This window comes from Prionailurus bengalensis, chromosome A2 (assembly GCF_016509475.1).
Source record: "Prionailurus bengalensis isolate Pbe53 chromosome A2, Fcat_Pben_1.1_paternal_pri, whole genome shotgun sequence".
NCBI lineage: Eukaryota > Metazoa > Chordata > Mammalia > Carnivora > Felidae > Prionailurus > Prionailurus bengalensis.
Window position 1 is genome coordinate 166,026,999 of NC_057348.1, and position 69,076 is coordinate 166,096,074.

The 69,076-nt window shown below is 60.4% G+C and overlaps 1 protein-coding gene and 1 long non-coding RNA gene across 2 annotated transcripts; both read left to right on the plus strand.

Annotated features, from left to right (window-relative positions):
* The first annotated feature begins 32,772 nt into the window (after nt 1-32,772).
* On the plus strand, nt 32,773-37,529 carry EN2 (engrailed homeobox 2). The gene is made up of 2 exons (XM_043590493.1): nt 32,773-33,484; nt 36,767-37,529. The coding sequence occupies exons 1-2, from the start codon at nt 32,788-32,790 to the stop codon at nt 37,081-37,083; spliced, it is 1,014 nt and encodes a 337-aa protein (XP_043446428.1). The 5' UTR covers nt 32,773-32,787; the 3' UTR covers nt 37,084-37,529.
* Nucleotides 37,530-44,835: 7,306 nt separating this feature from the next.
* Nucleotides 44,836-46,200, plus strand: LOC122488771. Its single transcript, XR_006298695.1, has 2 exons — nt 44,836-45,321; nt 45,945-46,200. It is a non-coding gene; the product is annotated as an uncharacterized LOC122488771 (long non-coding RNA).
* The last annotated feature ends 22,876 nt before the right edge of the window (nt 46,201-69,076 follow it).

The window sequence follows — 69,076 nt, forward strand, 5'->3', positions numbered from 1 at the left end:
CGAAGAAGGGTGTATTAGGGGCTGAATTGTATCTCCCCGGATTCGCATGTTGAACCCTAACCCCGGGACCTCAGAACGTGACGGCATTTGGAGACGGGATGTTTAAGGAGGTGATTGGGTTGATCCAATTCGACTGGTGTCCTTATAAGAAGAGATCAGGGCACAGACGCGCGGGGGGAGGATGGTGTGAGGACTTGGGGAGAAGACGGCCGCCCACGCGCTGGGGAGAGAGGCCCCAGGAGGAACCAGCCCTGTGACACCTTGGTGTGAGACTCCCAACCTCCGTCAGTCCCCGTCCCTCTCTCTGCCTCGTTCCCACCGCCACCCACAGCTAAGAGCCTCCCCCAGCAGTCCTGCCCCAGCCTCCCTGAAGCGCCTGCCGGGGGCTCAAAGGACACAGCCCTCTCCAGCCGCCACCGGCCCGGAGGCCGCCTCTGCAGGCTCGTTCACGCGGGTCCCGAGGGAGCCCCTGCCGCAGGCGACCCCCTCCCAGGCCTGGAGAGGGGGCACCCAGAGAGGGAGGGGTGGGGTGTAGGAGCAGAGGAGACGGAAGGAAGCAGAGGCTGAGGGCGGAGGGGAGGCCGGCCACCCGAAGCCTCCCCTCCATGCCGAGAGCGGCCCTGGACCCGACAGACAGCGCCCGTGCTGGTTCCTCCTGTGCGTGTGCATGCCTGCGTAAACGCCCCCGCCACACCCCTGCAGGAGAGCCGCCACCAGTAGCTGCGGGATCAGGAGATCGCAAACCCGCTCTGTTTTGAAGATGTCAGCATTCAGGCGGATCAAAAGTCGAGCCCGGAGGCTGCTGTCAGCCTCCCAAGCACATAACTTCATACAGTTTCAGAAGCCCCGGTGCAGGGCTGTGGCTGGAGGCAGGCGAGCGGCCTCTCCAAGGCTGCGGGCAGCAGGGAGGGAGGGAGAGGGGCGGGGCGGGGGGGGGGGGTGTCTGCAGGGTCGTGGGCAGGTGGGGTGGCATCTCCTCTGAGCACCCTTCCCGGGGTGGGGGGGAGGGCCCTGGTGGAGGGGCCGGGACACCGCACCCCCCAGCTTCTCCAGGGCACCCCAGAGAAGCTCTGAGACGGCAGTGTGATTTCCTCCACGGGGCAGCCGGGAAAACAGGCTCAGAATTATCTGGGGGGGGGGGGGGGATGAGCCACAGCCAAGGCCTCCAAGTCCTAGAGCGCCGGGAGCAAGGAATAGCGGGGAAGGGCGGGGGGCCGGGGGTCACGGTCGATCAGGAATTGGTTGACGCACCATGTAGGACTGAGCGGATGGAGACGGGTCAGTGTGAGCGTGCGAGCGTGCGGCCCCCCATAGCACCCTCACAGGCTGCATCCTGCGAGCAGTCGCTTGTACGTTTCTGCGGGCCTCTTCCCCTGTGTCCCTGTGTGTCCCCTCCCCCTTTCCTGCATCCTTAAGTCTCATTCATGGGTCATGAGACACCACCGGTGTCTCCATGACCTCACTGGGCCCTGAGCTCGAGGCGGGGATGCCTGCCCGGCTCCCAACTGTACGAATGGAAGAAAAGACCAGAGCGGGGATCTTTCATCATGCCCATTGGAAAGACAAGGAAAGTGAGGCACGGAGAGGCGAAGACAGTCGAGGTCACATAGCTCACAAGTGGAAGAAACGCACGAAAATCCAAGCAGTCTGGACCCAGAGCCTATAATGTTAAGCACTCTTTACTTACAGGGATAATTCTTCATTTTTTGAAAACAATTTTGCTGGGGCGCCTGGGTGGCTCAGTCGGTTAAGCGTCTGACTTTTTTTTTTTTTTTTTAACATTTACTTATTTTTGAGACAGAGAGAGACAGAGCATGAGCAGGGGAGGGGCAGAGAGAGAAGGAGACACAGAATCTGAAACAGGCTCCAGGCTCTGAGCCATCAGCACAGAGCCCGACGCGGGGCTGGAACTCACGGACCTCGAGATCGTGACCTAAACCGAAGTCGGACGCTCAACCGACTGAGCCACCCAGGCGCCCCTCGTCTGACTTTTTATCTCGGCTCAGATCGTGGTCTCGGCGTTCATGGGATCGAGCCCCCCCATCAGGCTCTGTGCTGACGGCGTGGAGCCTGCTTGGGACCCTCTCTGTCTTCCTCTCTCTGCTCCTCCCCTGCTCTCTCTCTCTCCCAAAAGAAATAAATAAACACTAAAAAAGATTTTAATTTTTCTAAGTGTAACTGTCTCCATGGTAACCTGTGGCCACATTGTCCGGGTACCGCTTTCCCGAAGAGATCCCGCTCAGCTCCCAGCGTGGGCACCAGGCACACAGGCAGGGGGGCTGGGAGGTGGGTCAGGCTAGACATGGACAGGGTCACTCTCCTCTCCTCTCGGGGGTCCTCCTGCCTCTTCCCGCCTGACCCCAGCATCCCCCTGCCTACACCCATCTCCCCTCAGGATCCCATAGCTATTAGCACCTTGTGTGGATGCTGTCGACCTGGTGAACCTCCTCGGAGTAAAGGAAGCCTCACCCGAAGGAATGAGCATCTAATAGTGAAAATCTAGGCCCGGAAGCACAACGATAGGAAGTTATTTGGGATGGGGGGAGGATTTCCCCCGGTCCCTATGCTCAAACCGCTGGGACTGGGCGGACCGCTGTGTTTGAGGACGGCGCCCCCGGGAACGGGTTGTGCTCAGAGCCCGGGTTGTTCCGGGTCGGTGCTGACCGCAAAGGGCAGAGCCTACGGGCTGCTGGGAACACCCGCGTCTTGGTGCGAGGCGGTTACAGGCCGCCCTGCAGAGGTCTGTCCGGCCCCACGCTGGGGGTCTGTCCCCACCTAACCCGGGGCACCAGGAACCGAGTGCGCAATCTGCCTCCTAAGAATGCAGGTGCCGGGGGCCGTGGCTCCTGGGCAAATGTCCTGGCGGCTCAGGGTTTGAGATGGTTCCTGGATGGGGAGCGTGAGCGTGAGCGTGAGCGTGTGCGTGTGCGTGTGCGTGTGCGTGGGGGGGGTGTTTCCTGTCTCTGGAACAGTCCTCCTCCAACAAGGATTTCCCGACCTCCAGCGGGGCCCGGTAGGCCGGGGCTCCCGGGAGCTGGTCTCTTGGAGAAAGCGGGGGCGACATGGGTGTTGAAAGGATACTCGCACCCGCTGAGCTTGGCCTGCTCTGCCGGTCCCCGGCGCCCCCAATCTCTCCGAATCTCGGAACGGGTTGAGGCTCGTCGGGCTTCTTTGGGCCACGCTTTCAGACCCCCCCTCACCTGTGTCTCATCAGCCGCGTCTGGACACGGAGACGGGGCTCTGACATCCAAACTCCACTCACCCGCCCTGCGGACGCCCCGGGGACCCCCGTGGCTGCAGTTGGCCTGCCCTCGGGCCCCCCTCCCCGTGAGGCGGGGATGGTAGGGCCCACGCTGGAGGCCCCGCAGGGAATACACAGCTCGCCAGGAGTCACAGAGCAGGGAGGCTCCCCTGCCCCCACCCCCACCCCCGCAGTGAGTCCCAGAGGCGCGTGCAGAGGAAGTTGCTCTGTTAGCATCTGTCCGCGAGCCGGCTCCTGGAACTGGGGGCCGGGGGACCTGAGCGGTCATGTACGCCCTGCGCGGCCCTGTTCCCGAGGATGGCTCGTCGCCGTTCCAAGTTTACCTCTCATCTGGCTCCCTGCCTCCGTAACCGCGGACCTTCCCCGACCTCCGGCAACCTGGGGGAAGATGCAGGAACCAGTTCTGGGCTTTAGGTCCCGTTCTAGACGGTCGTAGCTTCCCGCTCCTGCCGTGACAGAGGACCAGACGCGGTGGCTGTGAAACAACACAGACTCACTGGCTCGCAATTCTGCGGGTCGGAAGGCGGACGCGGGCTACAGGCGGGTGTCCACAGGGCTGGTTCCTTGCGGAGGCTGCAGGGGGGGATCCGTGTCCTTACCTTTCCAGCTCCCAGGGGTGCCCACTCTCCGCTACTGGCCCTTCCTCCCCCCGGGGTGCCAGCGACACGGCGCGCGTCCCGCCTTCTCCGTGCTCACACCTCCCTCCGGCCGCGACGGGGAAAGGACCCTTGTGACCAGACGGGGCCCCCCCGGATGACCCAGGCAGTCCCCTATCCCAGGTCCCGATCAGGTCTGCAGAGCCCCCTCCGCCACCCAAGGTCCCACATCCACAGGTTCTGGGGATCCGACCGCGGGCATCTTGGGGGGCACACCTCCAATCCCAGAGAACCCAGAGGCCCCGCCCCTCAGTCACACCCCCCACGTCTCGGGCCAGGAGCCCTCAGGAGCTCTCTGCCTCTCCAGTCCTGAGCTTGAAGCCGGTCCGGGGGCCCGACCCACACCCTGTCCCCGCCGGTGCTGCCTCAGGCCCCCCACCGCTCTGCTGTGTCATGACCCCTTCCGGGCCCTGCAGTGGCCCTGCCTCCGCACAGCTCCTTTCTCAGAAACTGGGGGGATGTCAGGGCCCGCCCACTGCCGCGGAGAGCCCTGGGTGCTGCCCCACCGCAGGCTGCAGTACCGCAGGGTACTTGGGGCTCCTTCCTGTGTTGGACGGCATTCGACACGTGCCCTACAACCCAGCTGTGGGTCCGCAGCGTCGCCCCACCCTCCTAAGCCGCATTGTCACAGCCACCGAGCAGCCAGGGCTGGCCCTCCCTCATGTGGACAGTGTGACGGGGAGACGCTCAATCCCGCTAAGCCTCAGTTTGCCTCTCTGTGAAATGGGGGTGATACGAAGAGCGTCAACCTCATCAGGCTGCCGTCAGGATGAAACGAAGTCCTGTGCGGGGCGCCTGGCTGGCTCAGTCTTTGCGGCATGCAAGGCTTGACCTCAGGGTTGTGGGTTCAAGCCCCACATCGGGTGTGGAGCCGACTTAAAAAACAAAAAAGAAAGAAAGAAATGAAACCCGATGGGCCTCGGGTACGGCTGCAATACAAGTGCTCCTACAGGTTAGCCGCCATCATCATCACCGTCCCTGTCACCGTCGTCTGCAGACGAGTTCCATGAGGGAACCCACGTGAGGAAGGTCGAGCTTTGGGTCCGAGCCCAGTGCCGCCACCAACAAGTTCTGGAGCTTGACCGAGTCACTTGTCCCTTCTGGACCCTCTTCGCCTGTCAAGCCCGTGCCACGTGAGCGGCTGAGAAGCGGACCCACAAGGTTCTAGAAAGCTGCAAGTGACCGCATTGCCAGAGCACGGACGTGAGTGCTCCCTGGCACGGGATAGGGTGTCAAACAAGGGCACGTGGAGGCATTCCCACCTCTGGGGTCCTCACAGCCTGAGAACGCTCTGCGCATCCTCTCCGTGGGCACTTGGAAGGGCTCGTCACGTGGCCCCGGGGGAGGCCGGGGCACAGGGGGGCAGAGCGTGTGCCCCGGGCCAGCAGCTGCCAACACACGGCCAGGCCTCCTGTGCCAGATTCGGTCCTCCCAGCACCCTCATGGTGTCCTTGTCCCGGGAACATATCCCCGGTCTGCAGAGAGGGCCGGCTCTGAGGAGGTGGGCTCCACCCTGTGCACGAACGTGCCGTAGGACTGGGGCCCCCGCTGCTCCGTCACTGTCCCCTGCCACTGGCCCGCACGTGCAGAAAGCCGCCAGGGGAGGGGCATCTGAGTCAACTTGGAGAAAGACGGGGCGTTTGGGGCACGGGGTGGTCCCGACACAAGGGCCCAGAGGGAGAGAGGGACATGGGTGCCCGGGAGCTGACCTGCTCTGGGCTGCATCGTAGGAAAGAAGCCCCAGGTGCCCCCCCCCCCATCACCGCACCAGCACCTGCAGGAGCCCGAGTGTCCCAAGTGAATGGATAAAGTGTGGTGTGTGCACAGTGGAACATTACTCAGCCCTAAAAAAGGAGATCTCGCCATTTGCAACCACACCGTTGGACCCAGAGGGTGTTGTGCGAAGTGAAGGAAGTCAGACAGAGAAAGGCAAATGCCACACGATCTCAATTGTATAGGGAAATCTAAAACAACGACGACAACAAATGCAGAAACAGGGCAAAGCAGAGACAGATGCCCCAGTGCACACTGGTGGTGGCCAGAAGGGGTGGGGGCAGGGGGAGAGACAGGCTTCCGGTTGCGGCCGAACGAGCCCCGGGGATGAAAGGGACAGCGCAGGGAATCTCGCCGACGGTGCTGAGGTACCGTTGTGTGGCGACAGCACAAGGCTGCACCTGCGTTGAGCACAGCACGGTGTCCACACTTGCCCGGTCACTGCGTCGTACCCCGGAGACTCAGGGCACATTGTGGGTCAACTACGCTCCCATGAAAAACAGATAAGTGAATGAATCATCAAAGAACAAAAACAATTTGGGGCTCCTGGGTGGCTCAGTCAGTTGGGCGTCGACTTCGGCTCAGGTCATGATCTCACGGTCTGTGAGTTCGAGCCCCGCGTCGGGCTCTGTGCTGACCGCTCAGAGCCTGGAACCTGCTCCGGATTCTGTGTCTCCCTCTCTCTCTGTTCCTCCCATGCTCACCCTCCGTATCTCTCTCTCTCTCTCTCTCTCTCTCTCAAAAATAAATAAAGATTAAACAAAGAAGATGAAGAACAAAAACAATTTAAGAAAAAGAAAAGCACCCCAGCTGTGGCCCCGGTGTCTTGTTCGGGATGGTGGGGATGCCCACCCAGGCTAGGAGCCAGTTGAGGCCAAGAATCACAGCTTGGAGTGATGCTGTTTGCTCACTCCGCAGATATCTAGTGGGGCCCCCGTGGGCCAGCACCGTGCTAGGGGCTGGGATGCACCTTCTCCCCTCGCTGACGGAACGGGTGATCGGACAAACGCGGCATTATCTACCTTTTAAAGATCTCCGTCTTGTTGACACACACTCATTTGCCTGTTCATTCATTCATACAACAAATGTTTCCTGGGGGCCTCTGTCCTCGGCACGGTGAACACAGCCAAGAACCAGACGGACAAAAATCCACCTCAGAGTTCCAGACCCTTGCTTCCGATGAGGAATAACCAGCATTCTCTCGGCGTCTCTTTTTCGTGGCAGCCGTGGTTATTAATCCATGCCTGACTTCGAAATGGAAACTCTGAGACCGAGTTAATTGCCTAATTACTTTTGGAGAATAACCCACCAACCAACCATGGGTGAAAGTGAGTCTAAAACTGGATATAAACGCTCAGAAATGAATGAAAATATAGCATCTCTCCCCCCCCACCACACCCCACCTAGAGTGTCTGTGTTTCTAAAGACACTGAAACGTTTTGAAGGATAAAATGTCGATTTCATTGTTTAGCACGGGGTGGCTCTATGTTGTGTCTGGGTCTTTATTCTCATAAAATGATTTCAAAAAACTATGCACTGAGGGGATTCTGTAACCAAAATCAGTGTCCGGCGACAGCACGTGAACAAAGAGGGAAGCCGGGCGGTCGATACCACGTGGCAGGGCAGGGTCTGGTCGGCCTCTGGGCCCAGGCACTCCTCAGCCCTCCTCTGCCCGGGGTCGCGTCTGGACGAGGCCGGGACATGGCGTGAGGATTCATTGCAGCAAGAGAGGGAAACAGACACTTGTAGGCTCAGTTGGTACATGGGGCTTCGGGGGAAGGACGTCTGTCTCTGGGTCTGAGGCTAGACCTACATAACCCTCGGGTCCGTGACCTTGAGATTCTATGTGAAGCTACGAGAAAATGTCCTTCTCTACGGGAAGACAAAACACGGTAATTCTGCAGGGAAATCTACTTATAAATAACACAGTGTCGTGGTCCCAGGCAACTCACATCCACCCACTTTGTATCTGAAAGAAACGTCAACAAGAGAGGTGGAATGTTTGACTTTTCCCCTAAATGTCCACTTCCTATACTTACTAAGTGGTTTTTTTTTTTTTTTTTGGAAGGCAGGTCTTTTTTTTTAATTTTCTTAAAATTTTTTCAATGTTTATTTTTGAGAGAGAGAGGGAGAGTGCAAGCAGGGGAGGGGCGGAGAGAGAGGGAGACACAGAATCCGAAGCAGGCTCCAGGCTCCGAGCTGTCAGCACAGAGCTCGACGTGGGGCTCGAACCCACAAACTGTGAGATCATGACCTGAGCTGAAGTCGGATGCTTAGCTGACTGAGCCCTCAGGTGCCCTGACCGTATGCATTTCTAATAGATAAAGGCTTTTTTAGGAACATGACCACCACCCTGTTATCACGCCTACCAAGCTGGCTAACGCCCCCATTCCAGCAAATGCAGTGTGGACGCCGTCCGTCAGCGGGGCCAACACCTTGGTCTCGTCCGCGGGCGTCTGCTCACTGATGGGGGCATGTGTCCCCAGGGTGGTCGTCTTCTGCTGGAACCAGGCCATTTTGTGAATCCTCTGTTCTTAGCTGACTCTGTCCCCTCTGGCCTGGGGCACCATGGACAGTGACCGGGCCCCTCCGCCCGCCGGAGCGGACTGTCCTGGGGCCCGTATGCCCCCCTCCTCCCACAGCACCCCCAGAAGTGGACCAGACTCCTAGTCCTCAGCATGGTTTGCAAACTGCTCTGAACCTTACGTTGAACATGAACCGTGTTAAAGACAAACAGCTAGGGGCTGGGGGGCCCTTGTTCCTCTCCGAACTCTGCCGGTGAGTCGCATGCCCGGCCAAGTCCTCTGACTTACCTTGGTTTGGATTTCCCTGTGGACAGGGAAGGGGGTATCACTTCAGTCACCCGGAGAGCCACGTATGCCCCCCCATCCACGGAAGAGAAGGAAGCCCTCACCCTCCAGAACCCTGAATCACCCACCGATCGGATCACCTCGGCTCTCGTTTTATGCCTGGCCGGGGAGGCAGGAGAGGGAGGACTGAAGAGGGTCGCGTGCAAGGCCGTCGGGCCGTCTGATGAGTGGCCGCCCCTCCAGCACCCACGGCCGGCTCTGGGGCCCCGCAGGCAGACCCCAAGCTGAGACAGGGCTCCTGCTAGAAGATGTAAAGCCCTCCTGCATCATTGCCCCGGCCCCGCCCCCACCACCACGGGAGGCCAGCCGCGGGCTGTGTGTGCAGGTGGAGTGGGGTGGTGTCTCTGTCCCCACGTGGCCTCGTGGACGCGCCCCCGTCAGTACCCTCAGCGCTCATCGGGCCCGCGAGAGCAGAGCTGTGCCCGCAGACTGGGCAGCCGTGTCCCCTGCCCGCGGCGGCACGCACAACCCTCCGCTCACACGCGCGTGCCCACGTGTGTGCACGATGCAGCCGCGCGCGCACACACGCGCAAACCTCCAAGCTCCAAACGAGCAGAGTAACTCAACAAAAAGTGCGAGGCACGTTTCCGGGAGACCGGGATGCTGGCACCAGTTAAGCCCCACCGCGGCGAGAAGCCACAGGCCAGACGTGGGACTTACTGTCTCCGGGTGTCTTAGCGGGGTCTCGCGGAACTCAGCAAACCGGGGCAGGAGATATTTCTAAAGGAATTTTACTGTATTAAAAAAAAAAAAGGGATACCTTTTTCCGTAAGGCCTCCAGTTTAATAAGTATCCGGGGCTTACCCTTAAATTCACCGGGGCTCAGCGCTAAGGACTTTATGACAGATTTGCCACTCATCTGAGAAGTGGCCTGAATCCCGGCTGTTATAGCTGATAGATTTATCAAAGCCGCTCTCCTTGGCTCCCGGGCGCGTGGGGAGCGCCGAGAAGCCGGGAGGAGAGACGGGAGAGGTTTGGGAGAATTAGCTGCGGAGACTGGAGCCGCCCCGCCCGGAAATGGGCCACGCGTGGGCTTAGAGACGAAATCTTTGGAACGGGAGGCACGTCTAGTTACGGGGAGCCGCGCAAAGCCGGCGCTCCGCTTCCACAGGCCGGGCTGCACCGAGTAGGGGCCGCGTGGACGTGGAAGTGGACGCCCCCTGCCCACGGCCTCACGCCTGCTTCGGGGGCGGGCAGCGCGCGTTCCAGCTCCAGGGTCCCCCGCTAAAGGGTCCGCCAAGGGGCCCTCGCCCGAGTGGGCAGAGCAGAGTGGCGCCCACGGCCACGCGGACGCCCCTCCCGCCCACTGACCACGGTGACCTCTCCATTCACTTTCCTGGGTGCGCCTCTCCAAACCATCGCTGAGGGCGATTCGCAGCGAGAACACCCAGGTGTGCGGGGGCCTGGTGAGCGACGACGTGTCCCCCGGCCTCCAACGTCCCTGCCGGCGCCTCGACCAGAGGTGTCCACGGCGGCCCCGCCGTCTTCTCTCCCCACCAGGAACTCGCCCTACTGTGAATGGCCCCGGCAACCCGTCCTCTTGGGTGGAACCCACGCGTCCCGGGTGCCCCTACTCCCCCCAGTCCCACACCCCAACTGCTGTGTGCCCCCCTCAGTATTCACACGTTGAAACCTCCTGGTTGTGCAACCACGTTCGAGTACTTTGCAATTTCTTCACCCGTAAACTTCTTCACCCTCGTAGTGGCTACGAGGCCTAAATGTTTTGTATAAATGCCATTGTCGTCCAGCTCAGATACGGCCGCCGTCAGCCCTTCTGTTGGTCCCGTCGCTGGGCCTACGTGGGACGGGAGCCGCTAACGAATGTGCAGCGACACCGCCCCTCCCAGGAGTGCTGGCCTGCGTTGCCCGCCGTCTGGTTTGGGGTCCGCCCAGAGACCCTCGCCGGGGCAAGGGACGTACCTGGAGATTCAGAGATTTGCAGAATGGCTTCTTAGGATTTAAGGGCTGGGAGGGACCCGAGTCCTCACCCCCACTTGGCACATGGACGCTGAGGTCCCCAGAGGGGCGGCCCCTGAATCAGCCTGGTCCCCTTTGAGCCTCAGGACTCGGTATGGAGCCGCCACAGCCTTGCCCGAGCTGTTCCGCGGGGCTCGAGGCCTCTGCCCGCCCCCGGGGCCCTCCCCAGGCCCCAGCCCCCAGGTGACCCCCCCCCCCCACGCACCCAGGCAGGGTGAGTTCCCAGGGCCCTCACCCGGCTCCCCCAGGGATCGGCCAAGGGGATCACCATTCGCCCCGGACTGTCACTGGTCAAGGGCTCCTGCATGCAGAGAAGGGGAGTCAGTTACCAGGCGGGTGGACCAGCTCCCGGTGCCTGCGGGCCAGTGGCTGTACCCGTGCTGGGTGTCAGGAAGGGAAGGCCGTGGGCGGGGGCCGGGCCCTCAGCACCTGGAAGGCAGCTGACGGGTGGAAGGGCGCCACCATGGCTGGCTGCCGGGGGGACCGTGCTCACGGGCGAGGGCTGGTGAGGGACGGGCCGGTGCAGGGCAGCCAGTGCAGGGCGGCCCCAGCTGCCCCCCACCCCCAAGCTCCCCTCACCTCCAGGACACCATCTTCCATTTCAGTCTAGCTGCGCCTGATAAGCCGGACTGGGGTACGTGGGGTGAAACGATGTAAATCTCTGAGCGTTCTTGTGGCCCAACTATGCGTCGGTCTGCCTGGTGGTGATGGCGGCTGTGGATCGTGAGACGCAGTCAATCCTTGGTCAAGGTTCTGGTGGTCATCTGGAGGCTGATGCCGGCCCACTCCCTTGGGAGCCACAGCCGCCAATCCCTCCTGGACCGAGGGTTGGGTGGCCCAGGAGGGGGACAGCCCTGGGCCCCCGCTCTTCAGCCCATGCTTCTGGAAAAGCCCTGAGATACCTCCTGACCACTGGCTTGGTTGAGGTCTAGCGGGACAGGCCAGCCGCCATTAAACTCCCCCCTGGGAAGTGGGTTTCCGAGCCGTGGTTCAGCTTGTGGAGGTGCCACAGTGTGTGTGTGGTGGCCGTCTGCCCCAGGACGGCCACGCCTGACCCGCTGGGTGTGCAGCCCAGGTGGAGGCAGGGCCTTTGGACAGAGACCTGAACTCCTGGGGTCTAGTCCCACCTTCCCTGGAATCTTCTGGTCACGAGCTGAAGAACGAGAGACAGTCCGAGAGAAGCAGACGCGTCACAGCTCTGTGTCCCGTATCCTCGTTGGTAAAGTGCACAGGTCAGATCCGGTCACCTCCCGCACCCTCACAGTCCCATTCGGTGGCCGTGGCTCCGTCTGCCACCTCAGGGTCCATTCAGGTCCGGGACGATGTCATCCCATCAACGATGTTAAGCCAAAACCTACGAAGTCACAAGTCTGCTGCCTGGACAACCTTGCCACCCGTCACGAGACCCAGTGGTGGGCTTTCCCACCTCTCCGGCTCCAGATGAGGGACTGAGCCCACCAGGCAAGAAGCTGCCCACGGCGCCTGACCACACCGTCCCCCGTGGGTGTGCGTGGGGAGAGACGATGCGGGAGTCTCTTCAACATGCAACTTGCCTCAGAAACTCTCTGCCCTGCACGCAAAGCGAAGACAACCGTCTACCCATCTGGCAGACCGTCAGTGCCCCTACCGTGCGCTCTCTCCGCCGGGTCACCGCACGCCTGGTGGCGTTATCAGCGGTGTGGCCTCGTGGCCCCGGGATCAGAAGCCACTTGGGATAAACTCAGCATCACTAACTGCGTGAGCCCGAACAAGTTACTTGGGCTGTGAGCACACCGGTTTCCCCTTTCCTGAAACGGGAGTCATTTCGGGCTGTGCCCGGATTTAAGCTGCGTCAAGGGAGGTGGGGCTGACAGACGATGTCAGGCAGGGGTCATTCAGAACCCGTTACGAGGACAGCAGTGACACTTGGGGACAGCAGAACATATGGTCACCGTCACCCTCCGCTGTGTCTGACCCTCAGCACCTCATGATGCTCTTACCTGAAGCCACATCGGGACTCGAGTGGTGTTTTTTCCGTCGGGTGCAGAAAACATCCGACTGAAGTTTGAGTCTTGCCGTGCGTGGGGAGATCCAGTGAGATATCCTTTCTGGAGAGCGAGAGAACCTGGCCTCTCTGGGCCCTGGGAGTGTGGGAGGGCAGTGAGCTTGAGGGCGAGGCCCGAGCTCCAGGTAGAGCCCGACCCGGGGGCATGTGGCCTTGGGTGGAAGCTTCCGGGCTCCAGAGGCCTGTGGACATTCATGTCCAATATGGCGGTAGGGCAGCCAAGCATCCCAGCCCCAGCTGACTCCGGGCGTCCTGTGGCCCGCTGGGGGGCGGGGGGTGAGCCGCGGATGTTCGTGGTGCTCTGTCACAGCAGCCCGGGAGATCATGCACAGAAAATGACAGAAAGGCCGAGAGAGCCACAGGACACAGAGCTATACCACGTCTGCCTGCCTCTTTGCAGAGAAGAAAGGGCTGGTTTCAGCCCCCGTGAGTTAGGTTTCCTGTTACTTGCAGGCAAATGCACTCCCATCTGATCAAACCGTTCAAATGGGAAAGGCTGGAGATGTTGTTAAGGGACTGCTTAAGGTGCCGTGCTCTCAGTGGGCAGGGGGCTGTAGGAAAGATCCGGTCTTTCTGGGAAACGACAAGGCACGTATCTGGGGATTCAGTAGGTCCGGGCCCCAGCAGGGTAGCCTCTTTATAGTATTAACGAGTATTTCGGTAGAGGCGTGAACAAGTTACACACGGAGTTTTCTTAGGAAGATGAATCTTCGTTGAAAACACCTCCGTGGGCGCCTGGGGGGCCCAGTCGCTTGAGTGTCTGACTCTCAATTTTGGCTCAGGTCCTGATCTCATGGTTCGTGGGACGGAGCCCCACGTCAGGTTCGGTGCTGACGGTGCGGAGCCTGATTGGGATTCTCTCTCTCTCTCTCTCTCTCTCTCTCTCTCTCTCTCCCTCTCTGCCCCTCCCCCCACAAATAAAGAAATAAACTTAAAAAAAAATAAACAAAACACCTCCCTCCCTCACCAGCACCCTATGGTGGGTCAGACGTTTTTCAAATGTGCGCCCCAAAGCCCAGGTGAATGACAGTGGCACGTATCACAGTCTCCCCGTCCCTCACTCACTCCAGCCTGGGAGCACTCGATAATCAGTCTTTCAGGGTGGGAAACCCAGTGCTAATACGTAGGACCCGACTAAGCACTAACTGTGCGTGCGGATTAGCAGCCGAAGCAATAGAAAAGCTCTTGGGCGCCTGGGGGCTCAGTGGGTTGGGCGTCCGACTTTGGCTCAGGTCATGATCACGGGCCGTGGGTTCAAGCCCCGCCGCGTCGGGCTCTGTGCGGACAGCTCGGAGCCTGGAGCCTGTTTCGGATTCCGTGTCTCCCTCTCTCTCTGCCCCTCCCCCACTCGCTCTCTCCCTCCCTCCCTCGCTCTCTCTCTCTCTCTCTCAAAAACAAACATTTAAAAAATGAATGAATTAATTAAAAGGAAAAAAAAGAAAGAAAAACTCTCCAAGCTCATACTCGCTTAGGACCTAAGTGGACGAGTCCCTCCCAGTCTCTAACACTCCCAGTTCTGCTACCTGCTGAACTGAAGCCTCGAGAAGACGTGTGAACGCGCTGACCCCCGCATCTGTGACTGCGGCCTTATTGGGAAATTGGGTCGCCGGGGATGCAGTTAGGTAACATGAGGTCAGACCGGAGTGCGGAGGGCACTACTCCAACGTGCCCGGGGCGCCAAGGAGAGCCAGCCCGTGAAGCCAGACGCGCAGGGAGGCGGCCCTGCGGGGATGAAGGCAAAGGCTGGAGCCAGCTGCCAGCCCAGAGCACCAGGGGCCGTGTGCATCCGCCAGAAGTTGGAAGAGCGAGGAAGCACCCCCCTCCCCCTTCCTCCAGGTCTCGGAGGAAGCAGGGCGCTGCCACGACCTTGATTTCAGACCCCTGGCGCCCAGAACCGGGAGGCATTTGCGTGGTTTGAAGCCCCCAAGTTTGTGGTTTGCAAGGCAGCCGTAGGACAGTAATATTGATCACGGACACCCAGGGAGCACTTTGCAGTAAGCACACCCAACCCCCGGCCCTGAAATCCGCCTTTAATGGCCTTGGGGTTGGGGCTGCGTGTCTGTGACTTGGACCCAGCAGAGCCCGTGTGATGGACCAGAAGCGTCCCCGCCACGTGCTGGGTGAGGATTAGCCTCCGTCTGCAGATCGGAGGCTCCGGGGAAAACGTGCAGTGCCCGACGGGAGCCACGGGCTCACCTGCTCGGCACCGTCACCCTAGGGCCCTCTGGGCTCCGACAGCCCACAGCCCGGCAGGGGCCCCGGCCCCGACCCACGACCCCCAGGGCCCTCGACTCCCTGAGGCCACCATGAGCGCCCGCGTCCCTCTGTGCCTCCTTTTTGGTCTGTGTGTTTACAAAGCCGACCGGAGCCAGATCCCAGGGAGCCACTAGGTGCGTCCGTGCCCAAGACGGAGAATTAATTAAATTTACGGCTCCAGGTGATGTAAAATAAATTAGGTCTCTGTGTCATTGATTTAAGTCCTCACACCTTGACAGCAAGTTTACTTAGGATGTGCTATCTCTGAGTAAAATAACACACACCTCAAGAAACGGAAGCCGAGTGTAGAGATTACATGAGCGGCTTCAACTTTAGGAAGTAGGTCACAAATGAGGTTTTACCCTGTGCGTGGAGAGCTCAGGGTCGGCTGAATTATTCATGCAGTCTGCGCTCCACTGTTTTAAACTCGACAATTGAACACTGGCTTGGAAGGTCATTAACACCCAGGAAAAATGCAAATGGTTTTTCTCCATCTTTTTAATTGTCATAGCATGAGAATCACCAGCACGCGGAGATGAGACGAAAGCAGGTCCCCTCCCTGGTGGGGGAGGCGGCTCCCACCTGGCACACCGCTCTCGGATGGAGACTGGAGAAGGTTCCCGTGGGCAACTGCTTCCCCGCAGAGACCCTGGCTCGGTGGGTGAGGAAGCAGATTGAGGTGCTATTTAAAGCCGTGTTCTCATACGTGAATAATCAAGAGCCTCTTTCTTTCTTTTTTTTTTTTTCTTGATAGGGTGGAATTGGGGGCAATGCTCAATTAGCCTAGAAACTATCCCCTCGCCTGGCCACCTGTGGAAGGAGAAATCCCACGTAGATCGCAGTGGCAGAGGGGACTCTTCCCAAACCTTCATCTTGGAAGTCCACAGAGGTGTGGAGATTCGCCCCGAGCGGCTCAGCGACTTAATGATGGTCGGAACGGCACCCCCTCCCGTCCCCAGCCCAGTGCCCGATTCACTGCACCCCCTGTCCCCCAGGAGGCAGATTCGAAGGGCTTATGTGCAGAACATTTAAAATCTGTAAGTGCAGCTGGAAAAAAGAAAAAAAAAAAAGAACCGAGCAGGTTTTTAACTTTGAATCCCAACCTCGGGAAGGCTCTGAATACAAATCGTAACCGGTTTCTGTTTCCTGAATCCCTTCGGGTCAGTGGGGGGAGGGGGGGTGCCACGGCCACCCAAAATTACAGGGTGCGGCCAGGGAGCCGGGGAGCTCCTTCACGGAGCCCTCGCCAGGCGCTGCCTCAGGGTTCCAGTTCTGGAACCCGGTCTGGTGGGGGAGACAAACAGAACACACAGGCAGAGGGGCGAGAAAATGGGGTGTGCTCACTGAGGCCTGGGGGGGGGCCAGACGCGGGGGCCACGGGGAGGTCCCAGCTTCGCCGGTTCCTAGTTTGTTAGCCAACGGCTCGTTGCGTCCAAGAGATGGTCAGATCTTAGCGTGCGTGCCAATGACCCGAGGGGCTTGTTGAAAACACGGATTCCCAAACCACACCTTGGACTCCAGGAGGAGCTTCTGACTCAGGAGATGTCGATGAGGCCAGGATTCTGGCGGGTGAGCCTCGCTCGCAAGGTGAGAGACACCAGGCTAGAGAGAACTGGGCCCGCCGTCCGGAGACGCACAGGTGAATCCTGGATGGACTCCGAGGTGCAGACGTCAGGGGAGCAGAGGGTGAGGTGTGCAGCTCTCGGGACATCCCCGCCTGATCCCGCAGACCTGCTGCGTCAGCATTATGGCCCCGCAGAGATGCCGCCGTCCCCAGGCCCCGGAGCCTGCGCGTGTGTTCCTGGTGGGGCCTTCGCGAGCCCCACATTCACGTGTTGGAAGCTCATCTTCAATATGACGGTGTCAGGAGCTGGGGCTTCGGGAAGCGTCTGGTTCACGAGGGTGGAGCCCCCACGATGGGCTCAGTGCCCGTATGAGAGAGACCCCACAGGGCCCCCTCCCCGCTTCAGCCGCTGGGGACACAGAGAGAGGCTGCCGTCAGTGGACCGGGGAGCGGGTCCCCACCAGACTATTTATGCGGCCCGTTCTGGGGCCTGTTGTGGTGGCCTGAGCTTACGCGGCAGAAGGAAGGGACTCTGCAGATGTGACTACAACCTTGAGATGGAGACATTATCCCGGATCCCCTGGGTGGGTCCAGCGGACTCACGAAGGTCTTTATCACGGGAAAGCAGGACGGCCAGAGGCAGAAAGAGGACCCGTCAGAAGCCCAGGCTGCGGTTCTGGGTCCGGGCGTGGAGGCGGGGCCCCAGCCAGGCTGCAGGTGTAGCTGGAAGCCGGACTTTGTCCGGGAAACGCACCCTCCCCTGCAGCCTCCAGGCCACCACCTAGGTTTGCACCCGCTGAGACCCGCTTCAGAACTCTGACCTCCAGAGCGGCAGGGTAGTAAGTGCGGGTTGTTTTAGGCCCCCACACACTTGTGGTGGTTGTTTTAAACAGCACTTTGCTGTGGCAGAGGGAGGAAATGCATCCACCTCCCAGTGAGTAAATCCGGATGGAACCGGATGGAACCGTGCCCGAGGCTCCCACCTGCGCGCACCCGGCCTGGCCTCGTTCTGTCTCTGAGAAGCTACCCCGCCCCCAGGAGGGCATGCCTACCTCGCCAGCCCCGCGCTGCCTCCTTCCACAGGACAGGACCAGAAGCCTGCAATTCACTTAGGGCACCGTCACTCGGCAGGCAGACCCAGTCCCGACCAGGACACTCGGGCACCGAACTCTCCCCCCCCCCCATCACAGGTGGAAACGCATTCCGGAATGTAATCAGGAGACGTTTGGAGCATCTCGTGGTGGGCTCCATCCTTGGGGACAGAACACACAGCGGCTCCAGGGTCAAGGCCACTTCCTTGCCAAGTGTGGAAACAGGCCGCGAGGGCGAGCTGGGGGCGCATGCTAGGGGTGCAGTGGGCGGCCTGCTCGGGGGCAGGGCTGTCGGCACCGGGTGCCTGCGCCCGCCTGTGCTCCCCAGAGGGCCGGCTGTGTGTCTGAGCTAGGTCACTGCCCTTGGCAAACAGCTGGACACTGTCCCCACCTCCAGGCTGCGAGGTGACCCCCTGAGGTCCTGGGAAGGAAGCCGAGAGAGGGGGCCAGGAAGAAGCCATGGTGGGGCCCCAGGACCGAGCCTGCGTGTGGGGGTCACCGACACCGGTCCCCGGCTCTTCGTACGCAGGTGCGCCCGCACCGGACAGGGATGGACCTCCACGTGCACACGGGCTCAGGATTCCCACGGCAGGTGCGTACAGCACATCATTTACCCCCTGGCACAGGTTTATCTGATTCTCAGGTCGCTGAGCCCAAGACTTGTGTTACCATGTGGAAACCACAGCTGAGGACCCCGGGAGAGCCACCCATGCCCTCAGGCCCTGGTTCCCCGTAGGGGTCACTGCAGGCTCACTTCCAGCCCCTGTAGCTTCAGGATGCTCAAGACCCCTCCCTCCCAAGGAAAACTCGGGAAAGCCTGGCCGGTGCAGAGAAGGCGGGAGAAGGCATGGGTGGCCGCCCCCACCTCCAGGGTGGGACCTTTCCCAGTTCAAGGGCTCTCTGTCCTCCTAGGACTGAATGACAGGCACTGGGGAGCCAAGGAGAGGTGGGTTGGGGGGCAGAGCTAGAGGACCCTCCCGAGGTCCCCAGAGTCACAAGCCCTCAGCTGCCCCCTCTCCCTACCCAGCAGCCTGATGACCCCAGCCCAGCCTCTGCACCAAGCCGTTAACTTCTCCTTGTGAAACTGAACATGGGGGGAGGTGGGGAGGTGACTTTGTCAAGCTCCCTGATCTTAGTTTGGATTCACTTCCTAGCCAGGAACGAAGGAAGGCGGCAGAAGTGGGGGGCCTGGGGTCTCGGGGACGGAGCCCAGGGGGCAGGGGCTCTGGGCGTGCAGGGGACTGCCCTGGGGAGGCACCAAGGCTATCGGCCCTAAATAGGAGCGTTGACACCTTCTCGTTTTGTCTTGGGTGGCACGGCCAGCCACAGTCTCACGACCAGCACCACAGGAGAGGAGAGAGACTGTGTCAACCAGTCTGGAACCTTCCAGGCCACAGTGGGGTGTGTGTGCGTGCGTGTGTTCCTTCATACGCCCACCAAGTGGGAGGAGTTACTAGCTTGTTTGTGAAAAACAAAATTGAACGAAACCAAAAGGACCGTGGTGTTTCTCAATGACCCCTAGGTGACGGGGAGGTGTTAGGCCGCCCGTTGGCCAGCCACCTTACCCAGGGAGTCCCTGGGAACACCGCGCCACATCCCTGGCAGCCAGCCCCTAGGGGTCAGAGTGTGACAGGTCCCGGGAAGTCTCGGAAAGTCAGTCTTCATCAGCTCCTATGATTACAAACAGCTCCGGTTGTTACAAACGAGCCCACAGCATCTTCCCGCCCGTAGGCCCGTGGAAAGCCAACCCTCGCAGGTGCACAGAAAAACACCTGTGCCAGTTGAGGTGACCCTGCGTCCGAAGCCAGGCCCCGCGAGCTCAAAACCCTGCTCAAAACAAACACTGATTGAGCAAAGCGTGTGCTCCGACGCGTCCGTCTCGTCAGTCCCCGTGAGGCTTCCCGGTGAGGGCCGTCACCAGGAGGGCTTTTCCCGCGGACAAGAGCCTGAGATGAAACCCCAGCAACCAGGGCCAAGCCCACCCGTCCCCTCGGCCCGGCCCTCTGAGGCCACAGCCAGACGGGGAGCTGCCCTGGGAAGCTCGTCCCTGCCCCGGGTCGCAGCCTCCGCGGCTGCGGAGCCCAATCCTAGACCCGTCCCCCAAGCTGTCTCCACCCCGTGCTCCCACACCCCTCCCCCAACAAAGCCAGCTAGACTGAGGCAGAGGCACCGAGGCACAGCCTACCCGCCACCCAGCTCTCCTGGGGCCTCACCTCCAGGAACCGTGAGGCTGGGTCCACCTCTCTCCCTCTCGCCAGACAATGGTGCGCGTTGGCGAGGACGTGGAGAAATTGGGACCCTGCGCATGCGGGTGGGGATGCACAAGGTGCAGCCGCTGCAGAAAACAGTGCGACAGTTCCTGAAAACAATGTCAAATAGGGGCACCTGGGTGCCATATATATGTGAGTGTGACCCTCGGGTGGGTATTCGTGTTCAAAGGTAGCTTGATTAGTTAAGAGCGGGAAGGGTCCCTGTGCACTTGAATGCCTACAAAACAGTATTTCTGTTCTATGTCACTTTTACTTCTGGACAAGTAGATCGTCATAGAAATCATTTCTCTTTAAGAGGCATTATATCCTCTCCCTCAGTCCACCCAGCTCACTCCAGAGTGAAGGGTGAATTAAGAAATGTGTTCAGGGGCGCCTGGGTGGCGCAGTCGGTTAAGCCTCCGACTTCAGCCAGGTCACGATCTCGCGGTCCGTGAGTTCAAGCCCCGCGTCGGGCTCTGGGCTGATGGCTCAGAGCCTGGAGCCTGTTTCCGATTCTGTGTCTCCCTCTCTCTCTGCCCCTCCCCCATTCATGCTCTGTCTCTCTCTGTCCCAAAAATAAATAAACGTTGAAAAAAAAAATTAAAAAAGAAATGTGTTCAGGGGCCCCCGGGGGGCTCAGCCCGTTGGTTAAGCGTCCGACTTCGGCTCAGGTCACGATCTCGCGGTTCATGAGTTCCAGCCCCACGTCGGCCCCCGGACAGCTCAGGGCCTGGAGCCTGCTTGGGATTCGGTGCCTCCCTCTCTCTGCCCCTCCCCCATTCGCATTCTGGTTCTCTCTCTCAAAAATAAATAAACATTAAAAAAAAGCGGTTTTATTAAACCTTGGCCCTTGGGCACATGCGTATCGTTTTACCGTTCTGGGTGGAGAAGTGGCCACGTCCAGCAGGGAGGCTCTTGCCGGCCGAGCTGCGAGCCAAGCGGGCCTCTGTTCCTGGGACTCCATTCTGCACAAAACGACAGCTGCTGGACAAACCACGGTTATCCGGACTTGGGTATCTGACCGACGTTTTCGCAAGAATAAAAGAACCCGAGGCTGGCGTGTCCAGGAAAACCAGAGCTGTTGCCAAGAATGAAATTTGAGTTTCCAAGTGAAAAACAAAATTTTAGAAACCCTGTGTCCAATACTCCGAGCCAGACCACCTCCCAGTGTTTCAAGCCGTTTCTGATGAATTCGACGGTGACAATAACGAATGTGACCATGTGGTCCTGGGTGACGAAAGCATCCGCGTCTGGAAGAGCTGACCCGTGACTGGTGGTGCAAAATCTTTCATGGCTCCAAGGTCCTTTCAAATTCAAGGGGGTTCAGGAGAGGAGGAAATGTTCGTGGATGTGGTTTGTGGTCCCATGGTGCAACTAACCTTCCCGTAACTACCACTTGTTGAAATTTGGTGTAATATTATGGGGAAGACGGTCCACGATTATCTGACGAAAAAAACCCTAACAAAACATTCCTTCCTCTTCCAACTCCCCGTGAAAGGTGGGGTTTTCTTCATATACCTGGACCAAAGTAAAGGCTTGCACAGCAGAGATGCAGAGCCAGCAATCTGCACTCTGAAGCCAGACGATTAGGCGTGTAAGATTAGGCGTGTAAACGTGTAAAACGCTACTCTTCTAATTTTGTTTTGTTTGAGGGGATACAGTAAACGTTCATTGAAACATATTATTTAAGAAAACATGAGGAGGGTTTTTATTGTCATTGTAAGTGAATCAACAAATACGTTCACAACGTTTGTCTTAATTTCTAATATAATAAATACCAGTAGCGGGGCGCTTTGGTGGCTGAGTCCTTGAAACATCCGACTTCAGGGGCGCCTGGGTGGCTCAGTCGGTTGGGCGTCCGGCTTCGGCTCAGGTCATGATCTCGCAGTTCGTGAGTTCGAGCCCCGCGTCGGGCTCTGTGCTGACTGCTCAGAGCCTGGAGCCTGTTTCAGATTCTGTGTCTCCCTCTCTCTGCCCCTCCCTCCCTCACTGTGTCTCAAAATGAATAAACATTAGAAACTAAAACTAAACTAAATATCAGCAGGTATAATCCAAATAAAGAAAGGTCTTTGGTGGGCGGGGGGGGGGGGGGGGAGGCACCCGGGTGGCTCAGTTGGTTAAACATCAGAGTCTTGATTCCAGCCCAGCCCAGGTCTGCACTGAATACGAGCCTGCTTGGGATTCTCTCTCTCTGTCTCTCTCTCTGCCCCACCACTCTCAAAAACAAGAAATAAACATAAAATAAAAGACAGGTCTTTGAGACCCTCAATAATTTTTAAGACTACTAAGGGGCTCGGAGACCAAAGCTTGAGGGCGCTGGCTGGGTGTAGCCGTGTTCTAGCTCCTCTTGTAGGACGGGGCTTGAAGCCACAAGGGACAGGGCCCCGCCCGCCCCACGTGCGTGTCCCAACTGCACCCACACTGACACAACCTCAGGAAGCCAAAAGTGCCATGAAGAACGCACGCCTGGGTCAGGCACGGTTTTAGACAGCATGGCCTCGTGTTGGCTGTCTGTATCCAAGGATCCGCAGGAAGGATGTTCCAGACAGCGGGGACAGAACCCCCTGAGGTGGGGGTGGCTTGCATGGAGAGGGAGAGTGCCTGGGCCTGCAGAGGGAGGCCAGTGGCATCTCGTGTCACGCAGGGTCCTGAAGGACGCTTACAGGGTTGCCTCTCATTCTCCGCATTCTTGGAAACCGCCTGTGTAGACGAAGGACCTGAGGGCGTCTGACCTGCACTCACTCAGGCTTACTCAGACTGCAGGGACCGGCAGGGGTAGGAAGCTATTCGGAGGGATACCGCAGCCGTCCCGGTGGGGCAAGAGACCGCAGCAGAGGGAGAGGGAGACAGAGAAGAGGGGTAATCAGGGCCTAGTGAGGGTGGCCTGGAGGCTTCGACAGAGAAACTGGGTGTTTGGGGGAAACCTAGAAGGAGCAGACTGGGGAACAAGGAAGGCAGGACCCGAGCAGGAGTCTCGCGCTCAGAGGCGGAGAGAAATCTGGATTGCTCACCGAGTAAGGCACATCTCTTCCGAGCTGCCGGGAAATGGGGGTGGGGGTAATCACAGGCAGCCGGGTGCTGGGGGGGGGGGGGGACCCAGGTGGAGAAGGACATACCGGGCTCAGGTTTTCTTTGTACTCCTGACTGCCACAGCTCCCGGAAAATGTCAGAGCCCCTCTTGTGGCTGGGAGCGGCTGGTCCCCCTTGGGGGGGGCAGGATTTATCCTCGGGAATCTGGGAAAGGGGAAAAGCCAGAAGGGCTTTCCCAGGAGATGGGAGGGAGCGGGGAGGCCGAGGCCAGGCTTGGGGAGTCTGGGAGTCCGGCCCAGGAATCCGAGGCCCTGCTCCTGCAGGGCGGCCAAGGAGAAAATGCATCTTCCCACCCGCTGCTGCTGCGGGGGGGGGGGGGGGCTCTCCGGGGGTGCCCTGGTCACCGAGGGACAGAGAATCACCAGAGGCGTAGATGGCAATGGGCACCGTCGTCGTCGGTGTCCAGAAATGGTTGATGCGGCCGCATTGAGACACAGGGTATGTTTGCAGGCACAGCGAGCTTGCCGCGGCCTTGGCCTCTTCTGCCGGGCTCCTGGAGAAGAGGAAGTAACGAAAGACTTCTAGACTTCTCCTGCTCTTTCCTGGACCAACGCTGCCCAACCCCCGCCGCAACTGGGCTTTTTAAAAAACATGTCCGGACCCTCTGCTTCAGTGATCCCCTCCCGGGGCCACTGAGGATGAGAGGGGTCGCCGAGCCGTAATCCTTTCTAACCTCTGACCTCGCTCTCCTTCCCTCCAAGCAAGTGCCCCACCCCGCCCCACCACCCCCCCCCCCCCGCACCCCTGCCGCCCTTCCCGCTTCTCGGCCGCTCCCTCACTTAAATGCAGGTGGGGGGCCGCTTCGGAGGCCGGGACCGCCTGGGAGACTCAGCGAGACCCACCTTGCGGAGAAGGGGAGCCCGGCGGCGGGCGCGCGGACGGGTCTCCCTCCCGAGGGGGCTCTCCTGGCCCGGCCCCCGGGGTGCCTGCGCCCCCACCCCGACAACGGGGAACACCGGCGAGGCCACGACAGGCCTCGATTGCTAGCTGGGAGGAGCAGTGGGGGAGGCGTTTGAAAACACAGCTCCTTGGGGAAGCCCCGCGCGCGCGGGCGCGCGCGCGGACCGGACGGGGTGAGGGTTTAGGTGAGCGCGCCCGGAGGCCCCGGGGGATCGGCGAAAGGCGCGCGCGGGGTGGGTCAGAGGCGGCCGCGATCTCAGGGTCGCTGCGGGCAGGAAGCGGGAGGGTCGGGGGTGGGGGTGAGGGACACGCAGCTCCAGGCCGCGCTCCCGCTGCGAGCGCCACCCTTTCACTGAGGCCGGGCGAGCGGCTTTGAAGTCGCGGCCTCCGCGCGCCCCCCGCCCCCCGCGGTCCCGCCCCGCGCCGCGCGGAACCGCCAAGTCCGGGCCGTGCCTGCTTTGTCGCTAAGCGCTCTTTGCAGCGGCTCATTGGACCACGTCGGTGGGGCGATCGCAGCCCTCTGATCTGTGAGCTGCGGAGAGCTCGGCGGCTGGTTCACAAATCCGCGCCCGGGGCCGCCCTCGCTGCGCGGGAGCCTGGGGCCCCGCGCCTCTGCTCCTGCCGCGCCCTCGTCTCCCCGCCTACCGGGGGGGGGGGGGAGGGGAGGGGGGGGAGGGGCGGCCTTCACCTCGAAGGGAAAGCCCGAGGCTGAGAAGTCCGCCCCGGGGATCCGGCCCCCGACCCCCGGGCCCCCGCTGTCGAGCCGGGACCCTCTCAACTGGGCCCGGGTCCCCTCCTCGCCCGGAGGCAGGAGCCCTGCTGGGGCGCATCCCTAAGGGCCTACTCTGAGCCTCAGGCGCGAGTGTAGACCTCTCTGCCACCCGGGCAGGGCCGGCGCCGGAGCCACAGCGCCCCCTCCCTCCCTCTCGGGGCGTGGCGGGGCACCTGGCAAGTCACGAGGAATCGCCCCGAAAACCCCGCCTGCCCGGGCTTCGCAGCTCACCCTGATGCTCAGGGGTGGGGGTGGGGGAGGGCACCCGCGGAGGAAACTTGCCCGGGGGCCTCCTGGGGGTCTCTCGGTCGGAGCTCAGCGAGGGACCCCCTCACCCAACCCCGCGCAGCCGCGAGGTGGGGAGGGCAGTTCCGGGGGAGGTAGAGGAGCCGCGCCCCCGACCGAGGCAGCCACCCCTGGAAGGAAGGGCCCGGGTCACACACGAGCGAGCAAAGGCCCGCGCCCCCGCCCACCCCCGCGCGCGCACGGCCGGCCCCTGCCCCGCGTGCCCGCTCCGCCAGTCGGGCGCACGACGGGAGGACCCGGCGCGGGGCGTCCCACCGCCGCCGCCGCCGCCGCCGCCGCAGAGACCGCAGCCCCTGGGCGCAGAGGCCTGTGCCCGCCCGAGACACCTCCGGGCCCTTCCGGGGCGCTGCGGGTGCGCGGGCAACTCCCCGATCCCGCTCGGCGGAGCAGACGGGAGCGCGGCGGGCGCCCGTGGGCTGCCGGGGGTGGGGGGGCACCCCGCCCCGAGCACGGCCCCCCGCCCCCACCCCGCCCCGGGGCCTGCGAGTGCGAGGCGCCCTGGCTCCCGGAGAGGGAGCTCTCCTCGCGCCCCGGCCCAGCCCGGCCCCGCTGCTTTCCTGCTCGCTCGATTTTCTGTTTTCCGGGAGTTGTTCTTACGGCGGAAGGGAGGTTCCCGCCCCGGGGCAGAGGGCTTGCGAGCCTGCGTTCGGCCCGGTCTCCAACCCGGGGAGACGCTTCCCTCTGCGGACCTTCCCGATCCTAAACCCATTCCGGGCTTCGACTGCGGGGAATGCACCCGAGCGAGGTTCCCAGCAGATCCCCACTTGGTCTCGCCTTCTGTTTTCAAGGCTGAGCTTTCCGGGGCCGCTTGGCACGAGGAGCCGCTGAACTCATGTCTGCAAATAAGACAGAAAACCTAATTGTCACCCAGAGAGTGTCGTCTGTTTGGGGGGGAGGGGGGGAACCCGCGCTTCGCCCTCCGAGCGCGTGTGCCTGGCGCTGGCACCAAATCTAGGCCCGGCCGGCCGGCCGCCTCGGACCGCTCGCCCCCCGGGCGCCGGGGGCCCCCAACGTCTGTAACCCAGAAGCGGCGGCGCCGCCGAGGCATCCCTGGCGATGCCGACCGAGAACTAACGTCGGCGGTTAATTAGAACAGCTCGCGTTTCCCGCTCCCGGTACATGGGGAGGTGTAAATCCCGAGGAATTTAAGGGCATTAGCTACATACGTGGGAAATCCTCGCTCATATCCCATTTCTCTCTCGGAGCCTGCGCTAATACTCCAAATGGCATAGAGTCCCAGCACTCTGCCGGCCTCGCAGAGGCTGTTGTGTCTTAAGGGATTACTGACATGAGACACGCAGAAAACGCTGGAAGTCCATAACGTAAAACGCAACACAAAGAGGCTGCCTGCGGAGGGATGGGGTAGTTTTGTTAGAGGAACTGAGGGGAGGGAAGAGTTTCGCAGGAGAAAGAATGTTCTGCAGTGTGGCCTCGCTCTAAAACATCGCGCCCCGGGTTTTTTCCTGGAGGGGAGGAGGAGGGTGGAGGGAGGTTCTGAGGGTGTCCCCGGCCCTAACAGCCTTCTGAAAAGCCGGGGGAAGGGCAGCCGGGGCCCTGGTGAGGACTCCCCGAGTGAGTTGCTAAGGCAGGCACCCACTGGGCACCCCCGCCTGGTGCCCGGCCCCCCTTGCAGGTTCATCAGGCTGGTGCGTGGAGCCTTTGTCCCCGTCAAGGGCAACCACCCTTCCCACGAGTGCCCTTCGGTACTTAGCACAGGAATTTGCCAGGTTGGGACGTACCCAGCTCCCATACACCGTTCGTTTGAGAACGTTCTCCAGTTAGATCGTCATGCTGAAGAGGTGACCGACTTTGTTGAAGTCCCTGAAATTGATCCATAACTCGACCAAGTACAGGGAATGTTTGGATTTACACCACAAGGTAGTTTCACCCTTTTATATCCAAGTATCCAGTTCTATTTGCTAAAGGGACAAAGAAATCACCTTGAACATAGGCTTTTTAAAAATCCTCCCTCCCCCAGCTGAGCCAGGGGCATAACTCTACTGAGCGCCCCCCCCCCCCCCCCCAGTGAGGCGCTGTTCAGTCGTGGACGTGTGAGAGTGACGGTGGAAATCTAGACGAAGGCACGGTTTGTCTCGCGAGCTGGGCTGGGTCCAGGGACTTGAGTTGAGCCTGAACTTGTCGAAAGTTCTGAAGACCTGTAGCTCCTCAAACACACTTCCAAGCACAGCGTAAAGTCAGCACACGTGGGTAGCCTCTCCACGGTTACCTGTGTCTTGGAGGGAAAAGAAAGAGAGGAAAAGAAACCTCGTGCTCTGCGAGGTGAAGCAGGTGTTTGGGGAGGTTCCTTTCGAAGATCTTGTTCTCCTTCCAGAGACCCAAAGGAAGACAGTGGCTGGACATGCAAAGTTCTCCCACTATTCGTAAGTAATCACAAGATCGGAGAGGATGGCTCGTTCTCTCCCCAGCTCCGTTCCCCTTTGCTGTGTCGTCTCACTCTGTTCCTGCTCTCAGCTCGGACTCTAAGTGCCGCTCTTCAAAATGCCTTTGCCAAACCAACTTTGCCTATTTTCCTCTGGATTATTTGGAATGCGTCACTTTCCTCTGGGGACGTTTTCTTTACAGGAGAGGCGTTCGGTCCTGGAACAGTCCGTGCGGCCCCCGCCCATGACTCTCTCTGTACAGGCTGCTCTGGGAAAACATCCATGCCAGCCCCCAGAGCCTGTGGTCCGTCCGGAGAGCAAGTGGGCCCAACCTCCAAAGGGGTCCGGGTTTGACTGGGATTAAGAAGGGCAGTGAAACAGGGTGAGAGAGCAGGAAAGGGCCCCTCCCCTCCTTCCTGGCCCTGGAGCAAGTCAAGGGAGGGTGAGCTTGGGGCCAAGACCGAGGAGAGAGTTCGGGGGTGAGTTCACGAGCACAAGTGCGGCCGGCCTACAGATCCCCCGTTAGAAGCTTCTGTTTGCAGGACAAACCAGGTTAGGGGTGGTTTCTGCAGGCCAGTCTCCCAGCTCCGGAGATCTGCCCACACTCCACACTTGCCCCAGCTCTCCCAGGCTAGTGCTAGAGCTAAGCGGCCCAATGAGGACCTCTCCTTGTGGCCTGGACAGGAGGGCAGTCTCCAGGGGTGCCTCACCCACATGGTGCCCCCTGCCACCCAGGAGCTTTGCCTAAGCACGAGCGGCTGCTTCTCCGGCTGCTCCCACCAGAGCCCAGACAGGCAAGGCTCGCTTGCTGCCCAAATACCCTCCTCAGCTGAGCCTGCCTGGGCACCCACCCGCCCAGGAGGCTCTCTGCCAGCACCTCAGGCACCTCTGGGGAGCTGGGGGACCACTGCCGGCCTGGGACAGGAGAGGCACGAGGCCTGGAGCCCAGGAGTGGAGGCACCTCAGCTCCCGCACAGGCTTCGGCCTTCCCCCGGCTGGCCACTGCGGTGTTTCACCCCTTCCTTCCTGGGGTCACCGGGCTGAGGCCCCAGACCCTAGGCCCAGCCTCCAGGACCCTGGGCCCCAAGTCACCCCGCTGGGTGTGTAGGCCCCTGCTTCCCTTGGAGGTGGGCACAGACGTGCTCCCTCCCTCCTGGCCCACCGGATCCTTCCCCTGCTACCCGAGCCCCTTCAGTGCGGCCTTTGTCTGCAGGCCCAGGGCGGGCGGCTCGGCCTCGCTTCCCCGTCCAGGCCCAGCGCCCAGGGCCAGGCCGCTCGGAGCCGGGCTCCCAGCCAGGGGCGCGGGGCTTCCCAGCTTGATTGTGCTGGGGTTGAGATTTCGCTCTCTAAAATTGTGGGGCGTCTCTACCAGCCGAGTGGCAGGGACCCCTCGGGGAGAACGCCGCTCTCACTGCCTCTGTTTTTTCCTTCCTGCGTGTCCCCACGCCCACCTACCCAAGTGTGGAGACTGAGGGGACCATGGAGCTGCCACGGAAATGTCACCCTCCTCCAGCCTCGTTTTAAGAGAAAAAAGGAGGCTGAGCCTGCAGCCAGGCACCCAACGTCCCCAGGAGCTCCCCTGCCATCCACAGCCCTGCAGGTTTTATTTGCAATGCTGGTGTCGCTGTTATAAACCCACGTGTCCAGCAGCGGTCTTTCCTTTTGACACACTTCCAGGTCCCTCTTTGTGCAGCTAGCCCGGGAAGGACGGAGGCGCTTCTCCGAAAGCGGGTGGCTCGCTGAGGCTCTCCCGCACCTGGGAGAGGAGCAACGTTCGAGGTTCCCGGGCCGCGGCCTCCCTGTATGCTAAGGAGAAACACGGGTCCGGCGGTGGTCCGCTGGATCGCGCAGCGACCGAGAAACCGACCTTGAGCGCGGCCGCAGCCGGCAGGGTCCGGCGAGAGGGGGAGCGCCGCTCGCCGGGCGCAGGGGCGCGGGCCGCGGGGCCGGCCGAGCGGCGGCAGGGCTGACATCTCCGGGACCGCGCGAGAATCTTACAAACGCCCACTCCCCGCACTCCCCCAAAGCGCGGCCAGGGCAGAGTCCCGGATTCCGCGGGAGGCCGGGGCTGGGCCTCAAGCGCGTCTTGCAAGCTTCCTGCAACAGCTTGTTCGCATGTCTGTGTCGCAAGATTTAGAATTTCCTCCGCCTGTGCAGCTTCGGCCCAGATTCACTGGCCCTCCCCGCTGGCCCTTTGGATGCTGCTCCCTCTCTAGGGGTGCTCTTTTGGGGAACTATTGCCACGTGTATTGACCCGGTATCTTCAGGTTACTGCCCACAAACAGTCTAGGTTTGCCTGGAGATCATGTGCTGCTTTGCAGAGTTCCTGCTGCAGCCATGACTCCGAGCCTGGGTTGCAGGAGAGAACACAGCAGAAGTCCAGCACCCGGGGCTCACTTAGTGCTAAGGCAATCGGAGGCCAAGTTTCCCAAAAAATTAGAAAATATTTCTCGGAGCCGGCCTAATTGATTTTTCATGGGACAGGTGGGGAAATTAACCTGGGATGCCTTTGCAGGAAGCAAACCCGCCCTGGGCCTTCCCTCCGCTCCCTGCGAGTTCTGGAGCCCGGAGTAATTGGACATTCGCTGGCTGGTGATGACTAGGGCTCTCAGAGGTGCAGGAAAATTTCCCAGAAGACCATAGGCATGTGTCGAAAGGGTGCTCCCACAAAACTTACCAGCCCCATTTTCCTAGGGGCAGGCAGACTGGGAGGTTTGAGTTTTTGAGACGCAGGGAGGGCCCCTGGCAGGTGTGTGCCCAGCCGGATCATTTGGCAAGCACCCCTCCAAGGGGAGGAAAACGGAGGAGGAGATGTGGGTCACCCCAAGTGAGAAGTGCCTTCCCCACCCTGTCTGAGTCCTACAGAAGATCAAGGAGCCTCCCCATCTGCCATTAGAGCCTACCAGCCCTCAGTCCGCTTTAGTGGCCAGGCGACCCAGGCCAGCACCTTCGCCTGTCCCCATCCAGGCCCCCCCCCCCGAGGGTTGATCTTCTGGGGAGCAGAACCCTTGTAACTGTTGCTCCTTGTCCCACACCGTCCCGCGCTGTCCCACACTGCACCCTGGAGCCTGCAGCGGGTAGACAGAGCTGGCTTAGAGAGAGGACAGGCCCCAGGTGCCACCAACCGGAAGAGAGCCGGGCCAGACTAGGATGAAGCCTTCAATCCTCAAGGTGGCCCGGGGGTCACCGTCCTGGGAAGGCTGCTTGCCCAGGCCCCATCCCACCTCGCCCAGCCTGGCAGTGCCCCCTGGCAGCCCCAGGCCCAGAGCCGTTCCGCAGTGGGTCTCAGCTGCCTGCACCCTGAAACGGCCTGGGCTGGCCAGAGCCCCAGCTCTCCCTCCTCTCCCTCTCCCCACCCCTCGCTCGGCAGAGGGTACTTTTACTGTGTCAGTGCTCCCGAACCCTCCGAGCTGTCCTTTAGGATGCTTCCTGAAGTTTGCAAATTTCCATAAAAATGGATTTTAAGTGATCGACAAGCAAGCCCAGGGAACAACAACCGCGTTCGGTGGGGTGTCTGCAGCTGGGGGCAAGGAGGAGAGAAGGGCAAACAGGAAGGAGCCTCCGGGAGGAGGGGGAAGAGAAGAGGAAACAGAAGTTCAAGTTGGACATTCTGACAGCAAGTGGAAAGGAAGTTTAGAACGGGATAGAGAAAAAAGCGGAGGAAGTGGGGAGACCCAAATGGACCCCCCACCCCGCGGCTCCTTTTAGATGGTCTCTGCTCTCCTAAGGAGCTCGTTTAAAAGGTTTTAAGACAAAGAAAATGAGGTGAATGGCCTGGTAGCCCCTCAGTGGGGGCGGAGATGTGGGGGAGGAGGAAGGGTTGTCTGAGAACTGGGGGGAGGGGGGGCGGGGGAGGCGGCTGATCTGGGTATTTTCTCTCCGGCCGGTTTTTAAGGTTTGGCTGAGCCGTCGGCCGGGCTCTCCCTTCCGAAACAGGCTTCGGTTATAACTCGCCACGCTCCTTTATTCCTCTTTCCCCGCACGGAGCCCCAAATGCTATTCCCGCGCTCTTCGGGGTCTACATGCATGTTTCATGAGGACCGGTGTCCCCGGGTGGAATCCTACCGTATGCACGCGCCTCCCTGCTCACGCACACGCACACACATGCACACTTACAATGAGTGTCTACGGGAGGAGGGTCCTGCGCGCCAGCTCTGCGTTAAAGACAGGAATCTGCCGGGTTACCAAAGTCAAGTGTAAGTGACAATTTCCCTCTCCGCCAGCAAGGAAAGGAGACCACAAAAGTCCCTTTGTATCTCGGCGGCTCGTTTAATATTATTTATGCATTTTTGTGCAAGGAATTGTGGGATTTTTTTCCCCACGGTAAACAATATGGAAATGTTAAAAATAGCCGTCTCGCAGCGCGCGTCCACGGAGGCACACCGCGGGGGGGGGGGAGACCCGGCGGGGCTGTGGCGGGGACTCCTCGGGTCCCCGGACCGAGAGGCGGCCGGGCAAAGCGCGAGCGAGCGCGGGGAGCGCGGTCGCGGGCTCGCTGGGGCCGGGGCTCCGGCACGCGGAGCCCGGGGACGCGGCCGCTTTAAGGGGGGGAGGGGCGGCGGCGGCGGGGGAGGGGCGGCGGGCGGCCCCCGTCACCCAGCGGCCGCCGGCTCGTCACGTGGGCGCGCGGCGCCACGGCCATTGGCCCGAGGCACGTGTCCAGGAGACCGGCCCGCGACGTCACTCGAGGGGGCTCTGTTAAAAATAAGAACAAAAATCCAGAGTGAAAGTGTCTCAGGTTGCGCTAAGTGGCCTGGAAACCGCCCGAGCCCGCGCCGAGGCCGAGGCGGCGAGGGCGCGCAGACGGCGAGGGAGCGCGGGCGGCCCAGCCCGGCCCGGCCCGGCCCGCGCCTCCCGCCGCTCACCCATGCGCCTCGGGCCGCGGGGCTCGGCGGGGCTCGGCGGGGGCGCGGCCGCACGCCGGTGGGGCGCCCGGGCCCGCGGCGGGGCGGCGGCCGAGCGCAGCGCGGGCCCGCGGGCCTCCATGTGCGTGCTGGCGGCGGCGGCGGGCGCGCTGACCGCTCGCGCCCCGCACCCTCGAGGGCCGGCCGGGGCGCGCGGGCGGGGGCGGCCGGGCGGCGGCGGCGGCGGCGGCGGCGGCGGCCCGAGCGGGCCCGGCCGGGCGTGAGCGCGGGGGAGCGCGCTGCCTGCATGCGCGCAGCTCCGGCCCCAGCCCCGGGCGGCCGCGGCGGCAGCGCGGGAGCCGGAGGCAGCCGGCCGCGGAGAGGAGCGCGGAGCCCGGGAGGAGCCCCGGGTCCCCGCCGGACCTCTGTGACTGTCTAGCGCCCGGGTGCGCTGCAGAGACGAGGACCCGACTCTTTTGAATGTCCCGGCGTCTGGGCGCGGGGCGACTCTTGCTATTTTTCTAAACTCAACTCGTGGATTGGAACGTGGCTCCGCTCCGAACGCGGCCGGTGACTCCTACGACCCCGGCCCTGGCCGCGGCCGCCGCGCACGCCCTCGGAAGACTCGGCGGGGTAGGGGCGCGAGCCGGCCGCGAGTGTCTCCGTGCGCATCACGGGCGGGCCGAGGGCTGATTGGAGCGGGCGGGGGGGGGGGTCCCCGGAGAACCAATTTGGGATTTGTCGTGAACAGCATGGAGGAGAATGACCCTAAGCCCATCGAAGCGGCGGCGGCGGAGGGGCAGCGGCAGCCGGAATCCAGCCCCGGCGGCGGCTCCGGTGGCGGCGGCGGCGGCGGCGGCAGCCCGGGCGACGCGGACACTGGCCGCCGGCGGGCTCTGATGCTGCCCGCGGTCCTGCAGGCGCCAGGCAACCACCAGCACCCGCACCGCATCACCAACTTCTTCATCGACAACATCCTGCGGCCCGAGTTCGGCCGCAGAAAGGACGCGGGGACGTGCTGTGCCGGCGCGGGAGGAGGAAGAGGCGGTGGAGCCGGCGGCGAAGGCGGCGCGGGCGGCGCGGAAGGAGGAGGCGGTGGCGCGGGAGGCGCCGAGCAGCTCCTGGGGTCGGGCCGGGAGGCCCGGCAGAACGCGCCCGGGGCGCCCGGGGCGGGCGGGCCGCTTCCCGGCGGCGGCGGCGGCGGCGGCGACTCTCCGGGCGACGGGGAAGGCGGCTCCAAGGCGCTCTCGCTGCACGGCGGCGCCAAGAAAGGCGGCGACGCCGGGGGCCCCCTGGACGGGGCGCTCAAGGCCCGCGGCTTGGGCGGCGGCGACCTGTCGGTGAGCTCGGACTCGGACAGCTCGCAGGCCAGCGCCAACCTGGGCGCGCAGCCCATGCTTTGGCCGGCCTGGGTCTACTGCACGCGCTACTCCGACCGGCCGTCTTCAGGTGAGCCCGCCGCGGGGAGGCCCGCGGGGTTGCGGGGCGGCGCTGGCGCGGGAACTTCCCCAGGGGGAGAAGACACCGGGACACCACCCCCCCCTCCTCCCCGACACACACAAAGACGCACAAGCGGGGACATTGTGCGCGGCTGACGCCGGACCGGGCAGCGGCCGGGAGAAGGGGCACGATCGATTTCTTAGACAAGCGGAGGAGACAGGACCTTTCTCTCTCTCTCTCTCTCTCCTTGGGGCCACTCCTCGGAGTCACTACTCACCCCTCCCCGCTGGAGTTTATTCGGGAAGACTGGGGGTGGCCGCAGGGCTGGCCTAGAAGCTTGCACTCTTAACCCCTTCTCCGTCCTTCCAACTCAGTCCAGACCCAGGACCCGTGTGCAGCCCACCTCAGACCTAGACTCGCCCTACGACCCAGTTATCCCAGACGAAGCCAGGGAAGAAAGAGCAAGGCTCCCGGCTCTTCCTTCCACCCTTGGGCCTGGGCTGAGGAGGGAGGAGCGGGGGACAGAGACCGGTCGGACACAGAGGCGCTCTCCGCCCGGTTTTAGTTGCCCTAGCACACGGTGAGGGAGCTCGGCACCCATCTTGATCACTGCCTGGAGAAGGAGGGAGGCCTGCAGTCCCCCATATAAAGGACCTGCTCCCAGAGGTTTCGTGGGGCAGCTCCCAGGCAGGAAAGCAGCAGATTTCGGCGGGGAGTGCGGTGGAGGGGCCCGTGGGTGTGTGCAGAGGTGCCGAGTGTATTTTTCATAGATCTGGATTTTGAAAAGCTACATCCGCGTCCTTGTGGAAATCATCAGTTGCATGAAATGCGGTGCTCGGCTTGCAAACCGCCATTAGGACAGACTCCATTTGTCCCTGAGCTGGTAGCCCAGACAGGACTCCTCTGCCCCCCTAACCCTCAACTGTTTTTGAGGGGGGTGGTTTACCCAGATCACCGCACAACCGAGTCACCCCTTGGCCGCCTTCCCGCAGAAATGTGTGTGTATATTTCTGATGAAATCCAAATTTCTCCGGCTAGACCTGAAATTTGCTCCATTGTTCTCGCCTCCCTCCTTTGTTAATATTTAATTAACATATAGGCTCACAAAGCGGCCGGCGAGGTGTCTCGGCCCCGCTTTGTGCAGCGACCGAGTCGCGGCCGCCCCAGGCCCCACTGGCCCGCGGGAGCCCCGCAGCCCTGCCGGGCCCCAGTCGCTGGTCGTCTTGCACTCAAAACAAAACAAAACAACAACAACAACAACAACAAAACCCATAAGGTAACATTGGTGTTTCTTGGCCTTTTACAAAGAAGCAACGCAGAGAGTTTTCTTGCCGAGCTTTGGTTCTGTCTCTGCGACTCTAAGTGTTTACGTTTTGAAAGAAAATCAAAGAGAGAACGAAACATTCTGATTTGAGGGAGATTTCCTTCCCGCACAATGGTGTGTATGTTTTTACCGGCTGGTTCGCGGGTGCAAGAGCCCCAGCACCGGAGGAGTTTGGAGGGTGGGGGGCATGCTTCCCTGGGACGGTGGAGACGGACAACCACCGGCTCCTGGCGCAGGAGGCCGCGGTCGGCCCGAGCAGGTGCGGGGCCTCGCGAGGCCTCTCCGAGCCTTCGCCGAGCCTCTCGCGGGCGCCCCGGCAGCCTCCCGATCAAAGCCCGGCGGCCCGCGCGGAACCGGCGTCCTGGGCGAGCGCGCGGCGGCCACGGTGGGTGTGCGCGCGCGGGACGCGGGCGGGGGCGCGGGGGTGAGTGTGGGTTTGCTCTAGATTCTAGAAGGCCGGGGCTTTGAGCCGAACGGCCCTTGGCGCCCCCTCTCCCGCGCCGCGGCGGCCTCTGTCCGAGTTTGCCTCTCCCGGAGCGCACGGCCGCGTCCTCGGGCCTCGGCGCCGCTGGCTCTCTGGGGCCCGGGCGCGCGCTCCACCCTCCCGGGTCGGGACTGTGCGATCGGAAACCTCCCGGCGGGCTCCCTCCGCCGCCGCCGCGGCGCGGGGTGGCAGGGCTGGCCCCTGGCCCCGCGGGACGGGCATGTGGGCGCAGGCGGCGACCCGGGGGTTCCGGCGGCTCCAGGGAGCCGGCAGGGGGTCCAGCCTACCGCCGCGGGCGTCTGGGAAAGGGCCGCGGCCGGTGCTCCCCAAAGGTGGTTCCCTTCACACACCAAGAAGCCCATACGTGCGGCCCGGACCCTCTCCCCAACAGCCTTTGCGGCCTCGGCCTTCAAACACACCCTCGTGGGGCCGAACTTCTTGAACAGAAACAAAAAGAAAGCGCGGGGTCCCCCTTGTGAGCGCTCCCCTCACAAGGGCCTTTTCAGATGGCCGGGTCCGAGAAACCTTGCACTGCCCCAAACCAACCTCAAGTGGTGCGGGGAGGGGGTCCCAGCGGCAGGAGACCGGCGTGGGGGTCAGAAGCCCGAACCCTCTGCACGAGGTCGGCTGGGCTCCCCTGTGGCCTCCAGTGAGGCAGCCCCAGTCTGGGGGAGCCGGGTCCCCTCTCCTGCACTGGGAGACTTGGGGGGGGGGGTCGAGTGGCTCAGTGCGTGTGCCCCCTCTGTTCCAGAAAAGAAACAATGAACTTGGGGAACTTGGGCCCACAGGCCCAGTTAGGGGTGACCGAAAGGGGGCTAAGGTGGAGGCAGCCCGGGGGGTTCCTCCTGTTCTCCAGACTCTGTGGCCTCCTGGCTTCTCAGGCCCCTAGCACCTGAGGGGTACCCCCTGTGGGCATCTCGTGGGAATCCTGTCACTGTCCCCTGAGCTCCCCTTCCTGCTGCTCTGACTGCCCCTCCCCTCCCCCAGCCTTTCTTCGTGGCCCCTCTCTTGTCCTCACTCCTGGACAGAACCTCAGAAAGGGATAGAAAAGGTCATGCTAGGAAGTTTTGGATTTTTGCTTTCCTGCCGGAGTTTTCCTTGGAGACCTTTCTGTTTGTTTGTTTGTCTGTCTGTTTGTTTTTAAGTAAACTCTATGCCACATATGGGGTTGAACTCAGGACCCAGGGATCAAGAGTCACGTGCACCCCCGGCTGAGCCAGCCTTGCGCCCCTGGCGACCCTTCCACTAAGCCTGTCCTTTACCCCCACTCACTCCCTCACACTTACACTTTTTTCAGCCTCTCTTCTCGCTTTGGGAGGGGGGGGGATGGGTCCTGGAGGCTGTGTGGGTCCGAGCCCGGTCCCCAAGTCCCTCTGGGACTGGGTACTTTCCTCCCTCATCTCTTTGTCCCTCCGGCTCACTGAGGGGGCAGACCGGCCCCGAGACGTCCTAACCCTGTTCTCTGTCCACCGTGCCTGCCCAGGTCCCAGGTCTCGCAAACCAAAGAAGAAGAACCCCAACAAAGAGGACAAGAGGCCGCGCACGGCCTTCACGGCCGAGCAGCTGCAGAGGCTCAAGGCCGAGTTCCAGGCCAACAGGTACCTGACGGAGCAGCGGCGCCAGAGCCTGGCGCAGGAGCTCAGCCTCAACGAGGCGCAGATCAAGATTTGGTTCCAGAACAAACGCGCCAAGATCAAGAAGGCCACGGGCAGCAAGAACGCGCTGGCCGTGCACCTCATGGCACAGGGCCTGTACAACCACTCGACCGCGGCCAAGGAGGGCAAGTCGGACAGCGAGTAGGGCGGGCGGGCGGGCGCGAGGGCGGTCTCAGCCCACGCTGAACAATGCAATAATTTAAAATCGTAAAGGGCCAGTGTGTAAAGATCATACCAGCATTAATAGCGAAAATGTCGTGTACTCGCTACGGTTCTGCAATATTCCATGTATATATAATTTACAGGTGGTGTGAAACCCAAAATATCTGCCTATAAAATATTTTTTTGAGTTTTTCTGTGTTGATGAGATGATGCTAATTTTATGATTTTTTTTTTTTTTTTGCGAAGGGGGGCTGCTTAGGGTTTCGTCTTTTTTGATGCCCTAAGCTCCATGGTGGGACATCGGACACTTTTATTTTTTAATTTCAGAAGAAGAAAAAAAATTAAAACAACTTGCTAAAGTCCAAAGATTTTTATTGCTGCATTTCACACGACTGTGAACCGAATAAATAGCTCCTACTTGGTCTATGAGTTCTGCCACTTTGTTTGTGTGGGCTTGGTGAGGACAGCAGGAGGGTATGTAGCCCCCCCCTGCCCTGCCCCGGGCTGGGGGGAGCACAGGGGCCCCCGCAGGAGCACCCTGGGAAGCGGGCCCTTGGTGATGGGCAGCCCAGGCCCCAGCCTCACCAGGATCCCCTCCTCCTGCCTTCCCTCCCTTTCCCCCTCCTCCTCTTCCTCCTCCTCCCCCTTCTCCTCCCCCTCCACCCCCTCCTCTCCCTCCTCCCCCTCCTCATCTTCCCCCCTTCCTCCTCCTCCCCCCTCCTCCCCCTCCCCCTCCTCCTCCCCCTCCTCCTCCTCCTCGCCAAGGCCTGGCCAGCACCTCTGTGTATGCTTCAGTCTCTGTCGTGTCGCTGTCCCCTATCCAGCCGCCCACTGCCAGAGCCAGCTCTCTCGCCTCCAGGCACCACTTCGGGGACCCCTGGCCCAGCCTCTGGCCAGAGGCCCCTGGTCCCTCCAGGCCCAGGGAGTCTCCTGTGGCTCCATCAGCCACGCCAGGCGCTCGCTCGCGTGGGCCCCAGAAATGGCAGAGGTCTGCTGCCTCTGGGCGGGCACAGGGCTCCCGAGAGGGGAGTTGGTATTTTCTTCCTTTCTGTTTGTTTTTTTCTTCCTTTCCTTTCCTTTTTTTTTTTTTAAGTGGCTGCTTCTGCTACGGAGAGCATTCTTTCAAGGTGCATATGCGCGTGTACATATCTATGCATTGCGTGTACACGTGCACAAGCGGGCCTGTGAGAGTCCAGTTTCCGAACATGTGGCTACCTTGACTTTCAAAGGAACTCAGAATCCTCCAGGATCTAGAGGAAGGAAGAAAAATGTGTAAATAATCATTTCTTATCGCTTTTTGTCTTTTCTTGGTTTTTTTTTTAATATACATTTTATTTTTTGACGGTGTGGTACAGTGTAAATTAAATATATTCAATATATCCCCACCAAGTACATATATATAAACAAACACAGTATCTATATATATAACTCTGCACTGTCTTCTGTTTAGTGTATGGAAAAAGAATCGTGTCCAAATGTCCATGTGCAGCCGGGACCGGCCCCGGGGGTGTGCCCGTGGCTGAGGCAGACCCACGGCTGGACCCCTGAGGACTGAGGGTGAACTTCTCTCTTTGCCTTAAACCTCTATTTCCCTGCGAGACCACTTTTATTTTGTACATACTCGTGCAAACCTTTTTAAAAAGGAAACTATAAAAAGAAAAGCTGTAATTTAAAACTCTGTGAAATAACCAACTGCTGCTTAGGAAACGTCAATGAAATGATAATGCCTTTTTAGCAGGAAGCAAAGTTTTGGGGTTTTTATTTTTTTATTTCTTTTTTTTTTTCGTTTCTAAAACGTGCATTTTACAGTTCCAATATCAAATATTTATAATCTTATGAGAAATGAATGTTTCTATTTACAACTGTGGTTATCAGCATTGTGAACATTCCCCTTGCATTTTTTGTGTGTTCCAATTCTTGAAAGTTACATTAAATAAAAAAAAAAAACTGCTTTATTGTAAAACATTGGATGTCCAAGGTGAAATGACTAGTTTTTCTAAGCCTGTTTCCAAGTCCAGCCCCACTGCCCTGGGCAACCTCCCCATCACTCAGGTACTCCTGGCCTTGGCCTCCGTCGAGCAGGGGGTACACATGCTGTCTTTGTAGCCCGAGGTACGATTTTTTTTTTAAACAACGAAGACACTTGGAATATCTCCTGTGTGGGCACAGAACCACCGATGTCCTCTGAGTATGTTGAAGAATTGTTGAAAACCCCACAGAATGCGAATCCCACGAAAGGGACAGAGACGCTGGGCCCGTGGGGAGGGCTCGGCTCTTTTGTGTTTTGTTGTTTTTACTCCTGCCCCCTCCAAAGCAAAGGTCATGGACAACATCTCAGGACAGATGGGCGGGGGCTGGAGAAGGACAGGCTTTGCCCAAGCTGACCAGAGAGGTATCTGTCTGGGGTAGTGTTTTGCGGGGGTTGACGTCCAGGGCAGCCGGGCAGGGGAGCGCTCCCTGTGAGCCCGGTTGATCTATGTCCAAACTATCCTGGCTTGAAAAAGATGATTCTCCCAGAAAAAGAAGCTCAGAGACTAGCGAGAACCGTCTGTTGCCAAAGGAGACTGGTTAGGCGTTTTACGTTCACGTTGGCTTCCGAAGCAGAAGCTGGGCCTCCAGGCCGGAGAGTGGCCACTCCCGGGATTTGCACAGACACGCTGAGTGAGAGAGAGCTGGGGTCTCACCACAAAGCTCTGGAGCCCTAGCTGCCTCGTCCCAGGAATGCCCCAGGGTCATCGCCAATGGGCCCCCATCACTCAGGCCATTCCAAGTGTCTCCCCCCTCCACTGCACAGTTCTGAGGAGTCTTTAGACTAAAAACTAAACAAAAAGCATGGGCACAACTTCTGTTACCCGATTGGCTTCTCTCTCTTTTTAATAAAAAGACGGTACAACAACTTTAAGCAATCATTCTTGTTTTTTTAATTTATTCACAAATCATAACATTGTTGAGGGGCAATGTATAGTTTTGTAAGATAATGAGTTCCCCGTCGTCAGGGGAGTGCAAGCAAACATCAAGCCAGCAGTGGCATGAGGAGTTTTTCTTTTTTGTCTCTGATAGGGGATTGGACCGGATGAACCCCAGACCCTTGAAATGCTGAGATTCTGGTTTTGCTCCTATATTGATTACTTTTTTTAAAAATTCAACATGCAATCTAAGTTCGAGACTCGCGGAGAGCCACTGTTGCACCAGCCAGCCCTCTCTCAGTGGCAAGTGGAGACCAGAGCCAGGCCTGCAGGCGAGGCAGTGCCCCTTTGCGAACCCAGAGCCTGCGGGACTCCGGGCCCAGCGTGCCTTGCATCTGGACCGGACCGAAGCCCCAGGAGTTGATGGAGCTGGACCGCTGCCAGACCGTCGCCCCTCCGGGAGGCCGGTTCCTTAAACATTCTCCGGAGGAACGCCCGCCCGTTTATAAGGGAAGTCCTTGCTCCTTCCAGCCAATCGGCAGCCACCCCCCAGGCCTGGCTGTGCCCACAGCCCTCCATCGCCCGGCAGAGTCCAGGCAGCGGCCCGGGGGCCTCGCTGGGGATGGGGATCGCTGCCTGCCGCCCCCACCCCCCCCCCGCCCCGACCCAGCCCTGCCCGAGCAGAGGCTCCCGCCAGGGGTGCCCGACCGAGGGGCCTAGCAGGGCTCCCTGGGGCCCAGAGGGCCTTCCTCCTCCCGCTGCCAAAGGTGGTCAGATGAATTGGGTCGGACCCTCGGGTCTGCACGGGCCTGAGCGTCACGCAGGGTGGACCCGCCATGTGCTTTCTTCGGGGCAGACCGGGACGGAGCCACGCGGCTGTCGCCCGTCTAATCTCCAGGAGGACTCCGACTGTGGTTTTTGTCTTTTTCCTTGAGGGCAAAGGTGGAGCGGGCGGCGGCGTCTGGACCGCGCGGCGCAGGTGTGCGGAGCGCGGGGCGCTCACCACCGACGGCAGGCCCCGGACGCGCCCAGGCGCTCACGGCCGCGGCTTTGCGGGCTCTTGCCCCGCTACGAGCCGTCCTGCGTCCGCAGGAGTAACATCCGACCTCCGCGGTCACGGCCCGCCCCGGCAGCTCCCCAGGTGTCCCCGCCCCCATCCCGGGTCGGCCGAAACCCGCAGCCTGCCGGGAGGAGGCGCGGCGCCCTGGGAGGTCAATGGAGACTGGCGACCTGGAGCTGTGTCGCGGCGCCACGCCCGCACCCCGACACCCGCTCCGCGCTCGCACGGCACCGCCACCCCCTCCCCCCGGGCCGGGACCCCCCCTCCCCTTTCCGCGCGTCTCCGGCCCAGGCGGGCGGAGCGCGAGGCTTTCTGCAGGCCTGGGCCGGGCGGCGTACGGCGGCACGGAGCGTCGCGTCCCCCGGACCCCGCGGGCTGGCAGGACGCGGGTGGGGGCGACCCCTCGCGGGCCCAGCCTGGCGCGCGCGCGCGCGGATGCGGGCGGCGGGAGCCCCTGGGCGCACGCAGGTCCGTGAACCCGGCCGCGTGCGCCCCGCGTCCGCTGCTCATGGCGTTGTTAATGTCAGACACCCACGGAAAATAAAGGCCATTCTTGAAATCGCCCGAAATGTAATAATATTCATCAAAGTGGTTCCTAATTATGAGATTTAATCAAGCGTGGTCCGCCGCGCGGGCTTCGGCTGGTGAGGCTGATGACGGCGACAGAGTTACTAATATTGCTGTTGTTAGCAGCCCGGGTCTCAGCCCCCAGAGTGCCGCTTGCTTCTTCAGTTTGGGGGTTGGGGGAGCCCCACGATGGAGGAAGCGGGGCGGAACGACTCCGGAACGGGTGTGGCCCAAGCTCGCTGCCCCTTGCCGACCGGCCCCAGGCCCGTGCAAGGCCTGAGCAACAGCTCGGGGAGGAGGTAGGGGGTCCCCTGGCTCCTAGGCCCCCCGTGTCCCCGAGGGACGCCAGGGCAAGTTTTCTGGGAAGGGGAACGTTAGGTCCGGGGCCCGGGACACCTCCCCCCCTCGCCCCCGTTGGCTGCTCCCTTTTCGGGGCTGAGCCCCGCGCTTTGCTCGGAGCAGAAACAAAGAGTAGCCAGATCTGCCTCCCGGGCCGCCTTTTCGCCCCCTCTGCCTGGAAGGCGTCCCAGAGAGGCTCCCCCCACCCCCCGCCCCGTCCCGGGCCCCCGGAGACCCGGCAGGGCAGGGCAGGAGGGCCTAGGGCCTGGTGCGTTGCGCCGCCGCCCGCGCCTGCGGGGCGTCTTCTCCTGCGCGGAGGGACCCTGGCGCGGCCGGGGGTGCTCCGTGTGGCGAGGAGCGGTGGGGATCACCGCGTGCACGGACCGTCTGGAAGAGTCGGGGCGGGCCGCCGCTCATCCCCATCTGTCTTGGCCGCGCGGTCCGAGCGCGCGCTGCCTGCGGAAGGGGCCGCCCAGCGCCTTTCAGCCGCGCCTTCGGGGTTCTCTCCTCCCGCCAAGTCCTTTGTCTGGAAGGGGACTGTCAGCTCCGCCGCCTCCTCCTTCCCCCAACCTCTACCCCCTCCGCTAACTGCCCTTTCTTCCCTCCGCTTTTCTCTCCTCCTTGGATGGTTAATCACAGGCTCCAGCTGCCAAGCGCGGCGAGCAGTCGCTGCCCTGTTTCTGTGTCTGCGGCCCCTCCCAGCGCAGACCGGCCCGCTTCCCTCCAGCCTCGCGGGGACCCCAGGCCCCTGCCCTCTGGCGTCCTTTGGTGGCCCGGGGTGGGGGGGGGGCGCTGCCTCTGACTTTTCCCCTTTAGGCCAAAACTTTAGGTCCTCAGGTTTTTGGCAGCTTTACTCTCCATCAACTGATGTGCCCCCCCCCCCCCGGAATCTGACATTTCTTTGGGTTCAGGCAGTAGGCCACAGGGCAGAATCCCGGTGCCCTTGGCAGCATCCGACTCCTGCCAGGGCCAGCACCCTTTCTCTACCGCTGCCAGTAAGGTGCCCCCGCTGAACCGCTTCCGCCATGACCCACACGTCTCAGATTGTATCTTCCGATGCTCGAACATCTGCATCAAAGATGGGAGACCTCAGCCCCTCGAATGAGTGGTGCCTATGCTGGCTTCCAAACACCTGCTGGTTGGGGAAGAGGAGAACGTGTACAGGGCAGCAGGCCCGGCTGGCTGTCAGGTGCCCCAGGCCTGTGCACCTCGGCTCAGGCAGTCCAGGGTGCACGGGTTTGTTTTTATTTTTTTTTCTTGCCAACGCATAATATCACTCAGCACTGAAAGAAGTGCCCCCCCAACCCCAGCCCATCCATTCATCTCTTCAATAGAAAGAAAATCTATCTAATGGGCTTCCCCATAGGGTTTCCCATGCGGGAAAATGAGCATAAAAGCCCCTGGCACGGAACGGGGCAGGGTGAGCGAGAGGGTGACTCATCACGGGGCAGGGACTGTGGCGCTGGGCTCGGGCTGTGCCCTCCACAGCTCAGTGCCCGTTGTTGGTAGAGCGCCTCGCCTTCCTGGCCGCCACCACCCAATGCGGCCTCGCTTTAGTTGTCCGGGGAAAGGAAAAAAGGAGGAGGTCACGACTAGGACAGACAGTGTTCACACGGCTATACAAAGAGGGACCAAGAGAGGAGCTGAGAACGACAGAGGAAATTCAGGATGCTGGTCCGCACTCCCCAGAAACGCTACCCCCTTCTCTGGAGCACTGCTGTGTGTGCTTTGTTCCCGCCCGGCTGGGACACAGGCACACCCCTTCCCGTCAGGATTTACCCCCACGTGTTTCTTGACCGCAAAGTAGGGAAGATGCTCCGGTTTCCATAGAAGCCCGGTGACTTCACACGCCACGCGGCTCTCCGCTCCGATCCCGTAGTCACTGCGTTCAGCAGCATAGTCCCATCACCCTGACTCAGACTTGACTCCGTGCACGGGACGCAGGCACCCCGCTGGACAGTGAGGGAGGCCAGAAGTCAGGCTGCACCTCGCCCGCACGTGGGGCCCAGCCTGTGGTCAGGAGCCTCCCTGTGCCCCCCGCCCGCGCGCCCCCCGCGCACCCCCCTCCCCGTGGCTCTTCCTCCAAGAGTGAGTGGGCGTCCTGATGGCCTGATGAGCTATTTGGTCTAAAGTAACCCCTTTAAATTAATTGCTGTTCCTATAGCTAAAAGCATAACAGGCTTTGATTACATGCTAACCAGAATGAAACATAATCCTGAGTTAATTATGTGGGGATAATTTTATAATTATATCATTCAATTTGAGAAGCAATGTGTTGTTAACCTCTCGTTTTGACAAGAGTGTTGATTCGAAACGAAAATGGTCATAAATCTGGACCTTGTAAAAGACCTCTCAGGGCTCCCCGTTTTCCCCACATGGCAAAAGTGACTGTCAGCTCAACCCACCTCCAGTCCCTCCACCTGCGCCACGTCCCCCCAAGAAAGTGGAAAGCCCTGGCAAAGCTCAGACAAAGGGCCAGTCGGAGCCGAGCGTTTCCCAGCGCTGACCTGCTCTCAAATGCTAAGGAAGTCCATCCGCATTTCTATTCTGCCCAGCTTGTTTGTGGAAGTAACACCCAACGTCCCTCACGTAGAACCCCCCCCCCCCCAAACCGAGAATGACCGGCTCTGAGACGCTCCAGCTGGGAGTGAATGGAGCCTGGAGCCCGGGGCTGGGGGCTGAGGTGAAGGTCAGACCCCAGCCGCCCCTGCAGTTGGCTCACTTCCTCTCCCAAACACTAGTGCTCTGGGAGGGGTGACCCGTGTGGGGCCGGTGGGACCAGGGCTGGCTGTCACCGTCTCCCCTTCCTCCCCCTCCCTCCCCTCCCCCACCCCTAAGCCACCCGAAGGCGGCTCCAGTGGCGGTGGCTTGGGAGGCGAGGTCGTTTAAGAGGTCCTCCGCTGGGATCTCCTCTCCAGGCCTGTTCTGCCAGCAGGCTGGCCTCTCCCGGGGCAGTTCGGGGAACCTGCGGAGGGCCCGAGGGCCCGAATCTCGGGTCTGGGTGGGGAGTGAAAGGGCCTGATACTTCTGGGGCCATCAAAGGTCAGCGAGACACATTCCCTCTGGGCACCGGGTGTGCCCTAGAATTCATTCGCAGCCGACTGCGTGGGCGAGTCACTGGTGACTCATCCCCTGGAAGGGGGAAGGGCAACTTTTCAGCCGTGGCGGGAGTGCGCTGGTGGGTTCGCGGCCCTCAGGAGACAGAACCAGCGCGTCGGGAGGATAAATACGATACAAACCACTGGAGTCGCAAGCCAAACGGCCCCCGAACCCAGCGCGGGCGTGACCATGGCCTTTGTGCGGGGAGCCGCGCAGAGCCGGCCCGCGTGGGGCACACGTTTGCACGCAGGTAGGCCCGTCTAGGGGGCACACAACCCAGGGGCGCCAGGGGCCGGGCAGCCCCTCCCTCCCCGATGCGGGGCTATTTCATCCCTACCTTTTTTTTTTTTTTTTTTTTTAATGCTTCCTGGTCTAACTTGAATATGCAATGAGGCGCCAGACCTTTGTGGCGGAAATATAATTAAACTGGTGGAAGATGTAAACGAGGAAGAATGATGATGACACCAGGCCGATTTCACACTTGGCAGTCGGATGGCTGGGCCCAAGCCCCGCTCTCTCCACGCAAGGCAGATCAAAGTGCCCTGCCACTGCTAAAAAGGCAAAAGGGGGCTTAGTATGCTAATCCCCAGGACAAATATATTTTAATCTTGTTAGAATACAAGTTAACGCTGCAGCTCAGTGGCTGAACTTGGTCAGACTGTAGAGATCCATTTTTATTTTAGCTGTGAATGAGGGGCAGACCGCCTGGCTTATTCACAGGTGGTGAAAGTAAATTTGCAAAACGAACCCCTCTTTGGGCTGCGGAGGGCATCCCCCTCACCTAGACCTTTCTCCACTGGGTTGGGGGGGCGGGGCGGGATTCAGGACGCTCCCGGGATGGGCTGATCCCCAGGCCTCCCTCTCTCTGCACAGGATCCTGCCGGCCGAGAGAGGAACGCAGCTCATTTGGTGGAGAAGAAACGGGGAAACTCTGAAATTAATTAAAAGATTCTCCAAAGCAATCCGTTTCCCTTTAGGCCCGAGGTATGACAACCAACCCCATCCCTCCCGATCAGCCCCCTCACTTTAATTTTTACGATGTCAATTTTCATTACTATTAATTATTTGCCGAGCTCCAACTGTACATCCGGTGTTGCCCTGATTAACAAGAAGCTTGCGGGTGCTTGTGCCTCGGAGTTTCAGTCCCTGCTAGATGTGAACGTGTAAGGGGGGCTTGCATGCATTCGCAGGCAGGCAGTTATGCACCGAAGGAGAGAGACTAAGTCTGCAGAGCTCCCCCTCAAAGCAAACCATCAAGGTAAAATATCGTGGAGGCGTGTGGGAGTGAGAGAGAGAGAGAGAGGGAGCGGGAGCGAGCACTCAACTGTAAGGTTCCAGAAGGTTAAACTACCCTGCAGAACCTACCTGCTAAATATTGCTGATGGCAGCCATCTAAAAGGCAATTTCTGTCTTGCTGTTCTAGCGTGTGTTAGAATTCCCTCTGCCTCAGGCATAAAACCTGAGTCCCGCTGAAGCCGGCATCGCCCGTCCCTGCATTCCAAAGACCCGCCTTGGCTGTCCGGATCCCGCTGACCCATAGCCCCCGCCCCCGGAATGCCCCGGTTTCCAGGACTTGGGAATGTCCGCGGCCATAATCCACCCCCCCCCCCCCCAGTTTCCCTTGTGTGCACTGTAATTACTGTAAACAGCCGTGGGTCCCAGCTCTCACCACCAGGGGAAGGGGGGCCGGGGGAAGCTCACTGTTCCGAGGCCAGAGACTCCAGAACAGGAATGTCCCGGGATGCTCTCTTCTTTCTCCGGCCAGGTCTCTCCTTCCCTCTCTGTTGTGTCCCTTAGCTAGTGGCCGCCTTAGAAGGCAGTCTAGAACTTCCTTTGTGTTTCTTGCCCCAGCGGCCCTGCTTCCCAGACGTTCAGTCTGTTATATCCCTTCGGCCTTAAATAGGAACACCAGCCAACCCTGACGGGGCTCCTAGTACGCGCCCGTGGCTCAGTTTCCCAAGGCCACCATAGCAGAGAGCCACGTGCTGGGGGCTTAAAACAGCAGGAAGAAGCCCGGAAGTCAGACACCAAGGCACCAGCAGGTCAGGTGGGCTCCTCCCGGGGCTCCAAGGGCAGAGCGGTCCCAGACCTCCTCCGGCCTCCCGTCCCACCTCTGTCTTCACCGCCCACTGCTGCGTGCCTCTGTGTCCAAATCTCTCCCCCTTCTAAGACACGGGTCACAGAGAACTTAGGGCCCACCCTTCCTTCGACTGCATCTGGAGAGGGTCTGTTTCCAAACAAGGCCACAGTCACAGGTTCGTGCAGGGACGTGGACGCAGCCGGTACAGCCAGGACGTGGCATTCGACGTAGATGGTCCTAAACTCTTGTGACATCATGCCTTGCGCCCTGGACCCTGCTCTTACCAGCACTTAGTGGTGAGGACCCCGGTGGTGAGACCCTCCCGGAGGGTGAGCGTGCTTTTGTTCTCTGTGTGACGCAGCCCTCCGGCTTCCTCTGCTGGTCTGTGGCACCGGTGACACGAGCCCTGACTTGGGTTGGAGCCTGGCCAGCCCGCATCCGTGTGACCCAGTGAGACACTGTCCCTCCCATGACACAATCATGAGAATGGCCTTCGTCATCCGCTTGGCCAGATGCAGGGCACAAGGCAGCTACGTGGTGATGCTCCCCCTCGCCCTCCGTGCCTTGACTTCCTCGTGTGAAACCGGGAGAGAGGGGGCGACAGAAGCCGTCGCGGGGGCTGGCTGGGGGGGTGGGGTGACCGGCAGGGCAGGCGGGGGGCCTTTGGACCGCCAGCCCGGCACCGCGGGGAGCTCTCAGGAGGCGTCAGCGGAGGAGATTACGACTCAGGCTTCCCACTCCTCTTTGCCAAGGTTACCTTCGATTTTTTCATCCTAAGAGTCCAACTACGAAGTCCTGTGTGCCGCCCTCTGGGTTTTTCAGGTTCCGGTGAGTCGCAAGCGGTCCTCTAGGGTCCCCGGCTCTGTGAGCAACAAGTGGAAGGGACCCAGGCTTCGGGACCAGCCGGGCCCGTCTGGGAACTGTGGCAGATCCAGGCAAGTCCGTCGTCTCTGGGTGGCTTTCGGCACGTATGGGCCCGGGGCTGACCAGGACTCCGCAACAGCCACCGCCTGGCCTCCCGGGGGCCCCGCCGGGTGCTCCAGAGCAAACCCCGGACCCTCGTTTGCCCATCCCGTGTGAGCGAGTCCCGTTCCCGCAGAGCAGACAGAGAAGTGTGGGGCTGGCACGCTCAGAATGGCAGACGGCCGAGCGCCCGGGCGCAAGGGCCCCAACCGGACGCCTGTGGTTGGAGATTCTATTTCAGGCAGGGAGGGATGGGCGGCCGTTGTCCGGTCGGCGCCCTTGGGGAGAAGCGTCAGGTGGAGACCTGCTGTCGCACCTTCTCAGGGGCCTGGCGGCACGCCAGCCACAAACGCACGTTGAGGGCACTGTCCCGGGTCGTCTGGCTTCCGTCCGCTCAGGGCCTGCCATCGCCCGCGGCGGGAAGGGCATGTCACCACTGTGGCAGACACGTGGTGCTCCCCGAACATTCCACGTGCACCCGCGTGCTCCCCAGCCTCCCCGGCAGGTAGGCTGGGGACACCAGATTGGCACTGACCAATGATCTTGGGGCAAAGTCGCCCACTTGGGCCCTTGGGTACGAGGCCACTAAAAGCGGGCCTGGGTCCCCCCACATTCTTTCTGTTCTGCCTTCAGGGCTCTGGGCACCCAGGTTAGACGGTGATGTCACGGCGCGGTGAGGCCCGCGTCCGCCTGGGTCCCTAAATGGCCGTGTGGGACAGAGCTGCTGGCTCACCCTGGACGTGTACGTCACGACGTGACTCCAAAGCCCGCCAGTCCTGACGGAGGCGAGCCAGTCCCTCCGCCCTGGCCCTTCCACCCCCACTCTCGTCCTTTCTCACTTCAACCTCCAGGGGCCTAGACCCAGAGCAAGGAGGCAGACTGAGGCTCACACATGGGGCCCAGGGGCTCCCTGGGATGAGAAAGGGCACGCCCCTGTTGCTGTAACCACTTACTGCGTCTTTATGAAAGGGGAAGAGGGCCCGTCTGAACATTTGCTGAGAAAGGAAGGAGCGGGGTGAAGGGGTGCGTTCAAAGCCGCCGAGCGGCACCACAGGCCTCCCGCCGTCCAGGACCCCATACGACACGATGGGATATGTTGACAGTGGCACTATTCCTGGGGTCTCCTCGGGATGATGAAAATTCAAGACTGACGTCGTCAGTATTATCCTACGCCCAGCCCTCTTTTATGATGGTTCTGGGCGACACTCGCCTAACTCAAATAAATGTACATTTTCTTTCTTTTTTTTTTATGTTTACATTTACTTATTTTTGAGAGACAGAGCACAAGGGGGGGAGGGGCAGAGAGAGAAGGAGACAGAGAATCGGAAGCAGGCTCCAGGCTCCGAGCCGTCAGCACAGAGCCTGACACGGGGCTCGAACCCACGAACCGCGAGATCATGACCCGAGCCCAAGTCGGTCACTTAACCATGTGAGCCACCCAGGCGCCCCTAAATTTACATTTTCATCTCCTCTAGCTTCACAGGAGAAAATCCTACCTTTAAAACCACATGTTTGGGGCGCCTGGGTGGCTCAGTTGGTTCAAGCTCTGACTCTTGATTTCAGCTCAGGTCATGATCACATAGGTTTGTGGGTTCGAGCCCCGCATCAGGCTCTGTGCTGACAAGAGATTTTCTCTCTCCCTCTCTCTCTGTCCCTCCCCTGCTCATGTTCTCTCTCTCAAAATAAACATTAAGAAAACCAAAACCATGTGTTTAACCATATGCAATTGGTTGTTTGACCCCTTCACCCCAAAACACAGTGCTTGTTCTCTACCGAGAAGCGAACGCAGTGAGGGGTTTGTCTTCTCTTGCTTTTCAGGGAGCATCCACTGACCTACGTTGGAGTTTCCTGTTATTTGCTAGTCCAGAGACAGAAGTGGTACACAGACAGGCCGCCACACACAGCTGAACAGGTTGTTCACTGTGCAAGGGCAGCCCCCTGAGATGGTTGAGCCGTTTGCCAGGCCCCATGTCCTGGCGCAGGGCTGTATCCACCTCGAGGGAGGGGTGCATTTTTTAATTTTTTAAATGTTAATTTATTTTGAAAGAGAGAGAGAGAGAGAGAGAGACCCAAGCAGGATCCATGCCACTGGTACAGAGCCCGATGTGGGGCTCAACCCCACAACCGTGAGAGCACGACCTGCCTGAGCCGAAACCAGGGGTCAGACGCTTGGTGGACTGAGCCCCCCAGGCACCCCTGTTTCTCGTTAGGTTGCCTGAACGTGCTGCCCGCTCACCGGGGTTCGGGCTCGACTGTCCACGGCGGCTCCCAGAGCAGAGGCTTTCTCACACTTGCACACAGGCCGCGGAAGCAGCCCCGCCAGAAAGGTTTGGGAGGCTACCCAAGGAGTGGCCACCCACACGTCACCGAGACGTGAGCGCCCAACGTGGACAAGACAGAACTCAGAAACAAAAGCCACAGCAACACAAAGCCCTGCCGGGTACCTTGACCGTGGGGATCTCGTTCAGCGAGGCTCCACTCCCCTCTCCCCGCCTCTGCTCCTTGCATGGAGTGCTGTCCCCACCGCCTCCCACGTGCAACTCTGCTCAGGAATGAGTTTGCAGACGTCTTCGGCTTCCCCGAGTGCCCTGCTGATCGGCCGTGAGGAGACGTGGCCGCGGGCAGCCCGGACTCCAGATGCATCCCTGCGCCCATCCTGAAGCACGGGGCCAGGGCCCATCCCTGCTCAGCCCAACAGGGGTTGTCCTGTAGACCCGTGAGCGGAAGGGATCTCACCCCTGCAAGCCGCCCGGGGCTCCGCAGTGCCCAGCAGTCCTCCACGCACTACGTGGGGAGCTGCTAACACTATTCTTTCTTTTTCTTTCTTTCTTTCTTTTTAATGTTTCTTTTTGAGAGACAGAGAGAGAGAGAGAGAGAGAGAGACAGAACGTGAGCAGGGGAGGGGCAGAGAGAGAGGGAGACAGAATCGGAAGCGGGCTCCAGTCTCAGCTGTCTGCACAGAGCCCGACGTGGGGCTCGAACCCACGGACCGCGAGATCATGACCTGAGCCGAAGTCGGATGCTTAACCGACTGAGCCCCCCGGGCTATCCTTTCAAATGCCTTCTTTGCCCACATCTAGAATTTGGGGCTGTTTTTGTTTTGTTTTGTTTTGTTTTGTTTTTGAGGGTTTTAAACACATTTCAGTGCAATCCCACTTAAACAGGCCCGTGTGTGGCCCGAGCTGGCGTGGGACAGGGCGGCCCCAGGCGCTCTCAAGGGGCAGGTGGTTCACGGGCAGGTCTGGACTGAGCGTCCAGCAAGCACCAGGCCCTGTGCTTGCTCCTGGCTCAGCGAGACCCGCGTCCCCGGAGGAGGTGGCTTGCGTTGCATCGTACGTTGGCCACTACGCTGGCCGGGCTGATAGTGGGGACGCCCCAGGACGGAACAGGCGGACTTTGGGCTACACAGGGCCATCCCGAATCTGTGTTTGCTCCGTTTCTTGGACGCCCAGACCGGAAAGGTGGGAACACGTCTCCCTCTCGCGTCTCTGCCTGAGTAGTCCTGCCAGCAGGCCCTCCCAGCCATGCCCCTGTCTCTCTCTTGCTCTCCCCTCCCTCCCGATTCCTGGGCATCAGGCCCTCTCGCCAAGCTGTAACTGGCCTTTCCCCTCCAGCATGGGCTCCTGGGCCCCCGGCCTTCACCGCAGGGAGAAGGGCTGGTGGTGGGATCTGGGGCACCGAGGCAGAGGCGAGAGGCGGGGCCCCCAGGTAGAGCCGGGCCGGGGACGTGGGGACCCTCATGTGCCCGTGCACGGACTCTTCCCTCTCGGAGAGGCACGGGGTGCCCGGCAGTGCCAAGGACAGCAGGGCCTCCTACGGGGTCATAAAGGCAACTCTCACGCTCGGTGCCAAGGGTTCCAGGGCTCATCCCGCTGCTTCTGGCGGTCAAAGCCCCGCCCCGGGGAGGAGCCTCTTCCTGACGGAGGGAAAGGACCAGAATGCTGAGAACCCGCCTGGCGCCGCAGGTAGGAGGCCCGACTGTGACGTGAACTCTGTCCTTGTTTAGAGAAGTTCTGGTCCTACCGGAGAGGCTACCCGGAGGCTGCTCTCTGACCCAGGAAATGGCAGACAGTGCTGGGGACCCTGGACCCGGTCATCTGAGGGGACGGTTCACATGGCAGTCTACTCCTGTCCTCTGGCTGTGTCCCTCACACCCTGTTCGGGGCGGAAGGGTGTGCGTGTGGGCTCTGGGGAGAGCATGGTCTGTGTCTGAGCCAGCAGCTCGGGACGGGCCCCCGGCACCCCGACTATCTCAGGGGTGGGAGGGGCGGGGAGGGTGCAGGGGCAGAGGTCGCCCTCCCAGACCTGAGCGCCGGAAGCCAGCCTGAAGCTTCCCTCCTGGAGGGGCAGGCAGACGGGGCCCAGGCCTTTGGGTCACATCCCGGGGGATGGAGGTCCACGGGGGCCACGAAAGAGGCTGTTGCCCGAGTGTGCGAGGGCGGGTCGGGAGGTGGGAGGTGTGTGCGTGCGGGCGTGCCCAGCAGACGCAGTTCACGCAGGAACGGGCGCGCGGAGGCTGGTTTCGGGTCGAATCAAGGACAGGCACGAAGGGATAGCGCTCCTACCCACTGAACTGCAGAGCCCTTGTGCAGGGTGAGGGTGCGATGCAGAAGGGGCCACGGCAGGGGCGGGCTGGGGTGAGAGGGCCGAGGGCCTCTGTAGAGTCTTGGGGGCCAGACCCCAGCGGAGGGCCGGGCAGGCGGGCCAGGGAGGACAGCCTCAGCCCGCCGGTGGAGGGGGGTGAGCAGAGACCCCCACTCAAGGAGCCAGGTGAGCTGAGGGTCCCCAGAGTAGAGTGAGGGGGGGCCCCAGACCCTGCGAAGGGCAGACCGGGCCCGTTTCCCCAGCGGCTTAGGCCTCCGGTGAGCACAGGGCAGGAGAGGACTGGCCGAGTGCCCCGGGGAAAGCTCGTTCTCTGAGAGCCATCTGTGCACGCTGACCTGGGGGGCAGGTGTGCATATGTGTGGATGAGTGTGCATGTCCGTGCGTGCCCATGTGTGAGTGTGCAGGCTGTGTGCGCATGTGCACGAGTGTGCCTGTGTGTACCCGCATGTGTGTGTGCACATCGTGGGTGTGCACGCATGCGCGTGTGATCCCGTGTGTGCCCACATGTGTGCATTGTGGGTGTGCACGCATGCAAGCGTGTGTGATCCGGTGTGTACCTATGTGTGTGTGTGCATCGTGGGTGCTCACGTGTACATGTGTGTGTGATCCTATGCGTACCCACGTGTGCGTGTGCCTGTGAGTGTGCACACGTGTGTGCATGTGCGTTCGCACGTGTACTCTACAAGTCTACGTGTGTGCGTGCACACCGGTATGTCAGGTGCATAAGGAGTATGTGAGGAGCGGTTTCTGTCTGTTGCTGGGTTTGGGACCAAATGCTATTGCTTTGGGGACCTGAAATCAAACCACGATATAGTAAACGGGAGAACAGAACCTCTTTCCACACTAGATTTTTGGGGACTCATCGGGCGGCTGCTCAGAGCACCTGAGGTTAGATCCCCGCTGTCAGCCGGGTGTCAGGAGCACCTTGTTTCTGGGGGGGACCTATGACCCTCAGCCAGCAGGGCTGGGACGTTGGGATTGCTAACAGGGACCCAGGCACCCGAGGCGGGACGGCTGAGTGCACGCTGGCCAGGCTGGTGCCCCTGCCTGGCAGCCTGAAAGGGGACACCCACCTCTGAAGGAGAATCGGCAGCCCCACCCCCAGCTATGCCCACAGGGCATCCAACCTTGGGCAGGACAGACAAAATCAAACGCGGAAACGATCCTGAAAAGTAGAGAGGGTTCTGTTTTTTCCTCCAGCCCAAATTCGAATTGTCTCTCTTGGTCTGGTTGATTCCCATCAGCAGGAGGCCTTTTTAAACATCCAGAACATGCGGGACGCAGCACGAGGGCTGCCGTCCTGTACCATCCGCTCGCAGAGAAATTAAACAATGGGAAGGCACGATGATGAATTAAGTAATGCCTTTAAATGCGGCGATCACAACCGCATCTACAGATATCCACTTGTATAAACAGGAAACACTTCATTTCTCCAGCCTGTCGGAATTGCTCAACATAAAATGAATTAATAGTTGTGTCAGTTAAGACGCTTTCAGTCACAAGGAACAGTAAAAGCCAACTCAACCCGGCTTAGACAGGCCCCACGGTTCCCAGGACGGTGGCATCAGGTAAGGCTTGACCAAGGCTTGTCAAAGTCACTGGGGCTGGTTTCCTTTGCCCTTCCCTTTACCGTGGAAGGTGTCAGCTTCATTCCAAGCCTTCCTCCCTGCACGGCTACAAGTGGGCTTCCCGCAAAGACGGGGGACATGACCTTCCTCCTGCACGTTCATAAGGAAACTAAGCCCGGGTCCGTGGTCCCATCCGAGAGAGAAGGGCGGAGAGGCCCAGGAAACGCGTCTCTGTTTGAGCCTCGCTGAGTTAAATCGGGCCATGTGATTTTCCTGAGCCAATGAGCAGGTGCTGTGCTGACTGGCCCGCCCAATCAGGGCCCTTCCTAGAGCTGGGGGCGGAACCAATACTTCCCGGGGCGGGGGACCCAGTCGGGGTGGAGGCAGGAAGGCGGGGGTGGCGCTGGATGGGTCCCACGGAAGGTGGGCGTCCTCCCTCCGCACCCCTCTCGCTCTGTAAACGGGCCTCGCCCCGCCCCAGGGAGACACAGCACCTGCCCCAGGGGCGGGGTCCCGCCCCTTTCCAGACCCCTTGGTTCTCGCTGAGCCCCTGCCCCGACCCTCGGCTGAGACCTGTTGGTTATTCTCCACTTGGGACATGCTAGTCGCCAAATAACTCCTCTGGGGCTTCCGCTGTCACCCTTTCCCTTCTGGTCCGTCCCTTCCCTCCTCCTCCAAGGCGAGCCCACACGCAGGGCCAGGGCCAGGCCCGAGCACCGTCTACAAGAGGTGACTTTCAGGGGCTCTGCTGTCTTTTTGTCCAGCCACCTGCCCCTCCTTGAGCGGTGACCCAAGGACTCATGTCCCTAAGGCCCCATTTTCGTCCCAGGAAGAGAAAAGCCCCTTTACCGCCTGGGCTCCAGGTCGCTACCTGCCCAACACCAGCGTTTGGGCACAGATGGAATGAAAACGTGCTGACCCGTGAGATGTATCTGGTCAGGGCCTCATCCTCTGAGACGGACTGGGCCTTCCTTGGCTTTAGGAAGCCTCCAGAACTTAACCATCCCCGTGGCCAGCTGGCCCACGCGAGCAGGACACCCAGGCTTCTCGCCGACCCCTCTCCCATCCTGGGTCTGACACTGTCCCTGCCGTCTGGCCCACAGCACATTCTTCAGCTCCTTCTCCCACCACGGCCCCTCCCACCGGTGGGGGGCGTCCCAGGCCGCTGTCTGCTTCGGCCACACGTCAGCTTGGATGGAAAGGTGAACAGGGGCTCAAGGAGGGGTCTTCCTGGGAGAGTTCCTCCAGCACTGCAGGTCACCCACCAGGTCCCCTGACCAAACAGGCTAACCTCAAGGCCGCGGGAGGGGGAGGCATGCATATGTGACATCATGCCAAGCAGACGTGTCCTTGTCACTGAGGCACAGGGAGGACGGAGAAGTTGTCATCATTCAGCAAAAAGTGTTGGGTGACCAGTACAAAAGTAATTTCTTGGCTGTCGTATGAATTCCCAGGGGACATATTCACACAGTTGCTTGTAATGTGACAGCCTCAACACGGGCCAGTGGGAAGATAGCAAGACAGCCGGAGGGGCGGGGGAGGGGGGTGGGCTCCTGGTGGCGAGGGAGGGGAGGGGCGAGGGTGTCCTGTCCTGTCCTGTCGCATCTCCAAACTCTCCCTCCATTGGCTGCCTCTGGGGAAGCTGCACAGCAGGGTGGCCGGGAGCAGGACTCTGCACTTGGATCCCCAGTTGACCACTGCCCAGCTGTGTGAGCATGAGAAAGTCTCTCAGCCTATCTGTGCCTCAGTTTCCCTGTCTCTGGTGCTCCCCGCATTAGGCTGTCAGAAGATCATCTCCACCCCCAGGCCACACACCTGGACACTCCTGCTTGCCTTGCCTGTTCCGAGTCACCTACGCTGAGAGCCCGGTCTGGGACCTCTCGCCTGCGACCAAGGGTCAGCGGTCGAAGCCCCCTGTGCCCCCCACAACGTCCTCACAGCAGCGTGCAGACCTCAGGCTGGGCAGCTGTCCGTCTGGTCCTCCGCTCTGGCCAGGCTGGTCTTCTGGCTGTGGCAGTGACTCTCCACCTTTTCAGGTAAAGGCTTTCTTTTTAACATCTAAAAATGGACTTGGAGAGGCACCTGGGTGACTCATTTGGTTGAGCGTCCGACTTCGGCTCAGGTCATGATCTCACGGCTCATGAGTTTGAGCCCCGTGTCGGGCTCTGTGCTGACAGCTCAGAGCCTGGAGCCTGCTTTGGATTCTGTGTCTCCCTCTCTCTGCCCCTTCCTTGCTCACACTCTGTCTCTCTCTCTCTCTCTCTCTGTCAAAAATAAATAAACATCAAAAATGGACTTGGAGATCCATGACCCGATGGCAATTACGGCTTTAGCACTTTCTGAGAAAACATACAAAACCCCAAAAACTTTGCATCTGTCGGTCACATTAGCACCCACACATGTCTGAGGCATAATCTATGTATATGTGTATGTATGTATACACACAAATACACACATTCAAAAATACAGATACCCGCAAATGTATCTTTCTATAAATATGCATACCCCCAAGTATGTATTTATAAACACAGGAACACCCACAAATACATATTTATGCAAATGCATACACATACAACTATTTACATAAACATATACACCCACAAATATTTACACACACACACCCACGCATATTTACACCAACAGATACACCCACAAATATTTACATAAACACATACACCCACACATATTTACATAAGCATATACTTCCACCCATATTTACATCAGCATATACTCCCACAAGTATACACGTAAAGGTAGGTTGCTGTAACAAAGAGGCCCCAAATACAGTGTATTCTGCTGAGAAGACAGAAGTTTACGTTTCTCCGACTGGCACGCTTTCTGCAGTGAGCAGGCCCGGCCGGTGGGGCGGCCCTGTGCCAAGGGATCATCTGGAAACCCACGATCCTCCCGGCTGCCGTCCTCCAGAACTCTCCACGGTGGCCAAAACGTTCTGCGCGTGCACCTTCCCACTAGTACGGCAGCCACTAGCCCACGTAGCCGGCGCGCTCTCACGACGCGGGCCGGTGCAGCTGGGAAGTGGAGCGCAGTTTCCCTGAATCTCGGCTCGCTTAGATGAGGTGCCACGGCAGCCGCGAGGCGGGGCCTGCGGGACAAGGTGGGGTTGTCGCAAGGCACACGGTGTGAGGGCTGGTATGCGGGTGGGGAGACAAACGCGGAAACAAATACTCCGAGGACAACACGCAGCTTTCCGGCCGTCACCGATGGGTATGGATGCCCCTGAGAGGAACGCCGAGAGCACATTTGGGGATGTGGATGGAAACGTGGTGCCCCCCCCCAGATGGCATCGGGGGCTCCGCGCTCTGTGACCGATGGGGCCCCAACCGCCAAACCGCAAACTCATCTGGGCAAACCGTGCATTCAGTGTGAGTGGCGCTCCAGACGATATGTGCCTCCAATTCTGCCGTTAGAAGATTCAAAGGTGGGTCCCACCTGCAATGCCTCACAAGCGAAGACAGTGGAAAATAATTTAAGCATGTAAAGCACGGGGCTCTTCAGGTAACTGCACTTTTACTGCTTGCTATTAACTTGATTAAAATTGTTTGATTAAGCCAAAAAAAAAAAAAAGCTGCCCAGGGGGCTGGCGGCCACTGTGATGGACAGCGTAGCTCCCCCAGCCTGGCCCGGTCCCCACTGGGAGACCTGCTTGGAGGAGGCAGTCCCAGCAGGAGGACTATGTCGACTCACGCTCGAGAGAATCAGTCCAGGGCCACCCCTCACGGCAAGGGGCCGGGGAAGGGACCGGCCAAGGGCAGCAGCATCTGGGGCGCCCTGAGTTACCGTGAAAGGGGCATGGGGGACAGCTGTCAGTCTGAGCTAGGCCACCTCAACTCGACACGCGCTGTTTCTTCTGTCCGTAGAACTCACCGGTGAGCCTAGGGGCCCCTGGCAGTCACTGCACACTCAGGGGTCTGTGACCAGGGGTGGCCCCCCACCCCCTCGCTCAGCGCTCCCACTCAGTCCTTCCTCATCTGACGCTGGAACCCCTCACAAGCCGGGTGCCCTGCCTTCCGGACACTGATCTTTCTCTGATCCCCTTGGACAGGGCTCCCCGCCTCTTGGGGCCCGGCTGCCGTGGGGGGGCCCTTGAGACACCTCGCCCCAGCCCCGGACTCAGGGCCGCCCGAGAGCCTCCCATTTCATTGTCAGAGGACCTGGATGGCTCCTGGCTCATTCCGTCTCCCCAGCAACCCTCAGAAGGAAGGGGGGGCATCCCCACTCCCTGATGAGCCAGCTCAGCCCGGCGCCCTCCCCTAAGCCCCCTTCCCTCCGACACAGCCCCACGTCCATCCCTCGTGTCCCCAGAGCGATGCTGGGTCTATCAGACCATCCCCCTTTCTCTCCCACTTTGTCTAATGGGAAATCCGATCACTTAAAACTTGGCCAGCCCATAGGTATTTACTAACCGTCTGTAATAGTGGGAGCTGGAGGCCCACACCCCCGTGTGCTCTGCTCACGCCCCGGCCCCAGCCGGCCGCTCCGAGCCCTCCCTGCTCCGGGGTCTCAGGTCAGAGGACAGACTCTGCGGTTGCCTTATAAGTAGTGTGACTGTTTACACACGCACTTGAAAGTCCTCTCCTCGACTCCTCACAACAGGGCTGTGTGGCGGAGACGGTTCCCCGCCCATGTTACAGGCAGGCAGACTGAGGCTCAGAGGGCAGAGCTGGGATTCCAGGCTGAACAATTTCCTCGCCGATGCGCCGAGCACCGAGGGGTGGACAGACCCGTCCGGCAGTCAGGCGACCGGATGGCATGCGCACGCGAACCTGGGCGGGATGCCTGGATCTGAGCCCCGGGCGGGGGCCGGTCGATGCTTCCCTTGAGCTGCGTCCCGTCCTGCCCCTGAGCCAGTGCCCAATGGCAGGGAAGGGTCTTGGCGGCCATTGGGTCCCAGAACCAAATGGCACAAATGCCAAGCGAGGCTTGGGAGGGGGGAAGGCACGCCTGAGGGACGACGGGATCATTCCCCAGCTGCAGGCCTGGGCACAGAAAGGACGCGGAGGAAAATAAAGACTGAGAGCCAGCGAGGGAGCCCGGCCTCTGCGGATGATGGAAGGCCGTGCAGGGCAGCGTGGCTGGGGCCCAACCACCAGAGGCTTATCCGGTGGCCCCTGAAGGGTGGCTGGAGGGAGGCCAGGAGAGAAGGGCTGAGGGCCCGCATGGGACCGGAAGGCAATGGCGGATGAGCCCCAGGAAGCGCAGGCTGGTGGGGGGGGGGGGCAGAGGCAAGTGGGCAAAGTGGTGCGTGGGGCTGGCAGGGCAGGCTTGCTCCCGCTAAGGGTCCCCGCTGGGCCCAGACCGCCTTCTCCCTGGTCCAGGGCGAGCGAGGCCCCATCCGGGCACCCCGTCCCTCCACACAGTGCCGGCTGGGGTGACCGAGGCGCGTGGCAACCCGCCAGGAGCGAAAGGCGACCCTTTGCCGCTGAGTGTCGTCGGGCGTTCTCATCAGGTGCCTCCTGTCCCAACCCCTTGGATCCGGAAACGCTCTCCTGGGGAGCTCCTCCCAGGGCCCCGGCCCCCCGGCCTGCCCCCTGCTCCCGGGGATTGTCCTGAGCGCCACTGCCCAGGACGTCATGGTTCAGAAGCCACCAGAAGGCAAAGGGTGAATGGCGGCCGTTCCCAGACTCTGCGAGGGCCCCGGAAGGGGCCGTTCCGGGCTGCACGCTTGGCTGCGCTTTCTGTGTGCTGCGCGTCTTTAAAAGTGGGAAGAGCTGAGGCCCGAAGAGAAAAGGAGGAACATCCCGGGAAGTGATGGGGTATCTGCTCTCACCAGAGAGACTCTTTTAAATTTCTAATCAGGAGCCAGGCCTGGGCCGGGCAGGGCTTGGCGGGGACAATGAGGCCGGGAGGCACTGGCCCGGGCCGCGGGCAGACAGGCAGGGAAGGGCTTGACTTCGGGGCGCGGGCTTTCCAGGAAGGGAAAAGGTCAGAGAGAGAAGGTCTCGGCGGGCAGCGGCCCTGGGGCCCCTCGGCCAGGCGCAGATTCGTCGTCAGGGCCAGGACGGCTGCAGGATGGCGTTCTTCTCCATCGGGGCGTTAATGTGCGATTTTTACACACTCAGAATTCCCTGGAAGTTGTTAGCAGCGCGTGTCACCCGTGAGCAGGGCGCTGTTTCCCCGCCGGGCCGCTCAGCCTCCAAACGCCCTAGGCCCGAGCGGCCTAGACACCTGGACTCCGGGCTCGGGGTCCAGAACCTTCTCCCTTTATCCCCCGCGAGGCCCGGGCCGCCCCTTCTGGCGCTTTCCGCCCGGGGAAGGTGAGGCCGGGCGCGGGCCGGCGGTTGCCATGGTGGCTCCAGGCATCCGGGGGGCCTCCAGGAAACGCCAGCCGGGCCTCGGTGCGGACAGAATGGGCTCACGGGGAAGACGGAAATTTTTCTAAAAGTGTGCAAACAGTCGAGTGAGCCCCACAGACACAAAAGGAAAAGGAGGGAAGACAAAGCGACAAAGGCCGCAGCAAAGCCGGCTGGGCCGCAAGATGAGGCCGATGGGGGAGGGGCGGGAGGGGGCGGGGCGGGCGCAGGTGCACCGGACCGGAAGGGGCGGGGGCGGAAGCCGCGCTGGGGCACGTGCAGGGGCCGGTTGAGGAAGTCGACCCGAAGGCCACGGCAGAGTAGGTGTGGGGCGCTCGGTGTCGCTACGGTGTGTCACTGAGGAGCCGCACAATCCGGGAGGGGCCGGAGGGGCTTGGCGGCCGCCCGGCGGAGCCCCTTTCTTCCCAGGGACGACAGAAGCTGGGAGCCAAAGGTGAGGGGTGGCCCAAGGTCACACCACGGGGTCCGGGAGGGGGCACTCCGGTGCAAGCTCTTTCCCTGGCGCCACGCAGCCTGCTTTTCCTTGTTTGTTTACAACCCCCCCCCCCCCCCCCCCCGCCCAGTCTCTCTAGTTCCTCTTATTGAGGCGCTACGGCGCGATGACTCCGTACCTGTAGGTCTCGTGTGCGACAGGGTGACGGCGGTTAGCAGCGCCGCAGTCCGAGTTTGGACTGTTGCTAAGAGAGCGAATCTCACGAGTTCTCACCACACACACGCAGCCGGTAACTACACTTGTGGTGATGCTTTCGGGACATACTCAGCCTGCTGCTTAAACGTTCCGTCACACTTGAGCTCTGGACGCAGAGGCCTGGAAGGAGCGAGAACAGTGTTGCGAGGGCGGGAAGAAGCAAACAGACGGGAAGCGGGAAGGGCAGATCTCAGGCTGTGAGGACTGAGCGGGGCAGCACAAGGAGGCACGGGGTGGGGGCACCTGGGGAGGGCAGCTGGAGGAGGAGGAGGAGCAGCAGCTAGAAGAGGAGGAGCAGCTGGAGGAGGGGGAGGAGCAGCTGGAGGAGGGGGAGCAGCTGGAGGAGGAAGAGCAGCTGGAGGAGGAGGAGGAGCAGCTGGAGGAGGGAGAGCAGCTGGAGGAGAAAGGAATAGCTAGAAGAGGAGGAGCAGCTGGAGGAGGAGGAGCAGCTAGAAGAGCAGCTGGAGGAGGCAGAGGAGCAGGTGGAGGAGGGGGAGCAGCTGGAGGAGGAGGGAGCAGCTGGAGGAGAAAGAGGAATAGCTAGAAGAGGAGGAGCAGCTGGAGGAAGAGGGAGCAGCTGGAGGAGGAGGAGCAGCTGGAGGAGGAGGGGGAGCAGCTGGAGGAGGAGGGGGAGCAGCTGGAGGAGGAAGAGCAGCTGGAGGAGGAGGAGGAGCAGCTGGAGGAGGGAGAGCAGCTGGAGGAGAAAGGAATAGCTAGAAGAGGAGGAGCAGCTGGAGGAGGAGGAGCAGCTAGAAGAGGAGCAGCTGGAGGAGGCAGAGGAGCAGGTGGAGGAGGGGGAGCAGCTGGAGGAGGAGGGAGCAGCTGGAGGAGGAGGAGCAGCTGGAGGAGGAGGGGGAGGAGCAGCTGGAGGAGGAGGAGCAGCTGGAAGAGGAGGGAGCAGCTGGAGGAGGGGGAGCAGCTGGAGGAGCTGGAGGAGAAGGGGGAGCAGCTGGAGGGTGGGGAGTTGCCGGAGGAGCATCTCGGCCCACGGCACCCGGGTGAGCCCAGGGTGGGAGCTGACGCGAGGGGAGGCTGATTTGGGGTGGGGGCCGTAAGGTGGGAAGCAGTACAGCAGAGACGCCGTCCCCAGGGAAACGTGAGGACCACACAGAGGGAGTGTGGGCTCGCTGCCCCGGGTGAAGTCTCCCCGCGGCGGCCTGAGAGTGTCTTTGGGAGAGGACGGCGACCCTGTGCCTGTGGCGTGGTGATCCTGACCGCCACGGGATGTACAAACAAACGCGAGGAAGGGAGAAATTTAGGAAGAGTCAGACCTTTGGTTTATGGAAATGGTGCAAGGGTCCCAAGTGACTATTTCATTCAGACTATTTGCTCAATCAATAAATAACCACGTACTGTTCCATTCTTTGGGGTGTTATTTTCCATATATTTCTGGAAACGTCTGACATTGGTCTGTACTTTTGGGGGCTACTTGCCTCCAGAGCGCTTCATTTTGTACAGAATTTCGGCAACACGGGACCTCAAGACCCATTGGCCACGTCCTCCATTGCAACCACAACGTAGTAAGTGAAGCTACGGTTAACTTATCTATATAGGTGTTTATTCCTTTTAAATCCGAACTTGGTCTGAAGGATTTCTTCAAGCAGTCTTATTACTAATTTTATAGCGCTCCCCAGAACGAGGGCCACGAACTGGAAGTTCGAGATTTTTCTCTAGCGAAATGAATCTTCTCATTCCCCCTCGAACCGAGCAAGTCTGTGTGTGTGGTTCAGGTGTGGGTTTTAAATGATCAGTAACTCTTTCCTGAGAGACTCTTTTCAGCGTCTTAAAATTCTGTCCATAGCCGTCTTCAGTGAATAGCAAATGTGGTCAAGTGATCTTCGTGGAAGCTCGTCAGGATGAAATCTCTAGAACACTCCTGAGGAGGACGTCTGAGCCAGCACTGAAGGTCAGTGCCTTCAGCAGAAGGTCCCGTGTGGGGCTCTGACCTGCTGTGTTGCCTTGGACCAAACAGCGAGCCTCTCTGCCTCGGTCTCTTCTCTGAACAGGTTGACCCATTCCTGTTTACTTTAAGGCAGGAGCTCTTACTCTGGCTTCCGTGAACTTGGGCCGGGAACTTGCATGCTTGTTCTCGCGAATCGGTGCCTACCAGCCCCCTCCCCGTTCTTTTCTTTACGAGACAGACATAACGATGTCGCGGCAGGAGTCAACCCTGCCCCAGCCCCTGTTGGCAACTTTTTGAAGGTTTCGCTTTCATTCCCGTCAGCGGCCACGGTGTTATATTCGTCTCAGGTGTGCGACGTAGTGACCCAGCACTCGGTGTCCACCCGGCGCTCCTGGCCAGCGCATCCTTAGTCCCCGTCGCCTGCCTCCCCCTCCCCCCGCCCACCTCCCCTCTGGTGGCCGTCAGTGTGTGCTCTGTAGTGAAGAGTCTGTGTCCTGGTTTGTCTGCCTCTCTTTTGTCTCCCTGCTCATTTGCTTTGTTCCTCCAATTCCAAATATGAGGGAAGTCCTGTGGCCTTGGTCCTTCTCTGACTCCTTTCGCTCAGCCGTATCTTCTCTAGCTGCCTTTTTGCCAACCGAAACCACAGATATTTTCATATCTGCTATAGTCGTCGCAGATATGGCAGATCATCATTTCGGCCCGTCGCTACTTAATTTTTTTTTAACGTTTGCTTATGTATTTTGAGAGAGAGAGAGAGAGAGAGCGTGAGCAGCGGAGGGACAGAAAGAGAGGGGAAGAGCGAGAATCCTAAGCAGGCTTCTTCCCTGTCAGCTCAGAGTGCAACTCGAGGCTTAAATCCACAAACTGAGATCGTGCCCTCAGCCAAAATCAAGAGTTGGACTTTAAAAATTTTTTTTAAATGTTTATGTATTTATTTTGAGAGAAAGAGAGAGCATGAGCAAGGGAGGGGCAGAGAGAGAGAGAGAGAGACAGAATCCCAAGCAGGCTCCGCGCCATCAGCACAGAGCGCGATGCGGGGCTCAAACCCACAAACCATGAGCCCATGGCCTGAGCCAAAATCAAGAGTTGGAGGCCTAACCCACTGAGCCACCCAGGTGCCCTTGAGAGACGGACACTTAGCTGACTGAGCCACCTGCGCGCCCTCGCCCATCCCTACTCTAAAATCATTGATTCAACCTGTGACTACATCGTCTTGTCTAACACATTAGTACAGAAACACATCACAGTTAAAATATATTTTGTAAGTATTTTAATCCAATTGTGTTTCTTGTCACCTTGCACATTTTATTTTGTGCATGGATCTATCTATACACACACACACACACACACACGTATCCGTCTAAGAAGGGCGTTACCAAAGCCTTCCCAAGGCTGCCAGAGGGCTCCATGCCATCCGAAGAGGTTAGGAAGCCCTGCTCTAGAGAGACGTTGAGGCGAAACGAACGTTTACCAAAGGGCCAGCAGAACAGTGTCATTACCATGGGGAACAATCAATGAAGTAGCTCCGAGGAGAGGAGGCTGACCTTGGGGCATCACCTCAATTATTAGTATTCAGGGCAGACAGTCCCTCAGGATGGTTTTGGGGCCACACCACCTGGCCGAGCCTGGCCTCCGTGACCCCGCAAGTGGATGTCAACGCCCCCGGCCCCGAGCTCAGCCCCGCATGTTGGGGCCACGTGCTCTGCCCCTCCTGGACACATATTTCCCCGTCCCGATCTCTAGGGGAGATGTCACCGTGGACAAGCGCGCGTCCGAGCAGCAGCTGGGCTGACGCTGGGGCCCTGTTCCCCGTGCGGCAAATTTCCGTCCCGATGCTCCGTGCACAGGGCTTCTGGGGGCCCTCGAGGCACCGAGCCCAGAAGCCCCGTCCTCCCATCGTCATGTTCTCACGTCAGCACCCGCGGGATCGCGGGGACTGTCCTGTCCAACCAGTCCATCTCGGGGGCCTCCTTCACCGTGTCGGAGGGGGCCCCCCGCCGGAGGCGGGCCGGTGCTGCAGTCAGGACACCGGGGGCTTTGAACCCGGTCACCCGTGTTTCTCCAGACCCCGGCTTCCTCATCTGCACGGTGGAGACGAGATTGTATTTCCACACGCGGCGGTGGGGGGGTGATGTGAAACGGTACCCGTGGAAGGGACTAAAGGCACGCTCACGTGCATCGCCGGCACAGCTGTTACTGGAGCCGTGGAGGGCTCCCGAGGGCCCCGACGACCGGGCGGGCTCACCCTGTGGCTTGGGCACCGCGCCAGGGACGTCTGCCGGGCGGGCTCCGCGCTGCTCCAGGGTCTCCTGTCCTTGCACCGAAGACGGGGAGTTTCCCAAACGGGAGAGGACCGTTTGGACTCCTCACCCAGGGGGGGTGCCCAGTCGGGAGGGCAGGCGCTGTTCTCGGCTCTGATGGCACCGCTGTGGACGTGGGGCCACGGACCCCCGAGACCTCCCTGCGGCAGCGAGAAACCCAGCCGAGGCCGGCGGCAGCCAGGGAAAATCCGCCGAAGATCCGGCTACCGAGATTCACCTCCGCCTCGTTCCCAGTAGTCAAACACTGAAAATGGTCTAAATGGTCCTAACGTAGGAGGCCCGTTAAATACAAGTAGACATTCTGCAGCCGCGACAACTTACGTGACAGGAGGACATTGAACAACAGAAGAAACTCCTAGCGCTTTGAGGGGAAAGGCCGGGTCAGAGAACACAGGTTACACACTCAACTCCCCCCCCCCCCCACACGTGTGTGCACACACATATATGATGCAAACAGTTATCTTGGTGATGGGACTTGAGGACTTTTAAAAACTGATTTTTTTTTAATGTTTGTTTTTGCGAGAGAGAGCACAGGCAGGGGTGGGGCAGGGAGGGAGGGAGACCCAGAATCGGAAGCAGGCTCCAGGCTCTGAGCTGTCTGCACAGAGCCCGACACGGGGCTGGAACTCACAGACCGCGAGATCGTGACCGGAGCCAGTCGGACGCTTCACCGACTGAGCCACCCAGGCGCCCCTGATTAATTTTTGCAGGAGGGGGAGGGGTAGAGGGAAAGGTAGGGAGGGAGAGAGAGAGAGAGAGAGAGAGAGAGAGAGAGAGAGAATCTCAAGTAGGCTCCACAGTCAGTGCAGAGCCTGGGGCTCGATCCCATAACTCTGGGATTGTGACTTTAACCAAAATCAAGAGTCAGACACACAACTACCTGAGCCACCCAGGTGCCCCGAGAACATTGTCATTTTCTTCTTTTTGAAGAAGAAGTACGTGTATTTCTTCTTACCCATAAGGAAAAAAATGTAGGGTTTTTGCGTGTGTGTTTTTCATTTTGCTTTGTCTGGTGTTAAAGAAGGGAATCCAAGCTGCAGAGACTGGGGTGCCTCGTGTGCAGTCCCGCAGACTGAAGGGACCCTGGCCACCCGCCCCTCCAGGGCCCAGCTTGCTCTGCCCTGAGCAGCACCTGCTGAGTGTTTGGAGGACCAAGGGATCCCCCAGTGTGGCGCCTGCGCCCCCGACTTGCCCTGCCTCCAGGAGGAACAGGGCCCGGGGCACTTGGCGACCTGGAACGGTGTCTTTGGAGGACAGTGGGGGAGAAAGACCAGTGAGGTCCACTCAGTGGACTGGAGCCCGAGCGGGGCGGCCGGCGGATAAACCCACAGAAGTCGCACGGTCACCTCGACAAACGGCCCCCAGCCGAGCAGGGTCCCTCAATTCCTACCTCGCTTTGGAGACGCCCTGCGCCAGGCTTTCAGAGGGAAGGTGACCAGGAGGCAAACCGATCACAGGCACTTAAATAAATGAAAACTCTAGAGAGATCCAAGGGATTCCTTCTGCTCCTCACCGCCCTGACCGCCCGCCCCCCTTACTGTGAGAGCCGATAAAAATTAAATGCTTTCCACTCTACTGAAAATTAGCAAAAGTAGATGAACTACGTTTACAACACAAGTTTGTGTTTAGCTTGAAGTTCAGGTAATGTCCACGCTCTGAGCTGGCCCCGGCAGGTGACCCAGTGACACAAGTCCTGCAGGAGGGGGGCTCCGGGTGCGGCCGGCCGGGCACGGTGGAGGCGGCGGGGGGGGGGGGGGCACACATGGCCCACCGTTCTTGCCAGTGAGCCTGCAGAACCGCAAGCTGACCCAGGGCGGTCATCTTCTGTCTCGGCTGGGATCACAGCGACCTGGGAGACACCCCCCTACCCCACCGAGGTGCCCTCTAGGGGCGCCGAGGGACCACCCAGCCGCTCTGACCCCCACAGTCTCTGTGCCTCTCCCCTTTCAGCTCAGGAGACCCTGGGAGCCTCTGAACTCCTCTCCCCACTGACTCCTTCCTCCCCCCAGCAGGGAACACATCTCCCCGTCCCTGTCCTCTCCTCCACAGCGTCCACGTTAGCGTTTCTTCCCACCACCTGCCCCTGCGGGGGTCTTTTCTGGGTCTGCTTGTCCCACCACTGACCTGGAAAGCAGTGGCGGCCCCCGGAGGAGGTGGCCCTTTTGAGACGAAGACGAGGACCCCGGTCCCTGTCCAGCACCCAGAGGGCACCAGCGTTCACTTCAAGGCCTCCGGCGAGGTCTCCCCACGGCCCCCCTTCCCGTGGAAAAGTCCCAAATTGAATGTAGAGGGGGCCCCGGCCACCGCCCCTCCGCCTCTCACCGTGGGGCCTTACAACGCACAGGCATCTGCTGAAACGTGGGCCAGCAAGAGTAGTCGTCAAGGGGGGACAGTTACTGTGGGGGTGTGGGCTTTCAGGGGCACCCTCAGCCCCATGCAGCCCCACGGGAAAGTCGTTCAGCGCTTTCCCAGGGGGCCTGCCAGGAAGGGGCTCTGGCTAAGTTTCTCCGGTTTGGGCCCACGGCTGGCTCTGAGCTACGACACGCGGCCGGACTCGGGGGGCCCCCTGAGGGAGGAGCCGCGCGCTGGGCCGGTGCTGCCCGGGTTCCCCTCAGCGAGACCACAAACGGGAGGCAGCCAGTGCTTTGTCTGAGCCTGACGGGCTGACCGTGGTGTTTGGGCCTCTGGGATCCAGGACGAGGGCGGCCGGGCTCAAGGGCACTGGCTGTCAGAGCAAGGCCGCAGGACGGCCCTGGACAAAGGGCTCCCCACCTGGGTTGGCGCCCCTCACCTGCCCCGAGGGGCTCGGCCCGGGGCAGCCAGAGCCGCGGGTGTGGGTCACACAGCTGCACCCCCAGGGGCTGGGGTGGGGGGGGCTCTGGCCCCTGAGTCATCGGGTCACCGTGTGGTTACTTAACCCTGGGTCTGTGCGTGAGAGAACACCTCCCTCTTTGGGGATGGGCCATACTAACTAAAAGAACAAAGGCTTTGCTAGGCTTAGACGGTCATCGAGTAGAAAGAAAAACATTTCTTAATATATATATATGTATGTATGTATGAACGTATTCCTTTCCTTCTGTGGTATTCAAAGCACCACACCCAACAGGTGGACAGTCAGCCCTGACCAGCGCTGCTCCAAACGGACTCCATCATTCTGCAGAAGGCACCCGCGACAGCCCTGGTCCACGGACACAGGGCCACGGAGCTCCCTGCAGCGCCGTGAGAAAGAATCTCAGCACGACTGTAGACGGCGCAGGGGCGGGGGCTCAGCCAGGCCAGAGCAGAGCCCCCAGCCTGGCGCTTTGCAGTCTGGAAGTTGTCCAGGTTTCGGTGTCCACAAAGTATGCAAAATGTAGCTAATTCCCACCATTTGGGGGTATTGCTAAAAAAAAAAAAATCCACTCAAGTGACCCTTTAATCTTAGGGCATTAATATTTAATCACAGCTCTGATTGCATATAAGGGCAGTTCAAGGGTATATTTTCACCTTAAGGTCTAATAATTTAATAACACTTATTGAACCTGCATTTGTATTAGACCTCACTC

Coding starts and splice junctions, on each gene's coding strand:
- EN2 (XM_043590493.1), top strand. CDS start 32,788: ATGGAGGAGAATGACCCTAAGCCCATCGAAGCGGCGGCGGCGGAGGGG. Junction 33,485..36,766: donor CTCCGACCGGCCGTCTTCAG/GTGAGCCCGCCG, acceptor GTGCCTGCCCAG/GTCCCAGGTCTCGCAAACCA.